Below are 72,089 nucleotides of genomic sequence, written 5' to 3' on the forward strand. Positions count from 1 at the left end.
TGACTGGTGGTGGGGGTGGTGGTGCAGGGGTAGAGAGTTGTAGACTGAAAGTAATGAGGAAATGATCTGAAACGTGGAGAGGTCTCACCAAGATGTTGTCTGTGGTGCAGTTGCGTGTGTAAACCAGGTCCAGTTGGTTGCCTGATTTGTGAGTACCTGCGGTGATGAGTCGTTTGAGATCGAAAGAGGCTAGGAGAGAGGTGAAGTCTGTTGCATGTGGCTTTTCGAGATGAATGTTGAAGTCACCGAAGACTAGAAGTGGGGTGCCGTCCTCAGGGAAAGTGGACAGCAGCACATCCAGCTCATCTACAAAGTTACCCAGCTGACCTGGGGGGCGATAAATGACTACAAAATGGATCTTAATGGGAGTTGTAAGTGTAATAGCATGATATTCAAATGAGTTGTTGTTGCATAGAGAAGAGAGCGCGGAGTATTTGCAATTGTTAGAAACGAGAAGCCCTGTACCCCCACCTCTCCCAGACTGGCGAGGGGAGTGGGAGAAGGAGAAATTGCTAGAGAGAGCAGCAGGGGTTGCTGAGTCTTCTGGACGAATCCAGGTCTCAGTCAGGCCCAAGATACTAAGAGTAGAATGAGATGCAAAGGCTGGAATGAAGTCAGCTTTATTGACTGCTGACTGACAATTCCATAGACCCACGGAAAGAGAGAGAGGAGTAAGTGAGGATGTAAGGATGGGACGCAGATTGGCAGTATTGCGCTGCCTATTGCGCGTGATGAAAGGACGTTGCCGAGAGATAACAGGAATGTATTGAAAGCACATGTTGATTAAGGTGAACAATAAGATAAGTAGAGGGAAGAAAAAGGGAAGAGGAGTACGTAAGTGCCTTTCTGGTGTCCTTGCTCGGTGGAGTCGCGCAGGTAGAGTCGCTGGTCTTTACCCGAGTCGGTCTTAACACGAGGAGGCTGAACGCTTCCGCTGACGCTTCCGCGACAGCATGCAAATTACACAGATATACAGATAATGCTCTCACCGCTTGAGTGAGTACAGCTGTTTCGTTCGGCCAATTAAGTCAATAACGCGTAAATGTGTCAAATCGAAAGTGCTTAGGAGCAAGGGCTTAAGTTACGTGCAAATTAGATTGCTATAAAAATTTAAATTTGTTTCACTCGCGGCTATTTCTCTAAAGTGCCAATGCGTCTAACTGAAATACAGAATTATGTGAAGTTAAAATGAGAAAATAAAAAGAGAATCGAAGATGGCCTTACCTTGACTAAAATACAACGCTGCAATATTTGATGGGATTTTGAACTCATCAGTGATCTTGACTTTGAGCTTCACTTTTCATTTCACGTTTGTCTCTCATTTGAAATCTCACTTGATTTAATGTTTCTTTTAGATCTGATGGACATGAACGAGAAAGGAAAAATGTGTGTAAATGTAAATCAAGTCTGAAGATTCACATGAGGATCCACAGCAGAGAGAAACTTTACACATGTGATCAATGCGGGAAGAGTTTCACTCGGGCCTTCGTTCTGAAATCACTTCTGCCTTCTCATTCAGAAGAAGAGCACCAGAAAAATTACACCGGAAAAAAGCTTTTATGTTCAGGAGCTGAAGAAGAGGCCGTAACACTTTCAACAGAGACATGAATCTGATATTAAAAGAGAACTCCGGTAAATTTTAACATTGAGCTCATTTTTTTGTACATTTGGAGTGCTGTCAATACAGAGAACAACGACAAAAATCGGTGTTGCCTACACCATGTTATCCTCTTTTTAAAATTTGCACCCTGTTGACTTCAATGGGGCAAGTTTTAAACCTGCTTTTAGCCTCTTAACATTCTTGATGTGTCATTACAAGTACACAGCCAATGTGAGTGATTCCTTCAGAGTGAACGCGGGTCAATCTGACTGCAGTAGATGTGAAAGATATGAATAAAAATGGTGTTAATTCAGCCAGCGCTCAGTAGGGTTGTGACGATGAGGAAATTTCTCCACCGGTTAATCGACATGTGACAACACCGGTAATACCGGTATCACCGTGGGGGTGGGGGTTTCCTATTTTCCTCTTTTTTTCTGCTTTTAAATAGCTTATAAATGCGTGCGTATTATACTTTCACTTTCAGTTTTGCGGGAATTGGCAATTCGCGCGTCAATTGTTTGAATGGACGAAAACGAAACTAAAAAAAAAAAAAAAAAAAACACTGATATTAAACATAACTTTTATTAACATAACGAAAAAAACCAACAACAATGCTACAGGCTGAAAAAACTGTGGAAGTTGGAACCAAACAAATAACACCATAGAACGTTTATTTCGTAGCCTATGTTAGAATGTTTTTAAAATGAATAAGAAAATAAAATAGAAAGATAAATAAATACATTGCAAAACGTTTAAATACGATTAAACGAATGAACAAGAAACGAATATAAAAGAAAAACTTCCAAAATGACATCAGGCTACAAAAATGACAAGTCAGCAGTCTTAAAAAAAATTAAAAATAAATAAACAAAAACACTATAAATTGTTATTTATTAACAGTGCAGTCTACATGTTTTTTGCCAGGAAACCCAACATGTTGACCATCTCTGGCTTAAGATGGGATCTTGTGGGGCTCACTATGTTCCCCATCGTGCTGAACACTCTCTCGGATGCGCAGCTTGTTGCGCACACGCAAAGATACTTTTTGGCTACCTTTGCCAACAGGGGGAACCTACTTTGGTTCTCTTTCCACCAGGCCAGAGGATCCTGCTCTGCGTGAATGGGGGATTCCTGAGCATAGGTGGAGATTTCCGACACCACCATTTCTGGAATAGTCAAATTAACTGTCACAGTGTCTGATTTTCTTTTTAATATACTGGCCAACGTTTTTTTTCTTTTGGGCTGTGGGTCGACCACGATGTCAGCTTCCTCATTTTGTTCTCCCTCTTCTCTCATGGAGTGCACTGACTGCGCTTTCCTACCGAGGATGACCGCTTCTTCCTCTATCATCTTCTTGATCTCTTCGACATTCGAGTCATAGTCACCTTTGTAGCGCGGGTCCAGGAATGTTGTCTTGCGCATAAGCTGCTGGCTTGCTTCTGGCAGAGCTTTATATTTCTCGTCTAAAATAGACACGATGCCGGCTTTAAGGTTGGCTGTCAGTTGGCTGTCATCATCCGATGGGGCCAACGTGTCCTCTTTAATGAGACGCAGCACAGGGAGAAGAGATGACGCGGTTACGTAATTCTCTCCAGACAGAATGTCGGTAAACTCACTTACTGGCTTTAACGCTTTGTTCAGCGATTGCAACACATCCTCATCTTGCCATGTGATGCTCACATTGACTTTACGATCTTCAGCAAGAACTCGATTGATGGCCGTCCTCTGCTCTAGCATCCTATCAATCATTTTTTGCTTAGAGCCCCAGCGAGTTGCACAGTCCTCAAGGAGAAAATAAATCCATTATTATTATTATTGTTATTATTATTATTATTATTACCACCAATGATAATAATAAAAAAAAACATAAGATGTGGTATGAAACCCGGAATTTCCGAAAAAGTGCACGAAAAAATCTCAAACTTTCTCTTAAGCTGTTCTGCAAAGGATAACGCGGTTTTCTGCCGAATATCCTTTAAAGTAAACTACTTTAAAGCAGTTTAATTATAATCTTTATTTTATTTTATTTTATTTACAATATGTTTTATAATATTTTATTTACTATACTAAAGACTTTTTATAAGAACTAAGAGTAAACTTACCGTGACGAGCGAGTGCTCTGGGAGGCCAAGGTGGACTTGGGCTTTCTGCAGCTCCCTTCTCCTTTTCCAGCTGTGAGAGAACATGCCGTTTATTGTGCGACAAACAGAAAGGGCACGGTCCGTACGGGCTTTCTCCGTCTTCTCAATAGTGTTGGACACAGCTAGGTTCAGGTTGTGCCCAAAGCAGCTTAACCAGGGCCAGCCTAAATTACGAACAGCCGCTTTAATGTTGCTTCCACTGTCAGTCGTGACACAAGACACATTATCCTCTTTTAATCCCCAGTCATGCAGAGCCTCATCCAAAGCATCGGCCAAGTTAGCAGCAGTGTGGTCCTGTGGCAAAAAACTTGTTTGGAGGCATTTTGACACCAGTGTCCATTCCGTGTCAATGAAATGGAAAGTTAGCGACATGTAAGGTGTCATTTTTGTACTCGACCACATATCGGTTGTAAGCGAAAAATACTCGACTGTGGTGGAAATGGCCTGTTGCAGCTCACCACGGATACGGTTGTAGGCACATGGAACAGCTGTTTTTGAGAAATATGTACGTCCAGGCAATTCATACTGGCTGTCGAGTGTGGTTACGAGGTCTTTGAAAGACTGTTTTTCAACTGTGTTGAAAGACACCATTTCTTTGCAGAGATACTTGGTCACTGCATCAGTGCATTTGTTCCACCTCACACTGTCCCTCTTATATTTTGTGCATCGCTTAAATGCATCACTAATTGATGGCTGCACCTGTTCGTCTGGCTTCTGCGGTCGATTTTTTACTGCATTGCCCAATTTGGCAGCCTCATTTTTGTGGTGCGCTTGAAGATGCGTGTATAAATTAGTTGTGTTTCCTCCAGATGCTGCCACCTTTGTCAGGCAAAGTTTGCAGATAGCCTCATTAACATTTTCAGGTTCCCTTTTTGCATTTGGTTTGAACCCAAAATATTGCCAAACAGGCGCTTTTGCGTTGCGTTTCGACACTAAATCGTCCGCCATTCTTTTTCTGTAAATTCGACTCCTCTCGTTCTCCTCACGTGATAAATGAAAGATGACGCATTAGCTATGTTCAGTTTTTAATTATAGTGCATGCTCTCGTCTTAAGTAAATTATTTAGAATTATATTTTCCATTTAATTCAAATAAATATTTAATAAAAAAAATAAAAAAAATAAAAATAAAAAAAATATGGGGACGGTGTCACGGTGGAAAAGCGATGTCACCGGTATTGCGTCTTAAAACCGGTAACACCATCAACACCGTCTATCGTGGCAAGCCTAGCGCTCAGACCTGTATTTATTTCCTGTTTTCGGTCAAAGTCAATAGTAATCGATTGTCGAGTTCACACACGTGATCATAGGTAACTAAACCTATGCGCAAATTTTGGTGTAGGCAACACCGATTTTTGTCGTTGTTCTCTGTACTGACAGCACTCCAAATTTACAAAAAAAATGAGCTCAATGTTAAAATTGACCGGAGTTCTCCTTTAATTTTAACTCGTTCATTGTTTGAGATCTGTCTCATTAGTTTAAATTTTTATACATTTTTGTACTTCAAGTAATGATTGATTAAACTCATAATTTTATCAACAGCTTGTTGTTATTGTCCGGCACGGATGAATAATGTCTTGAGCTGTATGTGTGGGCTGTCAGTCAATGCACCAGTTGCATGTTGAACAATTAAACATTTCTTTTAAAAATGAAATTTAAATGATCAATGAAACTGAGTCCTTTTAAAGTAATTTATGTATTAATTATTACCTAAAGTTGCATATCCCTGATCATTTTAGAACAAACCAAAATTTTACTTCAAATATTGTTAACACCATAGACATTGTAAAGAAGGACTTGCAATTTATGTAACGGGGATCAGCCAATCAGCGCTTTCGTTTTGGGGTCACCGAGAGGACATCTGTTTGCGCTGTCTGATAGGTTTCGTTTTGAGTTAGTAGTGAGAGTGACCACGGGCAGCCTGTTGAGTCTACCTGGAACACAGTCTACAACCAAAGCAGTGATAGAGTTTATAAAAGAAACACAACTAGCAAGAAGACTTTAGCCCAAAAAAAAAATAAAAAAAAAATTATATATATATATATATATATATATATATATATATATATTTTAAATATACATTTATTTATGACTTCCCAATGTGATCACACCTCAATCCAGTTGATGGCGGTAATGCACAAATATTGCACGCTGCCAATAAAATTCACTGAAGAAGAAGAAGAAGAAGAAGAAGACCACAGGCAGCACATCGTAGATATTTCTGAAGTGCATAGTTGTCGTCTTTGTCGTTATCTGTGCATGTGTGCGTTCAGAGACATGTGAGTAACCTGGTGTAAATGTTTACATATGTGTATTTCGGTGTCTTAGGTTTTTTATGAGTGTTGTCTGGGATTCTGGGATACTCAGTTGCAATCCCAGCTAACACAGTACATTGTGACGACGTCGTCAGTTAGTCGGCATTTGGTCAGCGTGACATTAGGCTTGTTTGAGATGCGCCTTGCCTCGCCTGAAATGTACGCGAGAGTAGGCGGCTGCAGTGAGAGGAGGAGTGAAAAAAGCGCAGGCAAGCCGGACAGTTCTCTCTTCTCGTAGTGGATCTGACACCTGTGAGATCAAAGATGGATATCGCGGGATTCAAGCTTGTGCACAGTGTTGCTAATAAACTGGATGTAATTCAAGTTCTGTTGCTTTTATATGAAAATAAATAAAATGAACAAGACCCCCAAAGTACTTGTTATTTAATTCCATTCCAAATACATGTTTATCAATAATTTTTTCTTTAATACAGACATATGTGTTTCTATTTTTTTTTTATAAAAATGTAAGTGCGAAAACCCAAAGAGATCGCACTGTCAGATAGTTTGGGAATATTCACATATACACATAAAACCTGATATTTGAGTTTTAAAATCAAACATTTTAAAAGAGAACAATACATCTCAGTTGTTTAAACCAATGAGCATTAAAGCAGCACTCAGTAGCTTCGGGACTTCTTCGCTGTATTCTCGCTTTTTGCTCGCAGGTTTCTCTCTAGAGCTCCCCCCACAGCTTCGGAATAGATATTTGACAACACTGTTGTAAAAACTCGTTGTTGATTCTCAGACACCAGAGGCTATTAGATCAACGACATCAAAGCAGACGGGACATTCTTTAAAACGTCTTCTTCATTCGGGTTCGGACAGCGTGAGGGAGCGCAATAATGACAGCATTTTAGCAGATTTCTTTTGGCCGTAAAGCAATTGTTTACATCGCGAGACCTGATATCACGCGAGACTTCCTGACGCAGCGGCCGGCGGCCCGCCGGCTCAAAGTTGCAAGTGCGTATTTTCCGCTCACGGGAACCAGGGGGGTGCGAAACGACCACCATTCAACCCGAAATAAGTAATATAACCATTCCAATGACTCCGAAGCTGTTCAGTTAAGGTAAAAAAAAAGTTACTTAGTTCACCTTTAAGCTGTGTCGTCAGCAAGTTGTTTCCCATCGTGTTTTTGATCAGCGCAGTCGGTGGAGAGCAACTGCGCTCGACTGCAGAATCCGACACGTGCGCCTTGCGCTCGCGAGAGATTTTTGACATACGTCAGCATGACATCAGAGCAAGGCGGACCGCACTCGGACACATTTCTAACCGGCATGCATCTCGCGCTGATCACCGGTGATCGGTTCTGCGCAGATTTTGTTCATCTCAAACAAGCCTATTACTTTAGTGGACCACGTCTCTACAACGTTCTCCATGCGATAAACTAGCGACGTCTTTTGAGGACGTGCCCACAATGTTTCTGGAACGTTAGCCAAGATTAAAAAAAAAATTAACTTTACCACGACGTCCTCACAACCTTGTCATAAATATAAACGTTTGTATATAATTATTATTATTATTATTATTATTATTTGTATTATTAAAGGAGGTTGGGTGTTCGTAAAAACAACAATAAAAAAAATCTTCAAACTTGAAGAACTTAAAAATGAGTTTTGTAAATTCATGAGATTTGTATTTATATAATGTGTTAAGGGAATGTGAAGGTGACGTCACGCCATGTTGCATTATGCGTCCGCCGCCATATTTAGAGGATCGCGCCCTATCCCGCTCTACCCGCTGTATTTGAATTCATGTGTAGGAGGCTGTTTTGGGATTTTCTGTCGAGTTTTTAATAACAGCGTTATTGTTGGCCAGTGTTGCTCGATCAAGAACTGCCATAGCAGGTCACACGATCGTTCAGGGAGGAAAATATAAGTTTTTCCAGCAACAAGGGAAGCAGGTGGGGGAGTTGACGAGAAGACGCCAGATCGCGTGGGTTGCCGCAATAATGAGGACATTTTTTAAATTTTAATAAACAAATACAAAATATTGTCTTCTAAAATTCCCATAAATATGGTTCTGCCATGTGAGGGTGAGACTGTGGTTTTCTTGGACAAAGTTGTCATAACGTTAGTCTGCTGTGCTCTTACAAACATGTGTCCAAGTTAGAGGTCGACCAATATGTTTTTTTTCAGGCCGATGCCGATGCCGATCTTTTGAAATCCGGGTCGGCCGATGGCCGATTAATGCTGCCGATTTATTTTGGCCGATTTTTGGCCGATTATGTGCTTGTTTTTAACCTCTATTTGAAAGATAAAATATAACACAAATAATTACTTAAGATAGACAAGATTTCTCAACAAAAACATTTATTGAACACTTGACCAATCTGCACTTGTTGTGACCTTGAGATATGTTTGGTAATTGTACCTGAATGAATTGAGAATTTATTTGCTACATTTCAGATTAATATATTTGTTTTCCTTAATTTTAATTAACAGTAACTTAAACACTTTGCAGTTTGAATGATGTCTTTTATAAACAAAATGACGGAGTATGTTTTTATATTTCCACTGTTCGATCGCATCCGCGCCTCTCTCTCACACACAAACAAATATAAGTAAACACTTTGCGACTTTAAACACACGCGACTTTTCGATCGCGCCCGCACCCGTGCCCCTCTCTCCCTCTCCCGAGTCTCCCTCTCTCTCTCCCACACACACACACCATATTCCAGCAATGCAATCTTTACATCGCAGCCTATTTTTTACAGTCAATGATCGCAGCCTGCTTCAGAGCTAAAGCGGGGCTACAGATTAGGTATCCCCAAAGAACCCGCGTATCTAACAGTAGTTCCGCATTACATGAATTAATTTGCACGCGAGTTATATTTATTTTTATACCATGTATTCTCCGTGTAAATTTATACACCGAACCGTGACGCCCGTAGCGTTTCGGTTCAATACGAATACATGTACCGTTCCACCCCTAGTCTATGTGACGGGGCGCATAGCTACCGTCACGGTAGCGACGCGCTACCTATTCCAGTTCACAAAGACTGAGTGCAAATGTTGCCTGTATTTGTTTGTCAAGTGTGTTAATGTATTTTGTTAATCCTTACACTGTTTGAAATCAGCGGTAACCTAACCATTATCAAAACCCCCACAGTAATCCCGTAGTTTTCGTGTGCACACTTATAATATCTAATACTACGGTGATTTATTTGCTATAGCTACTACTATCAATACATATCTTACTGTTTAAAACCATGCCATTTATTTCACAATCATGATCAGTTTCAATAACCACGCAACATATGTTTTGTTAATTATGTATCTGTTTATTTAGTTTAAAAGGAACATATCGTTGACATACCATCTGTGTGTCTTACTGGCGTCTCCGGTTTGTTGGTGTAAAGGAATTTTGCCGCAATGGTGGGGTTTAAATGACGCTATGACTTCCGGGTCAATTGGAAGTGACCCGGAGTTTGAGTTATACATTTTTTGGCTGTTAATATGACTTGTGGCTTTGCCAAATGTTAGCTGGAACCATATAAATAATATTTTGTAATTTTCTAGTTGTATAGTTGTAGCATTTCGGCTGTTTTTAAGCATTTATGGCTATTCACCTGAGCCACCCCTGTATTGTAATATTATGTTGGTATGTGCCAATTTCAGGGGTGCCTTCAGTTCTATAAAGACTAGTAGCTTCATTCTCTTGAAAAGAGCGTGAGATGAGAGGACATAAGTCTGTGTGATGCTCTATGTATAGTGGCTTGTGCAAAGGTCAATTTCTAAGCAGCTGCAAAATTTTGATTGTGTTTTTTTTCTTTTTTTTTCTGACTCTCATGTCAATTTATTTTATTGACTAAACAGTATTTTTTTTTCCTTTTTGTTTTTTCTTGTAAATTTTTATTGCCTTTCTTTGGCCTTAATTGGGGTAAATAAAAAGATCCCATCTGTTTCCAACTCATCTAACTTCTCCTGAGTGTTTACATCAGCTCACGACGACTCAGCCACATTTACCCTCAACATTTGGTGGCAGCGGTTTCCGGGTAATCAGTGTCCGAGCAGCACTCAGTGAGGCAAGATGGACAATCAAGGCAGAGGTACGGCACCTCCTAGAGATGGTTCAGCTATGGGTACCAGGCCCAAATCCACAGAGTCATCCAAGCATCCTACTCCTGTGGTCGAAGACAGGACAGATCGCTTGGAGAGGATTGTGAGAACGATGGTGGAGTCTCAGCGGCATCAGCAGGACCAGATAGAGGCAGAGGCGCTCCGGCAAGAGCGGAGATGGAAAGGTATGGAGCACCAATTCAAGCAACTACAACAACTGGTGAGAGGCGATCCAGCATCAACGCAGGCGACGAGGCAGCCGCTCGCCGGACTGCAACAGATGGACCCGCCCAGCTCCCGCCCTTCGACAGCCTTTGATCCACTCAACATGCCTTTTCTGGATTTACCAACTCCTCAGCCACATCCAGATCAGCACCCAGCACCAAGGATGCAGAGCTCCCTCAACTCCACCGCCCTCGGCCTTGCCACACCTCTAAACCTCCAGCGGGGGTGGAAACCCCCTAGGATGTCCTCGTATGAAGAGGATGAAGATATTGAACATTATTTAACCACCTTCGAAAGGCTCGCAGCAGCAAGTCAGTGGCCCCATGACACTTGGGCATTGTACCGTGTGCCCTTGTTAAATGGTAAGGCCAGATCTGCCTATGTAGCCATGTGTGTTGAAGACAGCCAGGATTACATGAAAGTGAAGCAAGCCATTCTCAACAAGTTCAACATCAGCGCCGAGACTTACCGCCAGCGTTTCCGCTCCAAGTCCATCAAGGAGGGTGAGACGGCGAAAGAACGTCAAGCCCGGCTAAAGGACCTGATGGAGAAGTGGCTAGTTCCAGAAACGCGGACCAGGGACCAGGTGTGTGACCAAATCGTGCTGGAGCAGTTCCTGGGCATGCTGTACCCTGAGCTTCAGGTGTGGGTGAGAGAACGCACCCCGGGTTCATCGGCGCAAGCAGCAGATCTGGTGGAGACTTTCATGGCTGCCAGACAATCCAGAAGAGGCTATCACCTGGGTCCACAACAGCAGGACTGGAGAAGACCCTACCAAGCAGCCCAGAGAGAGCCAGAGAAGACAGCCTCTGGTAGGTCTGCGGGTGGTAACAGTCGTGTGTTTAGGCCCTCCAACAGCCCCAATAGCCCCAATGTTAGCCCCACTCCAGCTGGAACACCTAGAGTGCCCATATGTCACGGTTGTGGTCAGCAAGGTCACATTAGGCCCAATTGCACTTTGAAGAAAGTGTCTGATTCCAGACTATGTTACCTACCTGGCCCTACTAAGCACTTACCTTGTGTGTCTTCTGATGTTACTGTCCCTGTGAAGATAAGTGGAAAGATAGTTCAGGCTTTAGTTGACTCAGGAAGTAGTCAGTCTTTCGTTCTTCAATCTTGTTTGAGGCCTGATTTCCAGCCTGTGGGCAAAGTGAGGGTCCGCTGCATTCATGGCGATGAGTCTGAGCACCAGACCAGTGAGGTTCTCATAGATATTAATGGCCAAAAATACTTGTTGACCGTAGGGATTTTGGATAAATGCCCTTACCCAGTGATTTTAGGCCAGGATGTGCCAGTCCTTACAGAACTATTGCAAAGTGTTAACACAGTCAGTGCTTATGTTACAACTAGAGCACAGGCCAGGGATAAATTAGACTCCAATGTTTGGTCAGAGTTACCATTTGAGGGTTGTCCTGGTGACAAACCCAAAAAGTCCAAGGCAGAGAGGCGTAGAGCAAAGGTGGCAGGTACAGCTGTGCAGGAAAGTCTATCCTTCCCACAACTAGAAGACACTGAAATCTTTGAAGACTTCAAGAAGCTTCAACAGGAAGACCCCACACTTAGCTCTTGCTTTTCTTCTGTTAAGACCGATGTTGAGGCTAGAGAAGCCATGAGGGAGGGTGACGTGTTTTGTAATCAATAATGAGAAACTGTATCGAGTGAGTGCAGACACAGAGCAGTTAGTTGTTCCTAAGACTCTTAGAGACAAAGTGTTACACCTAGGTCACAGAATTCCGTGGTCAGGACATCTAGGCAGGGAGAAGACTGAGAAGAGAATCCTGCAAAGATTTTATTGGCCAGGTTTCAACAAGGACATAGCAGAGTACACTAGGTCTTGTCCAGAGTGCCAGTTGTCTGCTCGCTCCAAAAGGGGTTTAAAAGCTCCCCTCATCAGTCTCCCAATTATTGACACAACTTTTAGTCGCATTGCTATGGATGTAGTTGGTCCCTTAGAGAGGAGTAGGGCAGGGCACCGCTATATCTTAGTAATTTGTGATTATGCAACACGTTACCCAGAAGCATTCCCCCTCAGAAATACTAAGGCAAGGCAAGTGGCCAATAGTTAAGTTCAACTTTTTTCCCGTGTGGGTGTCCCCAAAGAAATCTTAACCGATCAGGGAAGTAACTTCACCAGCAAGGCATTGAGACAGGTGTACTCCCTGTTAGGGATCCGGGGCATTAAAACTACACCCTACCACCCGCAGACCGACGGTATGGTTGAGAGATTCAATCAGACCTTGAAGTCGATGCTGCGGAAGTTCGTGTCCGAGTCAGGAGCTGACTGGGACCAGTGGCTTCCTTACCTATTGTTTGCCTACAGAGAAGTACCGCAGGCATCTACCGGGTTCTCTCCCTTCGAACTCTTGTTCGGACGGGAAGTGAGAGGCCCGCTTGACATCCTCCGAGAGAGTTGGGAGGGGGACGCTCCTCACCAGCCAACCAACATTGTGAGTTATGTCCTGAAGATGCGGGAGAAGTTGGACCAGCTGAGCTCCAGGGCCCACCAACACCTGGCCCAGGCTCAAACGAGGCAGAAAACGTGGTATGACCGGACAGCACGCAGCCGTACCTTTATGTCCGGACAGAAAGTGCTGCTACTGTTGCCATCAGCAGAAAGCAGTTTGCTGGCGAAGTGGCAAGGCCCTTTCAAGGTACTTCGCAAGGTTGGCGAGGTTACCTATGAAATTTCAATGCCAGACAGACGTCGCTCCAAACAGATCTTCCACGTGAACCTCCTAAAACAATGGATTGACCGACCATCATCTATCCAAGACCAGCTGTGGGCGCGGACTGTGGAAGAGGAAGAAGAGCCGTTGGAGCAGTACTTTCCTACTGCGGGCGGCGAGTCAACCTACCCCTCTGTTACCCATTTGACAACCGAACAGCAGGATGACCTGCTGAAAATCATCCCAAAAGGCCTGTTCCGAGACCAGCCGGGGAGAACCGACGTCATCACCCACGACATCCGGCTGACTTCTCCAGGCCCCATCCGGCAGACCACCACCAGGGTTCCAGCACGACTGATCCCCGCGCTGAAGCAGGAGGTGTTGGCGATGCTGGAAATGGGGGTGATCGAGACATCACACAGTGAGTGGTGCAGTCCCGTGGTCCTGGTGCCAAAAAAGGACGGGGGGCTTCGCTTCTGTGTTGACTTTTCGAAACTGAATACCATCTCAGCTTTTGACCCATATCCCATGCCCCGTGTGGACGAGCTGGTGGAGCGCCTGGGAAAGGCTGAGTTCCTCAGCACCTTAGACTTGTGTAAGGGGTACTGGCAAGTGCCACTCAACCCCCAAGCACGGGAACTGACCGCCTTCAAAGCTCCATCTGGCTTGTTCCAGTTTAGGGTCATGCCCTTTGGCCTTCATGGTGCAGCAGCAACATTCCAGCGTCTCATGGATGAGGTGCTGAGGGGCGCTGAGGACCACGCCGCGGCTTATATCGATGATGTCATCATTCACAGTTCGTCATGGGAAGAACATCTTCAACACCTCAGTGATGTCTTCCGAAGGATTCGACAGGCCGGGCTGGTAGTGAATGCCAGCAAATGCCAGCTTGCCCGGTCCGAAGTGTGCTACCTGGGATATGTCCTGGGTTGCGGCACCATACGTCCTCAGGTCAGCAAGGTGGACGCTATCCGCAGCTCCCAGCCGCCTTCAACCAAGAAGGGAGTGAGATCTTTTCTGGGGTTGGTCGGATGGTACCGGCGGTTTATCCCCAACTTTTCAAGCCGAGCAGCTCCCCTGTCAGACCTCACTCGCAAGACCAGCCCCAATAAGGTGGTCTGGACTGCTGAGTGTGAGGCAGCTTTCTACGACCTCAAGGAGAGCATGTGCCACGAACCGGTGTTGCAGAGTCCGGACTTTTCCTCACCCTTTACGGTGCAAACCGACGCTTCGGGCATCGGCCTGGGAGCAGTGTTGTTGCAGGGTGAGGGTGAGGATAAAAGACCCATACAGTTTGTGAGCCGCAAACTGTTCCCTCGTGAGACTCAGTACTCCACCATTGAAAAGGAGTGTCTCGCCATCAAGTGGGCTCTGGACACTTTAAAATATTACCTTGTTGGCAAAGAGTTTGTCTTGGAGACAGACCACAGGCCCTTGCAATGGCTACATCGCATGCGTGACTTTAATTCCAGAATCACCCGATGGCACCTATCCTTGCAGCCATACAGGTTTACTGTGAGGTATAGGGCGGGAAAGGACAACGTCATTGCTGACTTTCTTTCACGTCATGAGCTGGACCTGGACGTTCTCTCTTAAGGGGGAGGGGGGGGGGGTGACGGGGGGGGGGGGGGTGTGGTGTGACGGGGCGCATAGCTACCGTCACGGTAGCGACGCGCTACCTATTCCAGTTCACAAAGACTGAGTGCAAATGTTGCCTGTATTTGTTTGTCAAGTGTGTTAATGTATTTTGTTAATCCTTATACTGTTTGAAATCAGCGGTAACCTAACCATTATCAAAACCCCCACAGTAATCCCGTAGTTTTCGTGTGCACACTTATAATATCTAATACTACGGTGATTTATTTGCTATAGCTACTACTATCAATACATATCTTACTGTTTAAAACCATGCCATTTATTTCACAATCATGATCAGTTTCAATAACCACGCAACATATGTTTTGTTAATTATGTATCTGTTTATTTAGTTTAAAAGGAACATATCGTTGACATACCATCTGTGTGTCTTACTGGCGTCTCCGGTTTGTTGGTGTAAAGGAATTTTGCCGCAATGGTGGGGTTTAAATGACGCTATGACTTCCGGGTCAATTGGAAGTGACCCGGAGTTTGAGTTATTAATTTTTTGGCTGTTAATATGACTTGTGGCTTTGCCAAATGTTAGCTGGAACCATATAAATAATATTTTGTAATTTTCTAGTTGTATAGTTGTAGCATTTCGGCTGTTTTTAAGCATTTATGGCTATTCACCTGAGCCACCCCTGTATTGTAATATTATGTTGGTATGTGCCAATTTCAGGGGTGCCTTCAGTTCTATAAAGACTAGTAGCTTCATTCTCTTGAAAAGAGCGTGAGATGAGAGGACATAAGTCTGTGTGATGCTCTATGTATAGTGGCTTGTGGAAAGGTCAATTTCTAAGCAGCTGCAAAATTTTGATTGTGTTTTTTTTTCTTTTTTTTCTGACTCTCATGTCAATTTATTTTATTTACTAAACAGTATTTTTTTTTCCTTTTTGTTTTTTCTTGTAAATTTGTATTGCCTTTCTTTGGCCTTAATTGGGGTAAATAAAAAGATCCCATCTGTTTCCAACTCATCTAACTTCTCCTGAGTGTTTACATCAGCTCACGACGACTCAGCCACATTTACCCTCAACAGTCTACAGTGAAATACAGTCACACATTACACTGTTTGGCCAGCATTTTAACCGTGTTTAATCCAGCTACTAGTATGCTAAAGTTAACAGCTGACTAGCGTCACGTTTCTAACGTCCGTTTTCAGAGCATCCAAGAGAAGCACAGGCATAACAGTAGCACCGAAATGAAGCACAGAAATCCGCATTGATATTCGGTCCGGTAAATAATGATCGTTAAGGCACCAGTGCCGTATTAGCACCGGGTCTGTCTCTAGCTACCCAACCCAATCTGTACATCTTTTGACATGCCTTTTTAAAATGTTTGTGAATCAAGGTTTTATATAACTGCTTAATAAATACATTAAGTGGCTTGTATCTGTTTCTGTACTGATTGCACTATTTTTTAGTCTATGTGATTGCATCCAAAAAGACTCTTTTAAGTAACGTTACACATAAACTGGGATGGGCAAAGATACATCAATCTATTTTGAAGGGATGTATCTTAAACTCCTGCAAAGTGTACGCACTCAATTCAAAAACAAGGTTAACGATGTCCAGATTTGTGAGCGGAGGTAACGTTAGTGCGTCTGGATCTGTAATGTTAATCCAGTCTTGGGCTGCTAAATAATATGGATCAAAGTTGTTTATCGCGGGCAGTTTGTCCAAATAACGTTTTTGGCAGTGGCATTTAGTTTCTCCCGATAGGGTCCCTTCTCAATTTCTTCCGTCGTTCTTCAATTTTACCTCGTTTTAGCCAAACACACCCACTATTACATGTCATAGCAATGGGCGGCGAAAAGGTAAACAGAGATCGTGCCTGCAAACATGGCGCCCACGTCCCATAATGCAACACTGCGTGAAGTACCTTCACATTCCCTATTCTACATGTTTATTTATGTAAATGCTGCGTGACTGACGTGTTTTATGAGCGTGCGGGTTGAACATTCGAGTAGCTTTCAAACCCTGGAGCGGCGCAGAGTTGCCATGGAAACGGCGCCGCAACAAAACTGATATCAGCAAAGCTCCCTCTCTTGCTGTTGTTTTCACTGCTTTCAGGTGAGTTTAGTCTCTAAAATCACACACATAATATACACAACTGTTCCTGACACTTTTCTTACGTGTTATTACATCTGTTGAATATTTAGGCTACTTTGTAGAAATGGTTTAGTGTCTTCGAAAAAGTCTGTTAGCATCTCAACCGTTTTCAGAAGAGAGGCTAACCTAAGCTCTTGTTTACAAAAGTTTGGGCTTATAATCACATCTTTGTGTAAGATAAGAGGTTATGATAGCTTTGTAAAGGTTTTGCTGGCAGTTGAATGTGTGATTGGAAGTTGACAAATTTATTTAAAGGAGTCATGACCTGTAATTTTCACACTTCCACGAGAAAAAAATTTATGTTATGATTGCCTAACAATTATACACTGGCCGGGAAGCCGATATTTAAAAGTGAAGCGTTTGTTTACCCCTGGGTTCGTCAACCAGCCCACGTGCACGCGCACTCAAATACGTGATGTTAATTTCTGCGCCGACTTGACGTCAAGTCGGCGCAGGATATACCATATATGGACACCGCAGACCTATGCTGCAGGAAGCCTGCCCCTCTCCCCCTTATATTCAGTAGAGCGCCGCCATTACTGAATTCCGATTCGAAGTACGCACTGCACACGTGAGTTGCTCTGTTGTTGACTGCCAGAATCAACATGGAAATGTTTTTTCTCTCCCAAGAATGGACCAAGCTATCAGGGACCAGTGGATTAAATTCATTTTTAATGACGCGGTTCCTACAACCCTTCCCACTGGCTTAGGTGTCTGTGCTAAACATTTTACAAAAATTGCGTTGCAATGATAAGATCTTTATTCACGCGATCAACAGACTGTCTGTCATCTGCTCAGTCAGTGCTCATCATGCTGCAACCTTTCATGTGATGGAATAGATTTAAATATAATGCTTTAAACTATACTTTTCACGATTTGTTAATCTCGATAGCTGTAATAGTAAAAACGTAGTAAAAGTTTTCGAGAGAGTTCATGTAATACTAGCTATTTCATATGCAAGCATGTCAGCCAATCACAGCAGTGGGCGTTTGCACTGCAGTCTCACAGCAGACACGCCCCTTAAAACAGAGCGCTCAAATCTGAGGCTGAAATCAGGCTTGGAAAAATGGCTTTTATTTATAAATTATGAAAATTTTTGATGTAAAAATCATACTAACATTATAAGGGCACCCCAGGCAACATTATAAAATAATAAAACAATCCAGTTCATGACTCCTTTAATCGATGACGTCACTTACACTGAGCTAAAATTGTCTGAAACTAGTTTAGATGCGTTTTGATCTTTCACTGTAAAGAAATATTGATACATGTTCTGTTATTTTAGCAGCGACAAAATAACCCCTCTACAACCGAGGGGAAGCTCTACGATTTCACCATTTGCTTTTTAAGGAAGTTGCTGACAGAGAAGTGGGAAACACAGGTGAACTGAGGAAGCTTAAGTTATTAAATAACTTTATCCATTTCCCCCCACCATATTTTTACCTATATTACTGACTCATTTATTTGATTACAAATACAGTAAAACAATAATATTGTCAAATAATATTAACATTTAAAATAACATATGTGAATATATTGTAAAATGCAATTTATTCCTGTGATGCAAAGCTGAATTGTCAGCATCATTACTCCAGTCTTCAGTGTCACATGATCCATAAGAACTCATTCTAATATGATGATTTGATGCTCAATGCATTTTTCTGATTATTATCTAATATGTTGAAAACAGTTATCAGGGTACCCGCGGGGTCTTAAAAACATTGAAAAAGTCTTACATTTTATAATCTCAAATTAAGGCCTTAAAAGCCTTGAATTTGGTATACAAAGTCTTGGATTTCGTTACAAAGGTCTTATATATATTTTTTTGCCTTTCCTAGGATTAAGTTCATACCGTAACAAAACGAACTGTTAATGTAGGCTAATTAAAAAATCATGCAGCGTTGAGTGCACCTCGCGCTCCACGTCATAGCAGAAAGCGTGAAAGCGGGCGCACCCGTTAACTATTGTTACTAGGCAATGAGGTACAGAAAAAGATAGTAGCCTACCGGTAGCCTAGTTTGTCATCTGAAATGGGAAAGTGTCTGTTTAATCCGCTGTGGCCTCAAAAATGCCAGAATTCAATCATTTAAACCCAAAATCAGAGCTTTTCTGTTAAAAGAACATGTTTTTTTTTGTACAGATATTATTTATGCTCTAACAGCAACATTACACACTAACTAAAGTTTGAAACATGGGATCACGAAGAACGGGACCTTTAATATAATATTTTTATTAATATTAAAAGTTTTTTAACATTGCATATTTATTGAACATTGTTTTATTTCAAGCATTATTTATTTTTTAAAGGTATTATAAAGGTAAAAAATGAAATGGAAAAATGTATTAAATGGGGAAAATATTGTCCCTTAATGGAAAAGGTGTGACTGCAGTCTAACGGGCTGTTTACACCTGGCCACGTCATGCGTTTTCTCAGATCGGATTGCTATCTGATTTATCAAAACGATTCCATTTACACCTGGTCACATAAATGTGTTTTTGCAAAACGGATTTAAATCCGATCTTCAATTCCCGCGCTATATGCAGATTTAATGGAGTTCACGTCACCGAAAGCAACAGATATGAGCTGCATTTTATTGATCATCCGCTAAAATTTCTAAATCAAAGACTGCAAAGAGAGAGCAGCAACAGCCCTGGAAGATCATTTCATTTCTTTACTTTTAAAGATGATGATTGTGTGTTAAGCGTCTGCGACTTTCCCTTTGATTTGCAATAGTTTGCACGTTTGCTTAATGAATAGATGCTCAGCTGCTCACCTGCTGTGATGCGTGTAGCAGTAGCGTCGTCATATCTGGCTATAACATGACATATATAGCCTATAACACGCTCCCACACGTTTATTTTTTATTATTTTTGGGAGGAGTAAAATTTACATATGTGGTTTCAACAACCAGATGCGTTTACACTTGTCCAGTTTGGTCTGGAATGCGGCGCAGATCTCCTCCTGAAGTGGTTTGAGCGATCGGATTCAAATCCGTCTCGAATGTGTTTCGGGGGGCATTTACACCTGGTCTTTTCACGATCGGATAGCTATCCGATCACAGAAAACGCATGAAGTGACCAGGTGTAAACAGCCCCTAAGTGGAAGAGAGGGGGTTTGGCACTCTAAAAAATTGGAGAACCACGGAACTTAGGAAAAGGGATATATTATGTAAAACTGCACAAGTGTTACTGCTAAAGAGTGCAATGTCAATAATTTCTCATAAGCTTAATTGAATTGGCCTAGAGAGAATAATTATTATGACATTTTCTGTCTAAAGACTACATATAAATTAGCTACCAAAAGTAAAGTAACTGCAGTTTGACTAAAAGTAATGACTAAAAGTTGACAAAAAATGCTAAGACTTTTCGTCAACTAAAACTATGAAGGACAGAATGACTCAAATGTGACTATGACCAATAAGCATTTTCGTCTGAAGATGAAGACTAAGACTAAATTAAAAATGGCTGCCAAAATTAACACTGGCCTACACACACGTGCGCGCTACAACGCTGTGGTGTATGTATTAAATATGACTGATAATTTAAATAAAATGTTTTATTTAATTCAAGTAGCCTACTTGTACATAATTATTTTCTATTGTTTAAAATTTATAAAGATTTGCCATTTTTCCCTCATACTTCTGTCGGAATGGGTACGAAGTTGGCATTGAATTTCATTTGAGATGGTATTAAAAAGCCTTGAATTTAAGTTGGAGGATCCTGGGGGTACCCTGGTTATGCTGCTTCATGTTTTTGTGTACACAATTCAAATGTTAGGGGTCAGTAAGATTTTGGAAAACAATAATAGCAAGAATGGATTAAATTGATCAAAAGTGACAGTAAAGACTTTTATAATGTTATAAGATTTAACTTTCAAACTTTTCTTTGAACTTTATATTGATCAAAGAACCCTGAAAAGGGCATCAGGGTTTACACAAAAATCTTAAGAAGCTCAACTGTTTTCAACACTGATAATAATCATAAATGTTTCTTGATCATCAAATCATCATATTAGAGTGATTTCTGAAGGATCATGTGACACTGAAGACTGGAGTAATGATGCTGAAAATTCAGCTTTGATAACAGGAATAATTTACTTTTTAAAATACATTAAAATAGAAAACAGCTATTTTACATTTTAATGATAGTCACAATATTACTGTTTTTACTGTATTTTCAAAAAACTGCATTATATTAGCAACATTAATAAAGTACTCCTCTGTTTTAGCTACCTGAAGAAGGACGATGAGGTGACAGTGCAGCTCGGGATAAGGAAGAGGAGGAGGAGGAGGAGGAATACGTAAGTTAGACAATTTTCTTATTCCTTTCTAACAAAAAACTATAAACCTGACTACAATAGTATGGTACATTTTTATTTATTTTCCAGCAATATATAGAGAGAGACCCTCCTCCTCTCCTTACCTCAGAAGACCCTTCTCTCCACTGGTGGGGTAAGAAAGAGACTCTTCCTCTTCTCCCACAGCTCTCCATCATCTCCTTCTGCCTCCTCAACTCTGTCTGAAAGAGTGGTTTCCACAGCTGGGACGCATGTCATTATGCTCATTTTCTTGAACAAAAAACTCTTTATGTATATTTAGGTGGGCGAAATAATACAGGAGAAATGCTAGAAATCTATATTGTTCCTTTTACACAGGGATTAAAGTTCTCCGTCGCTACGACGGATTTCCGTTAATTGCAGCAAGTCTATGACGGATTTCCGTCAATTGCAGGGTTCCAGTCGGTCCTTAATGTCTTAAATTCACTTTTCATAATTTTAAGGCCGTAAATAGGCTTCCATTTCTCAAATAGTGTAATAAATGTCTTAATTTTAGTTTGAATATGTCTTAAAGGTGAACTAAGTAACTTTTTTTACCTTAACCCTCTGGGGACCAAAAACGCGCCCACGCGTTTTGCTCGTTTTTTTTTTTAGCAATGAAAAATAAACACAAAATGCTCTGTTAATTTTGATCTTTCATTTTCGTGTAATACATCAATCGATCCTGTTCAGTTTCTATTTTTTTTCTGTATACTCACAATACAAATAAAGTGTTTTGCTTTTTGACAAATAAAGAAAAACTAACATGATGCTATTTCTGCCTTCTCTCTGTCAGTAAACTCCCATTTGAAACGCGTTCGAAAATTATCTATAACTCCGCGAAAATTCAGTCAAACAGGCAAACAGACCCACGGGCATAAAGCTTGAGATCGCAGCTTTTAAAAGAAGTAATTTATATAAAAAACAAATATTATCAGCTTCTGTAATCTGTATAAAAAGAGAGCGACTCCAGTCGAGCTCATTACGAGCCATTCAAAAGTAATTTGACCACGCCCCGGAGAGCGCGTGCTATTCAAACGCAAATTCTGAGAACCATTTCAGTCTGTGAAACGCCCCCACATCAGCTGTAAACAAAGAGGCATAATATAGCCTACCTTATGGAGAAAATTTTCCGTGCTGATATGAGGAGCAGATCCCGCTGAGGAGTGAGGTAGGCTAAGTTATCCTTTCTCAAGTGTTAATGTGGAATAACGTTATGGAATAACGTTGTAGGCTTATGTAAACAAAAAGATGAATCGCGTTTCTATAATATGAATCGCGTTTTCTGTGAGATGAATGAAGGGTACATATTTGTAAAGAGTGTTTAGCCTAAATATGAATCGCGCGTCTGTGTGTGAAAGAATAAACTGCTTTTACAGTTACAGTTACTGCGTTACAGTCAGGCGAAGTATGAAAGACAACATTTTGTTGACTAGATTTGGGTACAGTTTTTACTGTAGAATATACTGTCACATCAAATAAGCTTTTCTGCTCATAAATATAAAATACTATTTTGTCAAAAATAAAGTCATAGACTAAGATGTTCCAATGTTGGCTATATTCAAACTAATGAATACATATGATAAAATGTAGGCCTATAATCTTTTTTTTTTTTTTTTTTTACAAAGAAAGAGTACTTTTTTGCAGAAATATTGCTGAAATTGTAATTATTGTTGTAATTGTAACCTTTTTAATAAAATAGCAAAACATATTTACAAGATAGATGTAAGCAAAATCTTAAATGGTCAATATAAGTCTTCTTCAAAATATATATTTTGTCCTTGTATTGTGGCTCAGTCAGTGTCACACCTGAATGAATGGCTAATTATGCAGAGTCATTATGCAGAGTGGGTGGGACTAAGGTGTAAACTACTCCTCCCCCTCGCATATTGGCTTTCCAAGCAAAACCTGTTTTACACCATTTAAATCAATGTATTTTTTTTTGTGAACGAGAAAGCAAGACTATTTTCACATAATTTTGAAGCTAGAACTGAAAGGGACAACATCCATTAGTCAAAAGTCTTGTGGGCACATATTTTGTATGAGTTTTGTGGTCTTATTTCAGCAACTTTCATTTTTATTTTTTTAAATAACCACGCATAAACATTATTCTCTTAAAAATACAAACATCTACATACATGTTGCTCGCATTTTATGGTAGGCCTGTTTGTGCTATATAGAGTGAATTTACACCTTTGCCATTAACATGTTTATAAATAACTGAAAAAAGCACAAATGTCAGAGCATGTCTGAACATCTCAAGGGCCCCAAAAACAGCTTGGTCCCCAGAGGGTTAACTGAACAGCTTCGGAGTCATTGGAATGGTTATATTACTTATTTCGGGTTGAATGGTGGTCGTTTCGCACCCCCCTGGTGCCCGTGAGTGGAAAATACGCACTTGCAACTTTGAGCCGGCGGGCCGCCGGCCGCTGCGTCAGGAAGTCTCGCGTGATATCAGGTCTCGCGATGTAAACAATTGCTTTACGGCCAAAAGAAATCTGCTAAAATGCTGTCATTATTGCGCTCCCTCACGCTGTCCGAACCCGAATGAAGAAGACGTTTTAAAGAACGTCCCATCTGCTTTGATGTCGTTGATCTACTAGCCTCTGGTGTCTGAGAATCAACAACGAGTTTTTACGACAGTGTTGTCAAATATCTATTCCGAAGCTGTGGGGGGAGCTCTAGAGAGAAACCTGCGAGCAAAAAGCGAGAATACAGCGAAGAAGTCCCGAAGTTACTGAGTGCTGCTTTAAATTAAGGAAAGACGAAGTGTATTCACCCTGCTGAGGGGGATGTGATCAAAGCCTGGAGTGGAGCAAAAGCACGTTCCTCTCTCCACTCTAAGCACTCTGTAATCACTTCGCTCATGATCCACTCCAGGTTTTCAATTACCGCTCACGGAAAGTGCATGTCAGGCTACAGCTGATCGCTGAGGTAGAGATTAGAGAACTATATTTCAGTTACCGTGGACACACTTATAATGCAGGTAGGGCTGGGCGATATATCGATATATTTTTGAAATGCGATATAGAATTAGACCATCGCATATATCTATATAGTTCAAATTTACGCTGTGATCCTTGCTCCCCGCGCCCCCGCTCCTCCTATTCCACTCTGCGTGCGTGTTTAGAGCATGTTATGTTATGAGAGGCGAATAATGACTACTTCAGAAAACCCAGCACAATAGGAACTACCAGGCAGTGACATAAGTGTACGCTGAAATAAAGTTTTTCACCTCAGAAAAACGGACTTTCTTGTCCTGTCAGCCGTTATCCTGTTCTCGTAGCGCACACTCTTCTATTGCACGCGCAAATGCGGCGGCTCGCGCTGTATCGCCTCACTGATCAAGTGCAAAAGAAACTATGAGCATGCAACGCCGTTACGTTGTAAATTACACGAAATAAAAGTAATGCAGGTATAATTTTCATTCTATTCACCAGGAGCAGTTTCCATGTTTCATTAACAGTTATTGTTAATATTGTGTATTCACCATGGTAACTGTCGTTTCCATATTAACCCCAAAATGCCACTATTCTTCTTTGTTATTTTTTATATTTTTAAATGACTGTAGTGGCTCATACCAACATTGTATTAACAAAAACTAGTTTGGGACTGCTATTTAATAGCTTTAGCATAGGCCTAATGTTTATTTATTAGTACTAGTCTTTGCTATTAGTCATATTCTTACAATTTATGTTAAAGGGGTGGTTCAGGATATTCGACATCGGACCTCATTTTCAAGTGAGCCTGGTTGTTATTCATCAGTGGAGACAGTTTTCCAAAAAATTCATCCACTACTTACTTTTGGATAGTTCGCCGGTGCTAGGCTAGCGCAAGTCAACGGTGCACGTTAGCCTGCCATTAAAAACAGTTTTACCCACTCCACAGTACACCAAAAGCAAATAAATTATAACGCCAGACTATGTAAATGTCTGTTGAGAGAATAATGTTAGAAATCAAAGTGCTCTTGCATCTCAGGCAAAAGTCTCATCATCATCGGCAGGTAAATACACTTGCGTGATTGTTATGTGGACCGGCTCTCTTGGTTTCCTAGGTAACCAATTATAACTCTGCCGCTGCTGTAGACTGCTTATAAATACAGGGAACAAATTATAACTAATGCAGTGTGATGAAAGGGTAGTTTGATTTCTAACATTATTCTCTCAACAGACATTTACATAGTCTGGCGTTATAATTTATTTGCTTTTGGTGTACTGTGGAGTGGATAAAACTGTTTTTAATGGAAGGCTAACGTGCACCGTTGACTCCCGCTAGCCTAGCACCGGCGAACTATCCAAAAGTAAGGACTGGATAAAACAACAACTTGCATCACAATAGGTGTAATTGTGATTGTCAAAACATTTGGTAACTAAACAGAATTTGACACAGTTTTCACAATTTCAATTCTTGAGATTTGATTTCAATCTTGATTCAATATTGGCTCTTCGGATAAATATTAGGTAGGCTACAGTAGAGAGCCTACATGTACATTTTTCTCAAGAAAAAATATATCTCACATAATGCTGCAAACATACAGAGAGCCCTATCAGCTGGTATTATTAAAGGTTAAAAATTAACAAATTTATATAATTTGGTTTTCATTATAATAAGAATTATGACACAAGTAAAAATATAATACAAATGTACATATAGTGCACATATTTAACAAAATACTCCTCTCTATAGCTATTTTTTTCTAGTCAACTAACGTGCTGCTCATTAAATGGCATAATTGTTCACCTGCAGCTTTATTGACCTCTTTCCGTGGTTGAAAAACACTGATTGATCGATATTATGTATGAGGCATAAATACCTTTCGGTAAGTTGTACTGTATCTTTAAATAAAAAGTAACAGATGATCGGTTTACTTGAATTGAGGCGCTACAGCGATCAGTCACGTCACATTTACAAGCACCAAAACAGTATTTATTGTCTGAATTTCGTAATAAAATGGACAGAACCTGAGAGCTGAAAAAAAATTCATATCAAAAGTAACCTGCTCTGTCTAGTCTGTCGGTGTCAGTGTCCTCTTTGCTCCGCGATTTTTCTCTGCGTGAGAAAATGGATGTGTGGCGCGAGAGCGTGTGAAAAGTGTAGATTGCGTGAGTCTCACACAGAATGCGTAGAGTTGACAGCCCTGCTTTTAGAAGGGGGATAAATCGGATAAATCGTCGGCAGTGTTCCTCCTTCCGCCATGCTTCTTCTCCATGTGAGGATTCATTACATTAGACTAGAGTGCGCACTGCGCCGCATGCACACAGTGCTTCTACATGTGGGGATTGTTTACATCAGTGTGCGCACGTGTTTCGCGCAGCATATACGCAGTGTTTGTTTAAGCGGTTGATGGAAAATAAGCTATAATGCGCGTTCTATAAATATAAATTCTGATCTATTATTTTTCACGGTATTTTGAAGTGCCCGCGATAACAATATCGTGCTTATTCATTACCGCGATTTATCGCATTACCGAATACCGGCACATATCTAATTGGTTTCCATTACATATCTGTATTGATCCCTAAATGTATTAACAGAAAACAATACACAATTCCCTATTAGAATTTATAAGGTTTTACAGCAGAGAATGAAATGTTTGAGTTTATCAGTTCTATGTGGATTTCAATGTTATGGATCAAGCACATCTTCATTCCCAGGACTAAAGGTGAGAAGTATATTAAAAATAAATGTGGACGTGGTATTTTGGTCGTTAGGAAGTACCTGCCACGTTCCAGCGACGTACCACTATAACGTCGCACCGACGAATACAGGAATCACAAAGTTACGTTGCTGGAACGTTATGTGGCACGTCGCAACGACTAATATGGTCCTTTGATGTTACGTCCTCGCAACGTGCCAGTTTGGTCATAGAGACGTACTCATCGCGACGTATCACTATAACGTCGCCACAACGATTATGGGAATCACAAAGTTACGTCACTGGAACGTTATGTGGTACGTCGCTACGACGAATATGGTCCGGTCCGGTTACATCTTCACAATGTAACTGTGTTAGCTGGGAATGCAGTATGTTAGCATAAAGTTCGCTAGCATTATGCTAATACCTAGTATTACTAGTGTTACTAGTGTTACACTACTAGTGTGTTTATGTGTGTACTCACCTGACATTGTACAGTTATTATCGGAGTGTTTACAATGGTTGTGTAATAGAGAACAGTGGTCACCTATTCTCAACTACCCAGTTACAGTCCTAGCTATCAAGTCACCATTACAGACATAAGTGATTGTTTCACCAGTGTTTGATTAAAATGATTTAAAAATCTAAATGTTATTAAACTGAAATTTTAATAGATATAGAATATTAAACTAATTTTAAATACATAGCAATGCTTTATTAAAGGAAAAGAGACTGCTAAATGCTTTACATTGAGCCTATAATGAGCCACGTGAAACATTAAATCAATACTAATAAATATGAATAGCGTTTTACTCTGGGAACAATAGTGCTTTGTGGTGATCTTTATCTGATCATTTTCAGTTTCTGCGCATATAAAATGTTATTATTTTAATGACTACTTTTAGAAAACCACTTTTATGATCCCAGACTAAGGTTACAATTTAAATTTCTGGATTGTTTTGAAAGAGTAATATAGATTGATGTGTTTATTTCAAAGTGAATTTATTTTTTTCAGATTACATGATTTGTATTTTACAGTTCTTTAAAGTAGGTAATGCAGAATAGGTCTTCATATTTTACTCTCTTAGTGTTCATGTTGTAACTCTGTGTCGGTGTTGCGAGAGGAAACACTCTTGAAAGTATCGAACTCACACTTTGAGGGTTGTTCCCATATTTACACTTTTAAAGTGTTGAAATTAAGTATATTGGTGTTGATTTCCGGATTTCAAATTTACTTTTTAGTGATTAATGTAGTTATTATAAGATCAAACTATATATTTAGATTAATTTGGACATTATGCTGCTGTAATCTGTAGTGGTTGAGGAAGATGAGTGTCATTGTTTTGTGTTATTGATGTTTTATCCATGTCATAGTGTGAGAAATAACAGTATTGTCTTTCACTAGAGCAGTTTTACAGGCTTTTATCATCTATCCTGACTCAAATAATGTGTTTCTAACAGCAAACACTCAGAATAAAGTGAGATGATCTGCTGATGATCCTGAATGGCTTGTTGAATGAGTGTTGATAGTCTGAGGATCATCAATATTAACAGATCTGCTGAAAACACTCTTTATTACATGACAATAGTTCCTGTTTTCACCTCATTTATTATGCTGATGTCTTCAGATCTCCTGTAAATTGACACTTAAAGCTCATTTCATTGGTGTCAGCAGACTGAGGGGATTTGTTGGTTACTATATACATTTATTTATGTGTTGATGATTTTAACTGTTTTTCTTACCATTATTCATATTTGGAAGAATTTAGATTATTTATATTCTTTTATTTCTATATACCTGTATTTTAATGAAGAATCAGAATAATGTTAGGATTAGCAATACAAATAATGAATGAGTTGTTATTTCTCACAGGGTTATTCACTTGAGCTTGTGTTTCTGGTGTCCCACTTTCACATGCGTATGAATGGAAGTCAGTGCAAGGAAAAGTCTAGTGTGAACGGCCATTAATAATAAAACAAACTCAGTAACTGACATATTTTAGACTTTTGGGCAGATCAGTGAAGCTCCTCCCACACCAATTGCATCATCAATGAAGCTCCTCCCACATCAGTCACATGGTCAGTGAAGCTCCTCCCACTGTAATTCTCCAATAAATGCTGTAAATTCCCATCAGCTACAAGTGAAGACGAGCATCAGAGCATCAGGAAGAGCTGAAATCTGCAAAGACTGAGTTTATTAAAGAGGACAGTGAGAACATGAGTGATCCAGAACCCTGCAGAATGAAACACACTGAAGATCCTGCAGAACAAAGAGGTTGGTGTTTATTTTTCCTTCATTCATGATGCTGAAGAACATTCATGTTAGAAACATTCAAGCACTTCATCACTTTTAGATAAACAGTTCAACTATGAAATGGTACAGAATGTTCTGGGTTTTTCATCAACAAATGGTCAGTAAAGGGAGGTTTGAGAAATGTTTATATTGATTGTCAACATCAGATCAAGCTAATACTATTTTAACTGTTTTATTTTACATTTATTTTATATCTGGTTCCCAATTTTGCAACAACATTACCAGAATTTTAGAAGATTCTTCTTACAGTAACGTTGATAACAGCGTTGATGAATCAGCACTGAGTGTGTCAGATAAATTTACCTCATTCATGGAAAATTTCAAGGACAAATAATCAATTTATAAAAAGGCTTCAAATTATCATAATATTTTATAGCAATTGTCAACTTTCTACTATTAGCTATGGGCTCACTTAAATGTCCTTTCACTTTATATTTCTCTCATTGAATTATTTTGATGTACTGAAAATTTAATTTAATACATTTTTCTTTCATGTCAGTCCTGAGTGAAGTGAAGGAGGAGAGTGAAGAACTGAGTGAAGTGGAGGAGGAACATCATGTCAAACCTGGAGAAAAACCTTTGAGTCGCTCAAAGACTAAAAAGACATTTTTAAAGAAAAGAAGAGCCAAGAAATCTACAACCTGCACTCAGTGTGGAAACAGTTTCCCAAGCAAACATAGTCTTGAGCTTCACATGAGGATCCACACCGGAGAGAAGCCGTTCACATGTGATCAGTGTGGAAAGAGTTTTGCTTTTAAAAGTGCCCTGAAGCGACACATGATGATCCACACTGGAGAGAAGCCGTTCTCATGTGATCAATGCGGCAAAACATTTATCTGGGCATCAGAGCTGAAGACACACCTGACAGTTCATACGAAGGAGAAGCCGCATTCATGTTCTGTGTGTGGAAAGAGTTTTTCACTGCGGCAAACTTTACATAGACATCATAAAGTTCATAATGGTGTGAGAGAGTACATGTGCTTTGAGTGTGAGAAGACTTTTACTACAGCAAACTGTTTAAAACGGCACCAGAGGATCCACACTGGAGAAAAACCTTACGAGTGTTCACATTGTGACAAGAGATTCAGTCGACCAGAACATCTGAAAACACATGAGATGATCCACACTGGAGAGAAACCGCACACGTGTGATCAGTGTGGAGAGAGTTTTGCTTTTAAAAGTCACCTGAAGCGACACATGAGGATCCACACCGGAGAGAAGCCGTTTAAGTGTGATAAATGTGGGAAAGATTTCAGTCGATCTTCATCCCTTAAAGAACACATGAGGATCCACACCGGAGAGAAGCCGTTCACATGTGATCAATGCGGGAAAACATTTATCTGTGCATCAGAGCTGAAGAGACACCTGAGAGTTCATACGAAGGAGAAGCCTTATTCATGTTCTGTGTGTGGAAAGAGTTTTTCACTGCGGCAAACTTTACATAGACATGAGAAAGTTCATAATGGTGTGAGAGAGCACATGTGCTTTGAGTGTGAGAAGACTTTTATTACAGCTGCACATTTAAAACAACACCAGATAATTCACACTGGAGAAAAACCTTACGAGTGTTCACACTGTGACAAGAGATTCAGTCGATCAACATCTCTGAAAAAACATGAGATGATCCACAGCAGAGAGAAGCCGCACACGTGTGATCAGTGTGGAAAGAGTTTCTCTTTTAAAACTCACCTGAAGCTACACATGAAGATCCATACAGTGGAGAAACCACATCACCTCAGTCTGAAATCACAGTAAGTAGTTTATTTTCATGTGCTGAGCAACAAAGTCTCTACTGTGTAAGTTAGACACACATCACTCTATAGCCAAATCTCTCCTCTCCACCTATAGCCGGTGTGTGGTGAGCACAGGACATTTTGTTGATTGATTGATATCTATTAACTCGTGTTCGACAGGAATCTGTAATTTGTCAGTTCAGATCAATGCAAAAAACAAATGAGCTCTCTGACAGTAGGTGGCGCTCATGTAAAAGCAGAAATAAAGCACTATACAGGGCTCTAGACTGCAAGTAAATGGTCACATTTTGTGACTTTTTTTCCTGCCGATGAGAGAGAGCTGCCTTTCTGCTGAATACGAGAAACATCACATGGCAAACGAAAGCAGAATGAAATCACACTACTCGTTTGAGCTGCACAGAGCTGTTTATCAGCTCAGAGCAATACTAGACAGTGGTTTACTCGTCGTGGGACGATCTCGATCATGCAACAACGTTACTACGAAGAGCTGGGAGATCCATTGAGAAAGTATTTTAAAGGGATAGTTCACCCAAAAAGGAAAATTAGCCCATGATTTACTCACCCTCAACTCATCCTAGGTGAGTATGACATTCTTCTTTCAGATGAATACAATCGGAGTTATGTTAAAAAAAAAAATGTCCTGGCTCTTCCAATGTTTATAATGCAGTGAATTGCTGTTTCTGTTTTGAAGTCCATAAAAGTGAATTTTTCCATCATAAAAGTGCTCCACACTTCGGGGGGTTAATAATACTCCTAGGATGACTTAAGGGTGAGTAAATCATGTACTAATTTTCATTTTTGAGTGAAATATCCCTTTAATTCAGTATTAATAACATCGCAGCGAGATCTAGTGAGAAAGCATTTGAATTCAACGCAGTATTAACAACACAACACAGAATTCTCTGTTATTAACCATATACTGTAGATCAGATCAAACAGCACTGACTTGGAAGCCAGGAGAAGCATTGTGCCATGAATGAACACGGTTCAAGAAGTTTTAAGTTATATGGCTTTTAAGTCCATAAATCACAAATATTCCCTATGGATTTAATGAAGAAATGCTAACTGTAACCATGGTATTGTGGCAGAAATAGACAAATGTTTTAACATGATTCACTTTAGGGTTTGTACATCCTTTGAGAGTAAAATTCAAGCACTAATCAAGGACATCATGTCCGTCACACTTTTTCCAGCTCTTAATTTTTTTTTTTTCATATTATCCAGTTTTAATGTTATTTTTAATGTGATGACCAAAACCATGATTTGTTCATGCTTCAAAGATTGTCCCCATTTGTAACACTAAACGTTTCAAAGTGTAGGAAGACGTATCCTTGGCAAACCAACATATTTATTTAAAAATTTGAAAAGGCAAGGCAGGCAAGGCAAGTTTATTTATATAGCACATTTCATACACAATGGCAATTCAAAGTGCTTTACATAGAATAAATTAAAATAATAAACAATTAAAACAGTTTAGAAAAATAAAATACAGTACAGTACAAACAGTCGGACGAACAGTGGCACAGTGCTCATTCAGTGAATGCATAGCTAAACAGAAGTGTTTTGAGTCTGGATTTGAATGTGACCACTGGAGCACATCTGATCTCTGGAAGCTGGTTCCAGCATAATAGCTAAAAGCAGACTCGCCGTGCTTAGAGTGAACCCTTGGTATTTATAGCTGATAGGATCCTAATGATCTGAGTGATCTGTTGGGTTTATATTCAGTGAGCATATCTGCAATGTATTGAGGTCCTAGGCCATTGAATGATTTATATACCAGTTATAATACTTTAAAATCAATCCTAAATCTAACTGGGAGCCAGTGTAAAGACCTGAGGACTGGTGTGATATGTTCATATTTTCTGGTTCTGCTCAGAATCCTGGTGGCAGCGTTCTGTATGAGCTGCAACTGTCTTATGGTGCGTTCACACCGGACGCGAATAGCGCGTCAGGCACGAGTGATTTCAATGTTAAGTCAATGCAAAGACGCGTTAATACGGTGGCCGAGAAAGCTGAACGCGCTGCAACTGAAGAAAACACATGCAAATAGAAAAACACCTGCAAATTAAGAAAACATCTTCATCAGTTTCACAACACATGTGCTCTAAATACTCACAACACAACCAAATACAGAAACGCGCTGCAAAAGTTCACAACACAAACAAATCAGAAACGCGCTGCAAATAGGACAGAACACAACGGAAATGTTTCCGGGGAAGCCAATAAGTGACAGACCCGACTGGGACGTGCTTACGGAGCGGTCTACTTTAATTTAATTTATTATTTTATTTTTGTTGCAAAACGTACAGAGATTACACGTTTATGACATACAACTTTGTATACAATATACAAAATGCATTTGTAATATGTTCAATGTCATAAGAATACTAATCAGAAAAGAACAAGCTGAAGACTAAAATAAATTATAGAGAAAAAGAACATGAGGGAAAGATATTAATATATACATCAGTTACATTGTACACATTCATGTTATGTTAAAATAAGTTTCATAAGAAATGTTAGAATGAAGGGTCCAAATCATAGACAGTAGGCTATATAAGAGGTCCAAATATGAGACGGCGCTGCGTTGTCATGGGAACATCCCAGGTGAAAATAATGAGGAAATTACATTGGCTTTCGTTGCTCCCTTCATCAAGTCCGTTCCAAACGGCTACATAATGGCACACAAGTGCCCACGTCAAGGGCTCTGCCGTCTGCCCTTTTAAGGGAGTAACGTTAGGGCATAGGTAATGCTCACGAGCAATAAAAAACCGTTTATATACTGTCTATGTTAGTGTTGTCACGGTACCAAAATTTCAGTATTCGGTACCGATACCAGTGAAAATCCACGGTTCTCGGTACCAATTTCGGTACCAAAGCTTAATTTAGATTAAATGTACATAATTATATTAAAGTGTATATCACAAAGATGGAAACTGTAGTATTAAAAACACTTTACAATAAGATTCCATTTGTTAGATAACATTAGATAAAATGACCTAACAAAAAAAAACAATAGTTATATACTGTCGCAATTATTCTCCTTTAGGGGTTAATTTAAAAATACATTTTTAAAATCAAAAGTTAACATTATTTCTGTTAACATTATTTAATGCACAATGAATGAAGTGAACAAACATGACCAATCAAGTGTTTTGTATTAAATAACATTCACAAACATTAATTAATGTTGTAAAAATATATTGTTCACTCAATGTGTTATGTTAGATAACGCATTAAGTGATGTTAATGAATGGTATCTTATTGTAGCATTACCAAACTATACAGGAGATAAAATGTTTTATTTGACTTGACTATACTTTTATTTAATCCAAAACTGTATTCATATTTAACTTTAAAAGGGCTTTTTAAACCTGCTAAGAGTTATCCAGCCAAGAATAAGACTAGAACTGCTTTTCTGACGGACTGATATTAATGACGGCTTTTTATTTCTCATCTCCATAAATATATCTAGTAGTAAAGCTAATGCAAGGGCTAGAAATCAATTAATAGGCCTATGTCACACTTCCTCGTCGTCATGGAGAGCGCAGTTCGCACAAGCGTTTGTACTCCCGTGGCGTCTGTCGTTGCTATGCATCCATGAACGCACATGGAAAAGCGAGCGCGCCGCTTCTATTATGAGCGCGCTTGCCGCGCGCCATTTGAAATAACGTATCTGCACGCGCAAAAACATCAGCACCACATCAGCAGCAGCACCGCCGATCGCCATCAGCGCCTTTATGAAGAGGACGCAACTGCACGCGCTTCGGGCATGCACGCGCATCAAGTACCGGGTTTGAGAAAACCTGGTACCGTGACGTTTAAAAAAAAATTAGTACCGACTTGGTACCGAAGTACCGGGTCTTTTGACAACACTAGTCTATGTAAAAAACGTCCCAGCCGGGTCCGTCACTTATTGGGTTCCCCGGAAACATTTCCGTTGTGTTCTGTCCTATTTTCAGCGCGTTTCTGTATTTGGTTGTGTTGTGAACTTTTGCAGCGCGTTTCTGTATTTGGTTGTGTTGTGAGTATTTGGAGCACACATGTGTTGTGAAACTGATGAAGATGTTTTCTTAATTTGCAGGTGTTTTTCTATTTGCATGTGTTTTCTTCAGTTGAGCTCTCTCGGCCACCGTACGTTAAGCCTTGGTTATACTTTCGCCTGTCTCCGCAGCGTGAGTCTCCGCAGACTGCGCGCGCACCTCCGCAAACGCACTCGCCGTTGTACTATTCTGTGAAACGATAGGGGGCGACTCGAGTAATTGTCCTCTAAACCATCAGGTATCAGCGGTGAGAAGAAGAAAGCTACACACGTGAAAATGTTTATTTTAGTACACAGCCTTATTTTAGTACAACTCCTGAAACCCCCCGGAGGGTCTGGTGGACCCGAGTACAGCGACGATGTCCCCTACGCAGCTGTTTCTGCTCTCCAGAGCATATACGAGCTGTGACTCTCTCGATTAATGCTAATGCTAATGCTCAATAAACATCTAAAAAAGATGGCCGCCAACGGGTTTCGAAACTTTCGCCTCCGGATCTTGCCTCTGACGCGCGCGACGCGCATAAATTTCGCTTCAATATTTTGTTTTTACGCGCGTCGATTTCGCTCTTGACGCGCGAATGAACACAAAGTGGTCACGCGTATAACTAGATGCGGCAGGCGCGAATTTAGACGCATATTCGCGTTTGGTGTGAACGCAGCATTATGGTGCGTTCACACCGGACGCGAATAGCGAATCAGGCGCGAGTGATTTCAATGTTAAGTCAATGCAAAGACTTCCTGCGGCGCGAATGAGGCGTAGAGCGCGGCAGACGTGAATACGCCTCATTCGCGCGTCAAGTTCGCGCGAATTGAGCGTCTGACGCGTTAAGCGCGAATGTTTTATGTAGTGCTTTTTGTGCATTCTCGCGTTTGACGCGAATTCGCGTCTGCTGCCCGAGTTGAAAAATCTGAACTTCTGCGTCAATTCGCGCCGCGTTAACCAATCAGGAGCCTGCTTGCTGCTGTCACGTGGTGAAGTGACAGTTTATAATGTTATTTTATGTTTGGCCTCAAATTATTTTGTAATATGACTAAAATGCACAACAAAGCAAATCTTTCACATAAAAACTCAATTTCAATATATGAGAGATACTCATTTTGTATTGAATGCTATTTATTCCATATCTATTCTAGATTATATGAAACATTATTATTCTAATGTAAAGACAACGAACAAACACAATTTAGTGTATAAAAAAAAAAAAAAAAAACTTACAGGACAGGTTTCACTTTTGGAGGCTGGCTCCATTTATTGTCAAAACAAAAATAAATGACAGATTAGGTGGGTGCGGGCGAGGGTGAACCTCGCGCCGGGCTGTAGAGCGCGGGCTCGTCAGGCAGCGACCACTCGAGGCCGAGGCCTTATACGGCCTACGCTGTCCTCGTCAGCGTCCTCACCGTTAGGTCCACCAAACCTAGCTCCTGGAGCAAATAGTGAAACTCCTGAAACCCTCCGGGTACAGAGTACAGCGACGATGTCCCCTACGCAGCTGTTTCTGCTCTCCAGAGCATATACGAGCGGTGACTCTCTCGATTAATGCTAATGCTAATGCTCGATAAACATCTAAAAAAGATGGCCGCCAACGGGTTTCGAAACTTTCGCCTCCGGATCTCGCCTCTGACGCGCGTAAATTTCGCTTCAAACTTTTGTTTTTACGCGCGTCGATTTCGCTCTTGACGCGCGAATGAACACAAAGTGGTCACGCGTATAACTAGACGCGGCAGGCGTGAATTTAGATGCATATTCGCGTTTGGTGTGAACGCAGCATTATGGTCTTTTTGGGAAGGCCAGTGAGGAGTCCATTACAATAATCCACCCTGGAAAATTGGAAAATTTAATTAAATTAGCACTATAAACAGTGGAGGGGGGCAGAGGAGCGCTTGATTTATAAGCCGTTTCCACTCCATAATAGTTTTTTTCTAGGGCTGCCACTAACGACTATTTTTGTATCGATTAGTCTATTGACTAATTTAGTAAAAATTTGTATACAAACATAACATGTTCATAGCCTGTTCTGGATGTCAATATATCCAGATGTTCTGGGCTTCTGTTCAGTAGAGCTGGATGAAAATATTAAACAGAGGACTTCAGTAGTGAAACGCCAAATGAAATCAAATTTCTATGAAATCCTTTTTTAAATCAAAAGTAAAGTAGGGCTGCAGCTATCGATTATTTTAGTAATTGAGTATTTTACCAATTATTCCACCTATAAATCGAGTAATCGAACAAAAATGTGGTAGCAAAGATAGATCCAAGTGAAACAACAGCCTTTAAAGGTTGTATCAGCGATTTCAGGCCCAAACATAAATGATCACATTCATCTAATCTTTCCTAACGATCCGCTAGCTGCCCGCCCCATAAGTATGCCGTCTCTGTAGGCAGCCTAGGCTCTGAGATCTGCACACAAAAACAATTGGTTTCATCAACCACTCAAAACCAAAATAAATAGTGTTCCAACCAATCACCGACAGGGGTGGGTGTTGTGAGGTTTTCGCCTGCAGTTGTCATAGGCAGCCGTGCACGAGCGCAAAACCTCACAACACCCACCCCTGTCTGTGATTGGTTGGATTGTCGGACTATTTGTTTTGGTTTTGAGTGGTGGTGAAAGCATTTGTTTTTGTGTGCAGATCTCAGAGCCTAGGCTGCCTACAGAGACGGCATACTTATGGGGCGGGCAGCTAGCGGATCGTTAGGAAAGATAAGATGAATGTGATCATTTATGTTTGGGCCTGAAATCGCTGATACCACCTTTAAAATACAAATATATAATAACAAGCAATAATTGGTTCAAATAAAGTATCAAAGTAATCATTTGGGTTTGAACAACACTGTTAAGTTACATGATCAAGGTCACTATTTTTTTAAACATGTGATTAGCTTTAGAACTTGAAATATTGATTATTCCTCTTGTATTGTCTGTAAGAAATTAAACTTGTTTGTTTTTAGCAGAACTGCCAGAAAGCATCTGGAAGGAGAGGACGGAGAGAACGCCAGTGATCCAGAACCTGCAGAATGAAACATCATGATACTGAAGAACAAAGAGGTTGGTGTTTATTCTTGATTCCTCATTCATTCTTCATGATGAAGAACATGCTCTGCTCACCAGATTTACATTGTTTCATGACCAAACTAGTGATTTATAACACAAATCATCTTCATGACATTAAAATAGATCATAATCGTGCACAGCAGTTGTCGACCAGATTTGATGAGATTAAAATGACTGTTGAACTCATCAGTGATCTTGACTTTGAGCTTCACTTTTCATTTCACATTTGTCTCTCATTTGAAATCTCACTTGATTTAATGTTTCTTTTAGATCTGATGGACATGAACGAGAAAGGAAAAATGTGTGTAAATGTAAATCAAGTCTGAAGATTCACATGAGGATCCACAGCGGAGAGAAACTTTACACATGTGATCAATGCGGGAAGAGTTTCACTCGGGCCTTCGTTCTGAAATCACTTCTGCCTTCTCATTCAGAAGAAGAGCACCAGAAAAATTACACTGGAAAAAAGCTTTCATGTTCAGGAGCTGAAGAAGAGGCCGTAACACTTTCAACAGAGACATGAATCTGATATTAATTTTAACTCATTCATTGTTTTTCAGCGATCAGTCTCATTAGTTTTAATTTTTATTATTTTTTGTACTTCAAGTTATGATTGATTAAACTCATTATAATTTTATCAACAGCTTGTTGTTATTGTCCAATTTTATTTTCTGCTGATTCTTCTTGTTTCAGGAATAATTCCATAAGTTTCAGTTCTGAAAGCCAAGTATTACGTTTGCTTCTGGGGCTTCCCAGCAAACACAGATCGTTCCCCTAACGTTTGGTTCCTGTCTTTTTATTGTTTTGGGAACTAAATAATATTATTCTAGGAATGTTCTTTTTATTTTTTTGCAACAATAATATAATGTTCCCAAAACATTGCAGGATAGTTATTTTTAACAACATAGACATTTTTAATATTAACATAGAAATAGTTACCAAATATAGAACGTTTCCCAATGGTTATTGTTTATATAAATATGTAAACTAACTTTCCAATTAAAACGCTGCAGATGTTTTTTGTATAATGACCTGTACAGAGCTCTGAAACTAGTTTATGCAGCATTTAATAAAATTTAGCAATTAGATTAATCCAAGCGTGAATGTGAAAAGCACAGAAATCATAAATTCTTGGGTTTGTTTATATCTTCATTTACTGCTCCTCTGGGGCTCGTTCTTCGTACATTGCTTATTACATCCGAGATCAAATGACACATCCAAGATGATATCATCGTGCTAATCATGATCTGGCTAAATCGGTTCTTCGAACACACTTGCCGGATATGATTAGTATAGCTGGATTGAGTTATCTGAGATAATTGCGCGTTCATGCGCTGGTTGAAAAGGGGATATGTATCGATAGTAGAAACATTGATCAGCAACGCTGCTATTGGCTGTTCAGCGTGGCCAAAGATCGCGCACAGTTTTTCTCCTCAGCAGAGCAAGATAGTTGAAGTTTATTCGGAATTTTAATGTTTAATCAAAACGCCAGGGAACACCTCAAAGTCTGCAAAAGCCAGGAGAGAGGGCTGGCAAAAAGTAGCAGACAATTTAAATCCATTAGAAGTGGCCATAGATGTTTTTATCACTTATTAGCCTATATATTTGTATTTTAATAATTTTTTTTGGCAATGTTGTGTAATATGGCACATGCAACAATGTCACAGGCCCTGTCCGGTGTGCAACCCTCAGACTTATCAGACACTGAAATCTTCCCTTTAGTTAGCCAAAGTTCATTTCATTTCATTGTGTGCCCTTGTCCTGGCTAGAGCTAGCCTGGAAATCCAGACCTAAATCTAAAAGATGAATGGTCTGGTGTCGATCAATGAAAATCGGCCAGCTCGAGGGGCGGCACCAAGCATGCATTTGAAAATCTCACAGCACGCAATTGGATAACACTACGACCAATCACAACAATAAACCCCATACGCTTAGCTACCAGGGGAGCTAACTGGTAGATTAGACTCTTCCGGTCGGCAAAACAGCAAAAACACCCTACTTGCAAAGGAACGATTCGAGCGCCGTCTTCTGTTCCTCTTTTGGGAAAAAGCCAAGTCTAACTCGTTCATTGTAGCGGCCAAAGCCGTTTCAAACCACTGCTATTTATCCATAGGCATCTTGCAATGTTTACTGATGACTTCGACGTCACAGCGCTGTCGTCATCTGTTTAGCTCGCCTCTGCATTCCGCATAAGCCGCATTCATGTTCTGTGTGTGGAAAGAGTTTTTCACTGCGGCAACATTTACAAAGACATCAGAAAAGACATATTGGTGTGAGAGAGCACATGTGCTTTGAGTGTGAGAAGACTTTTACTAGAGCTGAACAGTTTAAAAGATCACCAGAGGATCCACACTGGAGAAAAACCTTACAAGTGTTCACACTGTGACAAGAGATTCAGTCGCTCAGCACATCTGAAATCACATGAGAGGATCCACACTGGAGAGAAGCCGCACACGTGTGATCAATGTGGAAAGAGTTTTGCTTTTAAAAGTGACCTGAAGCGACACATGAGGATCCACACCGGAGAGAAGCCGTTTAAGTGTGATAAATGTGGGAAAGATTTCAGTCAATCTTCACACCTTAATGTTCACATGAAGATCCACACCGGAGTGAAGCCGTTCTCATGTGATCAATGCGGCAAAACATTTATCTGTGCATCAGAGTTGAAGAAACACCTGAGAGTTCATACGAAGGAGAAATGACCAATATTCACTGTGGATTTAATGTAGTAATGTTAACTGTAACCATGGTATTGTGGCAGAAATAGACAAATGCAGCGCTAATACCTGTATTTATTTCCTGTTTTAGGTCGAAGTCCACAGTAGTCGATTGTCGAGTTCACGCGCGTGATCATAGGCAACTAACTAACTGCGTGAACTCGACAATCGACTACTGTGGACTTCGACCTAAAACAGGAAATAACACGGGTGAATCTGACTGCAGTTTATGTGAAAGATATGAATAAAAGTGATGTTAATTCAGCCAGCGCTCATACCTGTATTTACTGTGGACTTCGACCGAAAACAGGATGTAAATACAGGTATGTGCGCTGGCTGAATTAACATCACTTTTATTTATACCTTTCACATCTACTGCAGTCAGATTCACCGTGTTCACTCTGAAGGAATCATCTAACATGGCTGTGCATTTGTAATGACACATCAAGGATGTTAAGGCGAGACACGGCAGGCAAAAACATCGTTTTTTTTTTCACAGGTCAATTTTGAGATTTTGGGTTATTTGTCTTCAATAACATGTATTCTTTCAGACTTGTGCTGAAAAAAAGTCCAAAATACACATTTAGGTCTTTATTTTACTACACTTTGTCTGTTTGAGTGTGGAGATTTTGCCTAAATTCATCAAAAGTTGGCGTTCTAAATCATCCCGCTGCTCCGCGATCGCTGTGTCTGGTGCACCGTCATCATACACCGTTGGAAAGCTCTCTCTCTTCTTTTCAATGCTGTCGGATCCAAATATGGTAATATCCTGTCTATCAGCAACAAATTATGAAAGTAAAACAGGGCTGCGTTCAGCCCCGGCAAAACGTTGCACAACGTTTTTTAAACAGAAACGGTGATGCGTTGAACACACTGTTCTGATGACGCAAGAGTTGCAACTATGGCAGCTGAGAAGGCTCATTCTTTGTGTTCTTTGTGAAGAATTTTCTAAGCCTGATGAAGTCGGTATAAATATGTGTTTAATACTACAAAATATGCTCGATGTTACAGTTACTGCACTTGCCGCCCAGAACAAAAGAGAACATCCCAATCGAGTGAAGGGATTGCTGAAACTGAAATGGAAGCACACATCTTACCTAATTCAGACTAAAATACATCTATTTAGCCTCACATACTGACTTTATTTGTAGGTCATACTGTTTTAATACCCTGTATTTTCTTTCTCATTTTTAGGAAAAGCACTTAATTACCATTGTTTATTTCTATACCAAATGTCATACACTTGCAATGAAGCTAAAAATATAAACAACTACATCATTATGTTGATATCCTATATTTTTACAATAAAACTTACGACAAACATGTCTTCTAATATCCTCAGTTGTCGCGTATACCGAGCTGCATCGAACACATTTGTAAATGACTTTCCTTGAACCCATTGTGCGAGTTCACTTTAATACCGCGTGTTTTATATACATGTTGCTGCTGATTGGACTGCAGTTCTGACACACCCACCAAACAAGAGAAAACGTATCTCAAACCCCGTTGCACACCGGTGCACGCCGTTTCCAGGAAACATGACGTTCAACCCGGAAACCGTAGCAAAACGTTGCGCACCGTTTTGAACTTGAACATGCCCCACGTGATTTAACTCGAAATGCGCAATCTCATTGGCTGATGCCAATTTCTGACAACGTGATTCGTTCAGAATCGTCACGTGACACGCTCTGACATTTCCGTGGTAGTTCAAAATGTCGAAAGATATGCGTGTAAAATTCTCTCAGAGAAGCCGAAAACAGTTGTTGTCATTAGCTAGAAGACACAAGGGATTACCAACGAAGACAAAAGATGATGAAATGGGTCTAAACAATTTTTTTCATGAGAGCCGCACTGATAGGACAAAGTCAGTAGAAGAGCCGATCGTCCTTTCAGTTTCGGTTCTCAATCGACCAAGTGTTTACATGTTCTCTCAATAAACCACCTCTTTCAATCTGATCGAAATGATTTGTAATAGAGCTGACACTTTGAGTTTGTAATGGGTTATGTTATGAAATATCTGTAGTGACTGGCTGCATGATATCGCCGTATTTTTACAGCCATGCGAGGCGCAAATTAAAGCTTGGCGGGCCGCATGAGGCTCGTGAGCCGCGCAATGAGTAACCCCGAGTCATAGTGTGTCAATGCGTAACGAACAAGCTGTAACATTTTAAACACATCTAAATGTAAGTCAAAAAGACACATTACATTTCAAAGCACTTAAAAACCACGAGCCAAATCCTGAAAACAGTCCCCTCAGTCAGCTGATGGTGAAGCTAACCAGAACTCAACAGAACAAAACTAATTATGAATCATTCAAAATATCAATATTTAGAACATTGGAGAAAGCAAACAAAGTAGACTAAATTGTCACTCTTTGCTTTTATAAAGTATGAAAAAATCATCCCACTGTAATCATCAGTAAATGCTATCGCATACCTGTATCCATCTTTATCTGCTGGTTCTATAGGGCTGCATAGGTCTGTATGTACTATCTCTAGTACGGTTGTAGCTTTAGCGTCTGCCTGTCAAGTCAAGTCAAGTGTATTTGTATAGCGCTTTTCACAATACAGATTGTATCAAAGCAGCTTCACAGTATTAAATTAAAATAATACAAAAAAATTTCAGTAGAAACCTGTCTATTTCTACTTTGTAATTTTGCCCTGTGTGTATATTTCACAATTTCACAGATTGGACTTGTCATGTTTCCCTTTTATCGTCATCCCTTTAACTACCTTTTCTAATTTTGCAACATCATCAAAATTACAATGACCAAGTATCCCATCATCTTGTTAGTTTCAGCCTATTTATTCCATGTTCATTCATTCAATCACTGCGAAGTTTTGTTTTAGTGTCACACTGCAATTCTGAGCATTCTCCTGGTTTTCGTGTCTAATGGTTTTGGATTTCTTGCCCTGTTCCCTGGATTACTCTCTTGCCTCTGACCCCTGCCTGTTCTGTCCTGTTCTGACTGCCTACCTGTGTTTTGACGCATTGCCTGTTTATTGGATTACGTTTTTGGAATACCCATTAATAAAAGCTGCATTTGGATCTCACCTTCGAGTCTCGGAGCAGTTTCGTGACAAAATGTCTTACATTTACATTTTATTTTCACCTATCAATGATAATTCATTAGGTTCAAAATCAATTGATTTTTTTTTTTGATTTTTTTTAGATCCTCCATATCAATCTCTTTGTCTATCACAAAGGTTGCTTCCATTTTCTAGTCAGGATCTATATATTAGGGTATGTCAAAATTTTTCCACAGTGTCTTGATTTATTGTAGTCAAATTCTTATTAAAAAATTTGACTACAACCAAGAACACCACCGTGACTACTGCTATGTTTATCAATATTACCACTAGTGATGTGACATTTGAACCGAGGCGTCGGAGCGTGTGTCGAGCAAAAATGGGCGTGCCAGATGAAGCCGCGATTCGAGGCTTGTGTTGTTAACGTGAAAATCACGTGACTAATGACAAATGAGGCCTCGGTTTGTGTGGATATACGTCATCGGTTCGGTCTGAGTGTCGCTTCCGGATAAAAGGTGGTTCGAAACTCGCGCCTTGTGGGTGGAGGAGTAGTAGAAGCAGTTGTAGTAGTGTCAGAGAGTCAGATAACTATCATTGTCATTGTCGTTATTGTGTCATATATGTGACCCGTCACGGAAACCAGGGACACAAGTCGGCAGCACAACTTTCGAGCAAAATGAGAAAGAAGCGTTTTTTTTCAAAATTGGTGATTTTCGTTTTTTTGCAGAATCTGTTAGTTGAGATCACGAAGAAGCCTCTCCATGTTTGAGATAGCAGTATTGGTATATTTAAAAGCGTACATTTTGATGTTGAAATCGGCTTGTTTTTCAGAGATTCTAGCACGCAGTAGGGGCGTGTCATTGTCGGTGTGTATTTCCATACTGAAGCCGGCGTGGCTACTTATTATGCAGCGCTCTGGCCGGCTCTATCTGATTTCAAAATTCAATGAAGATGGACGCCAATAACATTACGATGTCCAGCAATCGATTTAAATAATAGGTTACATGGGGTTTAATTTGAGATGTAGCCTAATACATGTTGTCAGTGTCAATACATAGATCCGCCTATGTGATTAACGTGTATATGAATGGTACAGTTGGTAGAGCGTTCGCCAGCTGTGTCAGAGGTTGAGAGTTCGAATCCGCACTTGTATAGGTTTTTTTTTTTCTCGTAGTTTTTTTCTCTCATCAAAACGATTATGTTCATCAGTGGTTGTATATCAAGCAGGGATACGCAAACGTTTGAATTATTTTGTTATTTCAACAGAACGAATAGAGAGTATCCGCAAGCAACGCAACGGATTGAATCGCGCGTCGAGTGAAGACAATGCAGTGTGCGCGCGAGCCACACAGCCCCATTCACTGTATCTGCGCCACTGATCGCAGCGGCAACGAGCACTTTGATCACTTGATTTAAAAAAACACATTTCAGCGCTAGTATCTTATTTAAAAAATGAACGAAATGAATGCTCTGCCAGTTAACTGGAGATGTTTTATTTAGAGAATTTGTAGAATTGGTACATTCAGGGGGGAGGGGGAGACGGGGGAGCTTTACAGGGGGTATAACTTATCTTAATGAGATGCAAATGAGCCCTATTGTCACTCCCAGCAGGAGAGAGAGGTGAGAACTTGCCAATCTTTAGAAGCAGATTTCTACCATTTCAGTTTTTTTGAGTGCCTACCTTCAAATGGCCACAACTTCTCCAAATATTATCAGATTTCCATGTGTTACACATCATTGGAAAGCTTGAATACTACACTTTCAGAATATGTGAATAACTCAAAATGCCCCAGAACCGACTTGTGTCCCTACTTTCCGTGACTGGTCACATATGTTTTAGGGCTGTATATTATTACATTATCAGGTTAGAATAGTTATAGTATATTGTTAGTATTAATTATAGTAGCTATATTATAGTCTTGTTATATTAATTAGATAAGATTATTTGAATTGCTTTGGATTTTTGGATCTGGATTGGACTGCTTTTTGATTTGTTTGCTTTTTGTGACTCTTCCTTTTTCCTGGTAATGGACCAGCAAGAAAGAGGAAATCCTGCCCTGTCTGGGCTCAACAGAAGCATCTGTGTCCTCATTTATACCAGCTTACACTGGCATTTTTATGTTCCCCTGCATCCTCTGTTCCTTGTGAAAGGATATTTTCCAAGGCTGGAGAGATTTTGTCCGAGAAGAGGAATCGTCTAAACCCCAACACACTTGAAATAATTCTGTTTCTCAATAAAAATCTATTGTAATCCTTCTTTCCAGACTATTCTGTTGCAGTTTACTTTATTACACTCCCTTCAACATCAACACAGTGTCACTGTTGTTGTTCATACTGTCACTATCCAAACAATTTATGAATAATTAATTAACTGTGTGTGACTCTGCACAAGTAAAATCAGACAGAGAAAGATACATATTTTATATTATACACAGGTAATGGACAAATGTAAGGTTACAGACATTAACAGTGAGTACAAAATACAAACAAAAAAATTATAAAAATAAAATGGCGGCTACTGGTTCAGAATGAATTCATATGTCTTCTATTTCTTTGCACAGTAGCTAGGTGTCACTAGTGAGCAATGCTGAATGAAGCTTCGAATAATGAACCTTTGGGTGAAGCAATGGGCTGCGAGGTCTCAGTGGTTCAGGAAGCCTCATTTTGCCATCACTAATTACCACAACAATTGACTTAAACAAGCCTTTCTCTTGTCATTGTGTTATTCTGGAACACTCTGTTAGCCCAACATCTCGATCCAGACTCTATCTCCTGAAAGATATAACATAAAGTTGAGCTCTCTGTAAGACATCTCTTAGTCATTAATCATTCGGCTCCTTCTTAAACACTCTTCAGTATTTGCTTCTGAAGTTCCAAGTTCTTAAGATGCCAAGTTCTTGTTTTATGTGTTAGAAGATTTTTCTTTTTAAATTGGGCTTTATTCCCTTCTAAAACTCCACTAACACATATTCCCCTTCCATTAAGGGTTTTCTTCATTTGTATACTTACAGTGTTAGATATCCAAGCCATTGCCAACAAATTTACATTATTTGTTTACAGCCTCGTTTACTTGCTCTGCCATGTCCAGTCTCGTTTCATATTTAGCTTTGTATCATATATGGCAGATGTTATTGAACACTTTTACTCACGTTCAACTTTTCTTACTTTATTTTCTTTAACTTTGCTCCATCCAGAGACACGCTATCAGTAGTTTTATTACCCCATAAATCTGCATTCTTGCTGTCACACACACACACACACACACACACACACACACACACACACACACACACACACACACACACACACACACACACACACACACACACACACACACACACACACACACACACACACACACACACACACACACACACACAACCATATACATACACACTCACACACACAACAATAAAACAAAATTAAAAGTTAAGAACAGGTACAGACAGTTTGGAATGTTTGGTTGAGATATATTACTTAAACTCATTGACTGAAATAAATACAGTAAGTTTCAATGATTTTTGAATCTCATTCCAAGCAGTTGGTGCACTATAAATAAAAGCAGTTTTTCCAAACTCTGTCTTCATTAAGGGAACATTTAAAAGAATATATCTACTTGAACGCAGATTATACCCTTGACTATTGACAGTTAATAGACTAATCATATACAGAGGAAGCTGACCAACTATGGCCTTGTACACAAGTATAAGCCAGTGCTTGTACCTTCTTAAGTGAAATGAAGGCCAACCAACCATTTCATACAGTGCACAATGATGAGTATAATAATTTGTACGAGTTATAAATCTTAGAGCAGAGTGATAAACAGAGTCTAATGATTGTAAAAGAGCCTTAGTGGTATTTCTGTAAAAAACATCTCCATAATCCAAGACAGGTAAGAAGGTAGCTTCCACCAACTTTCTCTTGGCTGACTGTGAAAAGCAGGCACTATTCCGAAAATAAAACCCCAGCTGTAAGGTAACTTAGATAGCAATTGTTTAACATGTAACTTGAATGATAAGTCCTCCTCCAACACAAAGCCTAGATATCTGTAGGAGGAGACCAGTTCTATAGATTTACCCTGCAGAGTGTAAAGAGGTGGTGGAGAAGATTCACGCTTATGTTTCCTAGAAAAGACCATGCATTTTGTTTTCTTATCATTCAGAACTAGTTTTAAAGAAAGGAGGTTGCGCTGAACCATTACAAATGCTTCCTGCAACTTTGAAATGCAACTATCAATGGAGGATGCAAAACAATAAATTATGGTGTCGTCTGCATATAAATGAATACTTGCATCTGATAGGTTATCACCAAGATTGTTAATATATAGTGTAAATAACAGGGGACCCAAAATGGACCCCTGTGGCACACCAGATTCAATACTGAGCCTATCAGAAAGAGACCCCTTAAACACATGATCTTCCATTATCTAGGGCGCAGGTAATATCATTTAGAACTTTCATAGTGGCAGTTACCGTCAGTGCCGCTGCTAGCCATTTTGGTGCCCTAAGCATAATTACTTTATGATGCCCCCCACATCATATTAATTAGAGAAAGTAAAATCTTCACAGCTTTGCTGACTTTGTAAACATATGTAGAATAGCCAACACACACTACACATTTGAAAGTGGTATTTTCTAAAATAGAGCAATTAAATGATCTTGTCCCCCCTTTTTTGTTACATATACATGGCTAAAATGTGCCTAATAATATTTCTATAGGCTAATGAAATAATATCGGCATTATAATTTTTTTTCATTAGGCTATTTTTGGTGCCCCCTCAGCACTTGGTGCCCTACGCGCAGCGCGTGATGCGCGTGGTGGGAGCGGCGGCGCTGGTTACCGTACTATGATTCTTTCTGAAACCGGACTGAAACCTAGACAAAATGCTGTTACTAACCAAAAATTCCTTTAGCTGTTCACTGACAATAGATTCTAACATTTTGGCTATAACTGATTGCTTAGAAATTGGTCTATAATTATTTAAGTTGGTTGGATCACCACCTTTCAACAAGGGTACAACCAGAGCAGATTTCCACACATCAGGGACAACATTCTGTTCTAATGATAAATTGAAAATATAAGCTAGTGGGCCAGAAATGATCTCAGCAGCTACTTTCAAAAAATATGGCTCAACTTCATCAGGCCTTGAGACTTCTTAATGTCCAGGGCCCGTATTCATAAAGAATCTTAATGCAAAAAGTAGCTCCTAGTGACACAATTCTAAGAAAATTCTTAGAAATGTGGGCGTTTACTCTTAAAATTAAAGAAAAAATCCTAGTAAAGAAAAAAGTAATTCAGAAAGCATCTTAACCCTTAAAAGAGGTCTTAAGGTCAAAATTGTTAGGAGCACGGACGAGGACTTTTAAGAGGCTTAAGAGTTTCTTTAGCAGAGGAGAAAATGGCAGAAAGACGAAGAGGGAGAAGAAATGTGTTGCAGACAATGAATAACAGTGAGTTAATAAGACGCTATAGATTAGATCGTGCAGGGATCATGTTTGTGACTGATCTTATTAGAGACACGCTAACATCTTATTAGAGACACGCCAGAAATGAAAGTAATCACTACATTACGATATTTGGCAGCTGGGAAAATTCCATGTTTGATACATTAAAACCAACATTCAAACCACCACTTAAATAGACATGCCAGCAATCAGTGGAAAATAATTGGAAAGAGTGGAACATTTTTTATCATTCTAAGCCAAGCAAATACCTTATAGGAAATTAACAGCATGCATGATACATTATTACCATACCATGGTAAATAAAAATAAAAAGGATTTATATACACATATATAATGTGTGTGTGTGTGTGTGTGTGTGTGTGTGTGTGTGTGTGTGTGTGTGTGTGTGTGTGTGTGTGTGTGTGTGTGTGTGTGTGTGTGTGTGTGTGTGTGTGTGTGTGTGTGTGTGTGTGAGAACGGTCAAATAGGAAAAATTACGCATGTAATTTCAAAATGAAGGCTTAGAATAGACCCTATACTTAAAATCACTTTTTTTTTTCCCTTCTTGGACAACCAACCAATCACAGTCTTCAAAAGATTGTGTTATACATAGCAACGGGGTCAACCCCGCCTCCTTACTAAGATGAAAGTTTTTGTCTTTTCCTTACTCAGAGTTGCTCTCAGATCTGTCCCGAATTGATCTTAAGCTAAGACTCCTACGTAAAAGTTTTTAAGCTAAATTAAGAGTTTTCTGAGAGGATTCTTAGAATCTGTATGAATACGGGCCCAGGTTTTTTAAGGCCTTTAAAACTTCACTTCTTAAGATTGGAGAAAAGCTAAAAGTACGGCTACCTTCTCTCAGAAGAGGAGATGGATTTGGTATATCACTCACTGAAATTTCATTAAAAATAGAACCTGAAGAAATTAGAGTTGTGACGTTCGCGAACGAACCGATTCTTTTGAACAGCTCATAAACATGAACGATGGGAGCCGAGTCGCGGCTGGAGGGGAGCCGTTCTTTCTGTCGTTCTTTTTTTTCCTATGCGTGTTTCACACAGATGCACACAAATTAGCTCCTCCGCGAGACAGAACAGTTATAGGGGACGCACATGGCATCCTTTAGCGTCAATATGAGATGCAGATAGTCTATCTGCGTCTCATATTGACGCTAAAGGGTGCCATGTGCGTTCGATGTAGACGAAATGTCAAAAGCATCAGTAAATGACGGACTTGGGATGAGAATGCGTTGGCCGAACAGCATGATGATAGTTGTGCACGCATCCTTCACGTGAGTACTCCAGTGGAAAAAACCCTGCGTGCCTCTGTCATTGGGTAGGAGCAGAGCCATGACTTGTGCACGCTGCAGTCACATGCTTACTCCAGTTTAAAAAAAAAACAACAACAAAAAATAAAAACACGTGCGAGTGCCTCTCTGTCTCAGTGCCAACGTCAGTAATAGCGGGTCGTTAGGTATTGTGTGAATAACATAAGTCAACGTAGCTTTACACATACACACACTTTGTACTAAAGGTAAATCCAAAATAGTGATGTCACTGTCTAAGCAGAGGGATGTTGTGCAACCCTATGGAATATAGTCCACACATGACAAATGAGGTAATAATCAATATTTCAGAATAATTCAAATTCAGATATTGGTGTGTGATATCTGAGTTTTAATTATTTGACTACAAATCTCACCTCATAATTCCTCCCAGTGATTATTTCCAGGATAAACTGAGATGCCCCCAAGCTGGCTTCTTAAAACTGACTAAATATTTAAAAAGAGCCAAAAGAGCCGTTCTTTTGAACGGCTCTTTGAAAGGAACGGATCGCCAAGATCCGGATCCCCTCAAAGAGCCATAAATCCCATCACTAGAAGAAATGAAATGCTTATTAAAGCTATTTACCATATCCGTCCTATTAGTAATAAGACTATCTTTTACTAAAATGTGATCAGGAAAATCATTAGATAACGTGGAGGGAGAAAGTGATTTGATGGTTTTCCCAAATTTAATAGGATTATTTAGATTTTGTGAGGTTTCATTTAGATAGTATTCAGACTTTGATCTACGTATAAGAGCTGTACATTTGTTTCTCAATTTTCTAAATGCTACCCAATCTCTTTCTATATCCGATTTCCTTGCTGTGGCCCAAGCCAAGTTTCTTTCATGAAGAAGTTCAGATAATTAATTTGAGAACCATGGATTATCACGGCCTTTTACTCTGAATATCCTAACAGGTGCATGCCTATTCACGATCTTCAAAAATAAAGTGTGAAAATACTGCCATGCAGTGGTCACATCAGGTATTAAAAACAATCTATCCCAGTCAGATGCAAACAACTCATGCAGAAACCCTTGAGTATCAAACAATTTAAAGCTCCTTTTTGTAATAATTCTAGGTTTTACTTTGGGAATTTTACAGTTCCTTATAGCAACTACAGTACAATGATCACTGACATCATCAGGAAAAAACCCTGTATAGGTGTATTTATGGGGTTTATTTGTTAGTATAATATCTATTAGAGTGGACTTGCTTGGGTTCTTATGATTAGGTCGTGTAGGTGAATCAATAAGTTGAGTAAGATTCACAGATTCACAATATGCTTTAAACTGATCTGAGTTTGATGTCAACCAATTCCAATTCAAATCACCCAATAATACAAGATCTTTAGAAAGCAGGTCACTTAAAACAGCTGACAGTGAGGTGAGAGCATCACTGATTGCTGGAGGTGGTCTATAGCAACCAACTATACATAAATGACAATCCTTTCCATATTCCAGATCAATAGCCAAGAACTCAAACTGTTTAGGGAGATAAACTGATTTAAGAACAGTTGCATGAAATTTTGATTTAATATACATTGCAACCCCACCCCCCTTACTTTTACGATCAGCTCGAAACACATTATACCCTTCTAATGTAATGTCGTGGCTTGAGATTGATTTTTTTAAGCCACGTCTCAGAGATAACCAAAATGTCTGCTTTGGTCGTCTTGGCCCATATTTGTATTTGGTCTAATTTTGGCAACAGGCTACGAACATTTAAGTGTACCATGCCAAGGCCTGATCTATTTGAAAAATCCAAAGGAGTTGAAACAATTCCAACTGGACCAGGATTTGGATTAATACCGGCCAATAAGAGCAACAACATTATCAGATATCGCTGCCTTGGATTTTTTGGTGGAGGACTACATTGTTCATTACGAGAGTCCAATAGAGAGTTCGACATGAAAAGAGGGTTCTTGGGAATGAGAATAAAGATGAGTGAGTTCTTTGTCCCTGTATCCATTAACGCGGGATTACTAGCAGCCCGAAATATGAAGATAGTGTCCGTACATTTTGATGAGAGATGCATGTGGAGACGCGACAAATGAATCGCTTTGTCTTCCATCCTCCTTGGTATGTCCCATAGTCCGAGCATGGAAATTACCGCACAGAAAAACAGCACCTTCATGATACCAGCGTTGAAGTGAAAATCGCACAGACAAGCTCCGAGACAAGCTCGCACAGACAGCTCCACGACCTCGACGGAAGAGCAGACAGCAGAGCGATAGTGTGGCAGAACAACAGCTGGAGAGTTCAGACAAGGCGAGAAAACATCACCGACCTTACCTGCAAGTATCCCCACCGCCGCGATGATCTGTGAGCTCCAGTTAGTTTAGTATCCAGGGGGTTCTTCAAGGAACAACCGTGACTTGCCGATCGCCGTTGTTAACGCAAACGCTTTCCAAAGCGAAAACGTGGTAATGGATGGCGACCCGGGGTAGTGCAACAGGTAAGCACACTTCACCCAACGCAAAAAAGGTTGTAGGTAATTAAAAGTCCGTTAAAACAGGTCTGACTTTAATCCAGACTCAATGCAAGATAGAGCCCGATTTTAAAAAGCCTTCTTGAAATAAAACACGCAACATTTAAACGTACGGGAGAAGACTGCAGATCAGACAAGACAAACACAGTGCTGCCATCTTGGATTTGGGGGCCATCTTGGACAAAATGCTATCCATTTAATAAACCTTTGTTATTTTTGTACTTCGCTTGGCTTGTCTCCTTCCTCACCCGGACCTTACATCCCCAGACCGGAAGGTCGTAGATGGTTCAAGCTTTGGCCTTTTGGAAATTACAGTGCTATGCATAAGTTTAGACACCCATGCTAAAGTTGACTAAAAAGAGGAATAAAAATCATCTTTTGGAAATTGAACTTAATGCCTTGATTAAAAAAATAAAAATAGGAAAAATCCAACCTTTAAGGACACCAATTTTCTTTGTGAATGAATAATGTATCGTAAATAAATAAATGTTCTTCCTTAAAATACAGGGTGCATATATTTTAGAAGTGCCATTTATGTTGCATAGAAGTGTCATTTAGTATTAAAACAAACTCAGTAACTGATATATTTTAGACTTTTGGGCAGATCAGCTCCTCCTACACCAATTGCATCATCAGTGAAGCTGCTTCCACATCAGTCACATGGTCAGTGAAGCTCCTCCTACTGGAGTTCAGCAATAAATGCTGTAAATTCCCATCAGCTACAAGTGAAGACGAGCATCAGAGCATCAGGAAGAGCTGAAATCTGCAAAGACTGAGTTTATTAAAGAGGACAGTGAGAACATGAGTGATCCAGAACCCTGCAGAATGAAACACACTGAAGATCCTGAAGAACAAAGAGGTTGGTGTTTATTCTTCATTCATTCATGATGCTGAAGAACATTCATGTTAGAAACATTCAAGCACTTCATCACAGTTAGATAAACAGTTCAACTATGAAATGGTACAGAATGTTCTGTTTTTTTGTTTGTTTTGTTTTTCATACAAATTTTCATCCCCTTGGAATTATAAGGTTCTACCCAGATAGCAAAAAATATCGGCACGGCTTCTTTTTGCCGCCGGCCCCAAGCTGTCGGCTATAGGTGCGGCCCGCTGGCGGCGATGAAACGTTTGCCGCCGAATACGTCACTCCCAAATTCTGCGAGATGCCGCCGGCGAACAGCCGCCGGGCCGCCGACTTCATTCTCTCTGGCGGTTGCCGCCGTCTAAATGAACCGCGGCCGGCTGGCGGCAAGCCGCTTTGAAATCGACCAGCCATGAGTGAAACTGACAGCATCTTAACTACTTTTCACATTTAAAGCGATTATAATTATTATGTGAATTATATACATTTTTGTTGTTGCTCCAAAGCCATTAGGGGTTATAACAGATTTGACTCTGATTCAATGATAAGGTTTAGGAAATTACATTTAAATTACTTTGAAACTCTGAAGCGATAATATGTAAAATATATAGAATTATTTTATTCACTTAAGGTGACAATTCTTTACATTTCTTTGATTTATGCACAATTTGAGATGCACCAATAGACCAAAAATAATTCCTTTTGTAAAACTTACTTGGCAATAAATATCTTTCTGATTCTGATTAGTTTTTAAAATAAATATTTCATTCATGGTATGAACAATTTAGCAGAATAAATGGATGAAGTTAGATTTTTCACCAATGCTTGAAATCAGTGAACAGTGAAAGACATCTGCAACTTGGCCAAAATCTTGGGTTTGCTTTATATTTTTTTTATTAATTTGCAACCATGGTAATGTCTATGAGAAACATGAAAATCCCTGTTTTGACCTGAAGGATAAAGTGAAATATTTATAAATATTTTGTCTCTCTGTCACTCCAGGAAATTGTGGTTATGTCTTTCATTGTTTTACAAGCTCAATTTTTATTTTATTTTACCTTTTACATGTATAAGGGATTACTTTGCAGTCTGCAATTGCGAGTTTTGCGACCTGTACAAATGTTTAAGAAAGTGTTAAAGCACAAACAGAGAAGTACCTCCACCGGTCGAGAGGGGCAGCACCTAAAAAACTGAAGCAGATTTACTCGTCTCGTCACACGGTTTCAGTATTTGGAGAGAGGGAAGATACGATCTTTTAAGTAAGTACATTTTTCCTTTTTGTGTAACGCAATATTACTATGTTCATTTTTGACATTGTTTTTAGTTCTTCTTCTTAAAATCTGTTCTTGCCTAACTAGTCAAGCTAAAGTAAGTTAGCCTTGTTTGCAAAGTTTCCGCCATGCTTCTGACATAGCTAGGCTAACGTTACTTAGTTTCTTCCTGGCGTTGAGTTTTTTTCTTCTTCTAAGTATGTTTAACTGTTATGTATGTTTATACAAGTGTGAGTACATGTGGTTTAAGATAGTATTGGTCAGTCGAATTAACTAACGTTACAGTTCCTGAACTACGGTAGGAATGGTAACGTTAGCAAAATCTTCACGACAAGAAAGACTGATCAGTATAACTTGTGTTGTTTTCTAACTAAACATAATTATGCTGCTAGTCTAGATTACAGTGTTCGCTACCACATGCTGTTTCACCTTTTTTACACACTGAGTTCAAGCATGTTCTAACGTTACATGTTAAATGTATCTAGCTACAGTAGGTAGCCAAACTTTACATCTAGAAAGACTTAGTTTAACTTTTGGTGTTTTCTTACAAAAATAACGATGTAGGTTGTTTATATGATTTTGTTTGTCTGAATATGGTTTTCTGTTGATCCACTTGTGAAAATTACTGCTTTTTCGAAGGTGTGAGCATTTTAATGTTGTTGATTTTGCCTGAATTTTTTTTATCAAAAAGTATACTTTATGCTAATGTTTCTTCTATTTTAGATGCTTCACATTGTTCAGTTTATCAACAAGGAGGATCTGCCATTTGCAGTGGTTCCGCAAGAGTGGCTCAGCGAAGGGCATGTGCCATTGGCCCCCATTTAACCTCCGCAAAAAAGACAAAGGAACAATTTAGCCATCCGCTGCACACCTCCACACAGCACCTGGGAGAAACATCATTTTAAGTTCATGAAGGGAGCAGGTAAATGGGTCTGACTTGTACATTTGATTTTCCTTTATTTCATCTGTGTAATTTATTTGTCTGTTTATTGTGGATAACGGAATCTTTCATTCATTATTATTATTATTATCATCAAATTTCTGTTTCCTCTTTCTTAGAACCAGGTTTCTCCCCAGTAATCCAGAATCCGCCAAGAGTTTGAGTACAAGTAAGTGATGTTATTTGTGAAGTTTTTTTGTCTTGGAAACTATTGCTTCTATTTAAAGTTGGCATGAACCGGAAGTTACAAACGACTTTTCTCCAGTGTTGTGACGTATTTCCAAGTGAAAGGGAATATTGAATAGAGGAGCAGGGTTTTACTCTAGCGCTCCTCCTCTCCATCTCTGCTCATAGCAGACTAATGGTTTGAGGGGAGTTGCTACGCCCTCACGCCATTGCACATGACCGGAAGAGAAGTCGTTTCGAGGGGGGAGGGAAGGGTAACGTATTTGATTAAATATTATAAGGGTACATGAATAAAAAAAAAAAAATGAAGTGCAGAGATGAATCATTTACATAAACACTACAATATTACATATAAAAATACAAATTGTAAAATTTGATTTCATGCTGACTTTAAGATGATGAATCCTTTAATCATAATCTGTTTTTCACTAGGACACTTGATGGGATTCGCTGCAGCAGTTTCTGGATGAAAGGTGTTGAGGTGTGTTGTACATTCCATTAGCTTTGCAAAGTTCAATTATTGTTTCATTACTGAATATGCAATACTCTAGCCTGACTACGTCAGACTTTCATACTTCCGCTCAATTTCATTTCGCTTCTGTACTCAGTCTGAGACAGCATCATAGCTTTCCGTTTTCCTCCGGCCTGAAAACAGCCGGCCAATCAACGAACAGAGGGCGGGCTGAGAGCCGTGACGTAGACGCTGATTGTACCGTGGATCAAGAAAGAAAACGCTTTTCAATTATGCCAATTACGCTTTCAAAGCGAAGTAGCAGAGTTTGGTATTACCAGGCTAGCAATACTCTGCATTGAAATGAAAGCTGTTATGTTTGCTCCCCCAGCTCATCAAGTACTAAGCTTTACTCCCCGGCAGCAAATTTACCCTGGCAGCATATGGGTGAAAACTCTGGAGGTATGTAATACGTTGCGCTTTACTAAGTGTTACATTTAAGTCCAATTCATGAAATGTATGCAATAACTTCAAACATATTTTTACATGTCAATGATTATCAATAGGAGGGAGAAAGTCATTGCTCTATTGTTGGCCCTTGTACTCCAATGGCATCTCGTGTCAAGCATGAAGTTTTCAGCTGTGAAGGTATATTCTAACCCTATGTCTTAATGTCCAGTGTTTTAACAGTATTGCAAATAGTGCCTTTAGTTGTTTGTTTTATTTTATTTTTTAAATGTAGAACCAAGCCCTGAGGGAAAGCAATGCACGAGCAGGTGAGAACTTGCACTGTTTCTTAAATTGTACTTTTTTGTGTGTGATGTAAGTCCAAAATTACCATATGCCTTTCATTTTGTAGCTTCGGATGACAGCGGCTTACTTCAAGAGCAGGTGAAGCAAGTTCAACAAACAATGTTGAAGACGTTTGCTTGCACTGGGCAATCAGGTACAACTTGCAAACAGCACCTGTGGTTGTTGGTTTAATTCCCACTGGGGCTACCTGTACATGTAGTAGACCTAGATATAAATGTCATAGTTTAGTAGTTGAGGGACCAGGACTGACTATTTTATTCTGGGAAACCCTGTAGGTGCAGATCAGACCCTTATGCTGTGACGTCTTGCAGAGTTTGGTGATGTTGTGTCTGTTGGAGTTATCCCTGTCAGGGGATCTGTTACTCCCCCTACACACCCAGGAAGATTTGCCGTGTCTTGACAACAGTTTGAAGCAGGATTAAAAAGCTCCAGGAACAATTTGTAAGTTTGCTGATTATAACGCCATAGAGTAATCTAAAAAGTAAAATTTAAGATTGTGTACTGCATATATTACAGTCTGAATCCTTAGCCTTTCACATTTTTTATTTATTTATGAGAAGCTTCAGAGAAATGTAATTTGTAACACTTTTTTGGATTTTCAGCTTGGTGTGGGGGATAAAGCATGTTTTAGAGACATGTTCCTTTAGACCATTGTTCAAAGTAAGTTGGATATTTTTTAAATTATATTTATGTAGATGTGTATGGCTTCATGCAATTCAAATGAAATGACAGATCTGTATTTTCTAAATTAGCCATCCGGAAGAACCTGGCAACCCAGGATGCCACTGATGAAGCGGTCTAGGTTAACGTTTCGCGTTACCTGAAAGGAGCATCTGACCGTGAAGGCAGAAAAAGGCACCGCACAGCTGAGAGGGACCCACAGCCGTCCACTTAGGCTGACTACTGACACCACAGAATCACTGACATCTGGAATCCTTTCTTTATCTTGCAGTCAGTAACATCAAGACCCCTAAAGAAGTCAGAAGTGTCACACTATACTCACTAACTGTGGAAATTACTTTCTTTTTTTTCTTTTTTCAAATAATGCTTGTAAGTCCTTGTGCCACATGGTCAGCATTGCATCTATAATGGTCTATTCTACTCCAGAGCTTTACTATAAATTACTACCACTTAACCTATTGTTAGAAATGGCTTGTAAATGTGATGTCATAATTTGATTTATTTGGTATCCTGCACATTATTTCGTATCAAGTATTCTCTTTACTTGTCATAATGTTTACAGGTAATTTTTTTCACCCTAGAGCTGTCCTCTTTATATGAACAATTATTGTAAGAGTTGTAATTTGCTTGTAAGGCTGTTTTTTGTTTGTTTGTTTTTTTTTACCAAAATTTAATAAGAAACCTGCATGTTAGTATATTGATTTATTTATTTTTCTGTTATGTTTCAGTGATCTGACACATCTTGTTTAAATGACAGTTAATGTACTTTGAAATGTGGAATAAAAATGCCAAATGGATATTTGTCTGGTTTGAGCAATCATTATTCTTGATAAACTGCATGCTATAAATATTAAATATTATATATATATATATATAGTCAGAATAAGCGGCGGCAGATCGCTCGAAAATATCTCTTGCCTCCAGCGGGCCGCGGAAGGGCCGCCTTAAATAAAACGGCGGCGGGACGGCGGTTGGCCCGCGGGCCGGCCGCGGAACGAAGGCGGTAGGAAGGCGGCTGCCGCTTTTAAAAAGCGGCTGCCGGTGGGCCGCCGACTCATTGCTATCTGGGTATCTGACATTTTTGAACAAATTTAGTTATTCACATATTCTTATTCTGTGATCACTTCTTTACATTATGTGATGTTGTTTTTTAAGTTGTGTACATTTTGGAACTTTTTATTTAGAAAATAAAAAGGTTCTTTCTACACAGTCGAATGGAATGCAAAAACTTTAAAGCTCAATATCTCAAAACCAGTCAGAATGCAGATAGAGCCTTATAATTCCAAGGTGGCGAAATGGTCAGTAAAGGGAGGTTTGAGAATTGTATATTGATTGTCAACATCAGATCAAGCTAAATACTATTTTAACTATTTTATTTGACATTTATTTTAGATCTGGTTTCCAATTTGCAGCAACGTTACCTGATTTTGTTTTGTCATTTTCAACAGTTTATAAAAAAATTATAAAAAAATTAAAAAAAATTTTTTTTAGTAATGATTAGTAAACAGTAAAGTTACTGATAAAGTTGTATTGTATTGAAGTTATTCATAGTTATAAAGATTCTTCTTACAGTAAAGTTGATAACAGGGTTGATGAATCAGCATTGTACACTCTAAAAAATAAAACATTGGGTCAACAAAAAACAATATGTTAACGTTTTCCACTAGAATTTTTACGTTAAGACTGCTGGCAGAATTACATTAATTCAAAACGATGTTTTGAGTGCGGTGAATTACCTTTTAGGTAATAAAATAAAACGCATTTCTAAGTAACATGAACTTAATAATTTTCAACATGAATGCAAGTAATTAAGTTGATCCAACATAATGTTTTAAGTTAGGTGAAGTTTTTTGGCCACAATAAAACACATTTCTAAGTAACATGAACTTAATAATTAAGTTGAGCCCTTTTGATTTGATTTGAAGCTGATTACTCTTTTAAACATAGGCTACAATGTAACATTCATCTTTTAATATATTTCCCTTTCAACACATTTAAATGAACTGTATTACAATTACTGTCCTTTCTAATACAACGTAAAGCATACATTTTCTTAGAAATTAACCTGTGTGTACTTATCACTTCAAATCAAACATTCAACTGAAATGTATGGTCACTACACTGTCATTGGACAGGCACGCACACGCTGTTAACGATATCATTGGCTTTTTTGTTCTCCTCCAACACTTTTTTGTTCTCCTCCGATCTACGAAGTGAAGTTTGAACACAGAAAACATTTAATCACTGGATAGGTTTTGTTCGTTTATTTAAAGTGTGGTATATGCAGCTGAATGTGCGTAACGCTTTTCAGAGAAGATAAGGCAACGTTAGTTTAGTACAATTCACACCCAGCGCAGCGGTAACTCAGGGAAAAAAATCTTTACGTGAAACTTCGGTCTTCCGACCTATTACCATCGTGTCAATTCTCTATTGATTTTGTAATATCAATTTTGATTAACGTTAATTTGCGCGGCCGGAGGTCTCTCTCTCTCTCTCTCTCTGCTTGTTCTCTCAGTAACATACGCGGGCAATAAAACAATAAAAACTAAAATTGGAAAACTAAAACGGAATTCATAGGGCCCTACATAACTCCGACTGGTTTTGAGCAAAGTATTTGAACAAATAGTGTAGCTACTCAATCAGTGACAGGCTACAGCTACTAGCTAACTTACCTCAGTACACAGACTAGGCCTAACGTATACTATCAACACAGCTCAAATTTCAGAGTAAGGACTTCCATATTTCGGTATTCGGTTACAGTAGGCTATCATCAACAGAATCCTGAGCGAATGCGAATATGTGTAAGCATAAAATGACTTACCATTCACCACATTACGCTTCAGCGAGTTTCAGCTGTGGCCACTCGTCTAGCCTTAAACATGCGCAAGGAAACTGTGGGCCGTTTACACGTCATCAAATTGTTTTTTACATTAACAGAACTTAAAATTAAAAATGTTTTTGATTAACTGAAAATGTTAAACTCTGACAAGTCATGATAGCATATTTAATCAATAGGCATAATTTGTGTGTCATCCCAGCTCAATAAAATAACAATTAGGCCGACAAGTAAAAAGTCTAACAATATCTCAGAACTTGATTTTTTTTATTTCACAACAATATATATATTTAAAGGTGCATTAAGCAAGATTCTGAGTTTTTGCAGAACTATGCCACCTCTGGCGGCAAGTGAAACTGCAGCAGGGGAAACATCACTGTGGGGGATGATCCTGGTAAAGAGTCCCCAAGTCTGCTCTGTCACCTCGCCTTAAGTACCAGGGCCCGTATCCCTAAAGAATGTTTGTGCAAAAAGTGGCTCCTAGCGGCCAAATTCTAAGAAAATTCTCAGAGTCATGACGTTTTCTTAGAATTTCCCCTAAAAGTGACACGAAAATCCCAGTTAATATAAAAGCTATTCCTCAAGATTCCTAGCGCTTAAAAGGGCTCCTAAGGCGAGATCTGCTAAGAGCAGGGAAGAGGACTTTTAGTGGCTTAGGAGTTCCCCTAAGCAGCTGCACAAAATGGGCAACAGAGGAGGCAGGAGAGATGTCCTGCAAACACTGGATGACAGGGAATTATTGAGACGCTACAGATTGGATCGTGCAGGAATCATGTTTGTGGTGGATCTCCTTAGAGATGCAATTACTTCACCAACTCGACGCCACAACGCTATTACACCAGAGAAGAAAGTAATCACAACCCTGAGGTATTTGGCAACAAGGAAAATGCAACAATGCAATAGTGATGACTTGGGTCTGTCCCAATCCTCCGTCAGCAGAGTCATCACCCAAACACTGACAGCTTTGTCACAACCTAACCTATATATGAGCAAATAAGACATGAATCATTATTTGAACAGGGTGTAATGAGCTTAAGTTTTCACATATTTTAGATTCTAATGTTAGGCTATAACCCCTACAGCTTACTATTCATTTTCCAGATATTTTCTTGAATGTGAAATATTATTTACAATTACAGTCTGCATAAGATTAGAGTGTATAATTATGTTTATTGATTTGAGGGTACATCCTTTGCTCATTATCACCAAAAGTTCATTTTCATCAAACTTGTAGGATCAACCAATCACGGCTTTTGAAATGATGACTCATACCTAGCAACGGGGTCAACCACACCTCCTCACTAAGATAGGATTTTCCATCCATTCCTTGCTCAGAGTTCACTGAAAATGTTCTGGAATCACTTCTAAGCTAAAACTCCGGGCAAGGAATTTTTAGGTTAAGTTAGGAGCTCTCTGAGAGGATTCTCAGAATCTTTAGGGATACGGGCCCAGATCAGGGGCCATATTCACAAAGCATTTTATCTTACCACTAGGAGTACTCCTAAATCGCAGTAAAAGATTTTAGCTAGGAGTTTTCTCTTAAAAGTTATTCACAATGCCTTTCAGACCTACTCTTAGTAAAGAAAAATGACAACTCCTAAACCAAGAGTGAGTCTTCGTTGCTATGGATGACGTCATTACTCATGCACGAGCTTGACTGAAGTGACCACCTTGATAACGCGGGAATGATTCCAAACACTTCCCCTATGATGATGAGTGACAGGTCTGAGAATGCGTGCGCTACACAAGTAGTGCGAAGGATGGAAGATGATGAATAACTGAATAAATAGCCTAAATGAATAAAGAGTAAGGCAAAACAAATAGCCTAGTAGCCTAATGAAACATATGGATTGATGCAATATCTTTGCAACATTATTGAATTAATCTGTCACTATATGCCTCTGCCTACGTTTGCAAAGAGAAGAACATTTTAATTTGATTTACAATAAAACGTTACAATTAGTTTACATGCAATGAGTAGCCTAGTTTTGGTTGTTGTTGGTGGCGTTATTGCATCCCTAGTTATGCCTACAATGCAAAATTGTTCCCTCGCGATTGGAAGCTCCTGTAGCCGTCGCATACGCATTTCAAAACATCGCAACATGAAATGCCACAAAAAGCGGTTTGTGAATAGGTCTTAGTGAGTTAGGAGTCCTCTCGACTTCTTCTAAGCTGTCCCAGGCTTAGGTGCTACTTTTAGAGCTAAAATGCTTTGTGAATTACTCTTAGTCAAAAAAATTAGGAGCTAGGCAACTTTTTCCACTCAGAAAATGCTAGTAAATTTACAAAGATTTGCCAAGTAAAAACCTAAACATATTCATCAGTAGCTTTAATTAGAAATCTTTAAGTTAAATTTACTTGGAATATGGAATTAAGTAAACTTTACTTAACCTAGTTAAGTGAAAGTAACACAGAAAATAAGTCATTTTAACTTGGCTAGTAAAAGGTTGATTAATATCGATTTAGTTGAAATTTCCTTTGCATTACATTTCACTCAAACAATAATATTGAATTATACCAGTCATTCATAGTATGTGCTTTACTTAGATTATTTAAGTAATTTATACTACAGCATGTCAGATGCTAAGCATCATGTGAATGCAAAGACCTCAATACTTGGTAGACAATACACAATGACGGTAACATTTGATGGATCGTTTTTGTGTTTGAATGTGTCATTTTGAGCAGAAAATTTACTCGAAATGTCACAAAATGGCAAGTTACTAATCCTGACAACAAAAGCAATGATAAAACAGTGTAAATACAGCTGGAAACCAGTGAAAAATTAACCTCATTAATTATTCAAGGTCCAGTGCATGATGGGAACCCCAGTATCAGAAAAGCTGAGTAATTTTTACTTAATTTTATTGAGTTGATATTTACGCTTTCATTTCTACTCGCTTGAATTAAGTACTGATTTGGAATTTACTTCGTTTTTTTCTTGCCTGAACTAACTTTTTCATGTAAATTACATTGTTTGTTATTTTTCAGTAGTATTTACTTCACCAAAAAATCATTTTTTACAGTGCAGGGTGAGCTTTGTTTTAGCAGGAAAATCAGTTCTTACACTAATATTTTATTAAAATCATTCAAACATTAATGTACCGTGAACTGACATGAACAAACAATGAACAGCTGTATTTGTATTAACTAATGTTACAGTAACTAATGAACCTTATTTTAAAGTGTTACCAATATGGCAGTATTATATATTTTAATGTTAATATCATGTTAGATAATTGTTTCATTTATCAAATATATGTAATAGTTCTTGCTAAAGAAACATGGGATTCGTGCCTAAGATAAATTTACCTCATTCATGGAAAGTTTCAAGGACATATAATCAATTTATAAAAAGGCATCAGATTATCATAATATTTTATAACAGTTCTACTTTCTACTATAACATCAGGACTCACTTTCATGTCCTTTCACTTTATATTTCTCTCTTTGAATTATTTTGATGTACTGAACATTAAATACATTTTTTTTCTTTGATTTCAGACCTGATGGAAGAGAGCGAGGAGAGTGAAGAACTGAGTGAAGTGGAGGAGGAACATCATGTCAAACCTGGAGAAAAACCTTTGAGTCGCTCAAAAACTAAAAAGACAACTTTAAAGAAAAGAAGAGCCAAGAAATCTTTCACCTGCACTCAGTGTGGAAAGAGTTTCACAAGCAAGCGTAATCTTGATGCTCACATGAGGATCCACACCGGAGAGAAGCCGTTCACATGTGATCGGTGTGGAAAGAGATTCTCATGTAAACGAAATCTTGCGCGTCACATGAAGATCCACACTGGAGTGAAGCCGTTCTCATGTGATTGGTGTGGAAAAGCATTTCTCTGTGCATCAGCCCTGAAGATACACCTGACAGTTCATACGAAGGAGAAGCCGCATTCATGTTCTGTGTGTGGAAAGAGTTTTTCACTGCGGCAACATTTACAAAGACATCAGAAAAGACACACTGGTGTGAGAGAGTACATGTGCTTTGAGTGTGAGAAGACTTTTATTACAGTGAACAGTTTAAAACAGCACCAGATAATTCACACTGGAGAGAAACCTTACAAGTGTTCACACTGTGACAAGAGATTCAGTCGATCATCAAATCTGAAAACACATGAGAGGATCCACACTGGAGAGAAGCCACTTGCATGTGATCAGTGTGGAAAGAGTTTCTCTTTTAAAAGTAACCTGAAGATACACATGAAGATCCACACTGGAGAGAAGCCGCATGTATGCCATCAGTGTGGAAACAATTTCATATACAAACATGATCTTGATGTTCACATGAGAGTTCACACCGGAGAGAAGCCGTATGCATGTGATCAGTGTGGGAAAAGTTTCAGTCGATCTTCAAACCTTAATGCTCACATGAGGATCCACACCGGAGAGAAGCCGTTCTCATGTGATCAGTGTGGCAAAACATTTATCTGTGCATCAGAGCTGAAGAGACACCTGACAGTTCATACGAAGGAGAAGCCGCATTCATGTTCTGTGTGTGGAAAGAGTTTTTCACAGCTGCAAACTTTACATACACATCAGAAAAGACATACTGGTGTGAGAGAGTACATGTGCTTTGAGTGTGAGAAGACTTTTATTACAGCGAACTGTTTAAAACTGCACCAGAGAATTCACACTGGAGAAAAACCTTACAAGTGTTCACACTGCGACAAGAGATTCAGTCGGTCATCATCTCTGAAAACACATGAGAGGATCCACACTGGAGAAAAACATTACAAGTGTTCACACTGTGAAAAGAGATTCATTTGTTCATCAGATCATAAAAAACATGAGAGGATCCACACTGGAGAAAAACATTACAAGTGTTCACGCTGTGAAAAGAGATTCAGTGTGTTATCATCTTTGAAAAAACATGAGATGATCCACAGCAGAGAGAAGCCGCACACATGTGATCAGTGTGGAAAGAGTTTCTCTTTTAAAACTCACCTGAAGCGACACATGAAGATCCATGCAGTGGAGAAACCACATAAACCCAGTCTGAGATCACGGTGAGTAGTTTATTTTCATGTGCTGAGCAGCAATATATAGTAATATACACCTAGGATGACTTGAGGGTGAGTAAATCATGAGCACTGACTTGGAAGCCAGGAGAAACAAGGCACAACTTGAACTAACAAGTTCATGAAGTTTTAAATGATAAGGCTTTTAAGTCCACAAATCACCAATATTCCCTGTGGATTTAATGTAGTAATGCTAACTGTAACCATGGTATTGTGGCAGAAATAGACAAATGTAGCACTTATACCTGTAATTATTTTCTGTTTTCGGTCGAAGTCCATAGTAGTCAATTGTCGAGTTCACGCCCGTGATCATAGGTAACTAACTGCATGAACTCGACAATCGACTACTGTGGACTTCACATCTACTGCAGTCAGATTCACCCGTGTTCACTCTGAAGGAATCACTCACATTGGCTGTGCACTTGTAATGACACATCAAGGATGTTAACCCTCTGGGGACCAAAAACGCGCCCGCGCGTTTTGCTCGTTTTTTTTTTTAGCAATGAAAAATAAACACAAAATGCTCTGTTAATTTTGATCTTTCATTTTCGTGTAATACATCAATCGATCCTGTTCAGTTTCTATTTTTTTTCTGTATACTCACAATACAAATAAAGTGTTTTGCTTTTTGACAAATAAAGAAAAACTAACATGATGCTATTTCTGCCTTCTCTCTGTCAGTAAACTCCCATTTGAAACGCGTTCGAAAATTATCTATAACTCCGCGAAAATTCAGTCAAACAGGCAAACAGACCCACGGGCATAAAGCTTGAGATCGCAGCTTTTAAATGAAGTAATTTATATAAAAAACAAATATTATCAGCTTCTGTAATCTGTATAAAAAGAGAGCGACTCCAGTCGAGCTCATTAGGAGCCATTCAAAAGTAATTTGACCACGCCCCGGAGAGCGCGTGCTATTCAAACGCAAATTCTGAGAACCATTTCAGTCTGTGAAACGCCCCCACATCAGCTGTAAACAAAGAGGCATAATATAGCCTACCTTATGGAGAAAATTTTCCGTGCTGATATGAGGAGCAGATCCCGCTGAGGAGTGAGGTAGGCTAAGTTATCCTTTCTCAAGTGTTAATGTGGAATAACGTTATGGAATAACGTTGTAGGCTTATGTAAACAAAAAGATGAATCGCGTTTCTATAATATGAATCGCGTTTCTGTGAGATGATTGAAGGGTACATATTTGTAAAGAGTGTTTAGCCTAAATATGAATCGCGCGTCTGTGTGTGAAAGAATAAACTGCTTTTACAGTTACAGTTACTGCGTTAAGTCAGGCGAAGTATGAAAGACAACATTTTGTTGACTAGATTTGGGTACAGTTTTTACTGTAGAATATACTGTCACATCAAATAAGCTTTTCTGCTCATATATATAAAATACTATTTTGTCAAAAATAAAGTCATAGACTAAGATGTTCCAATGTTGGCTATATTCAAACTAATGAATACATATGATAAAATGTAGGCCTATAATCTTTTTTTTTTTTTTTTTTTTACAAAGAAAGAGTACTCTTTTGCAGAAATATTGCTGAAATTGTAATTATTGTTGTAATTGTAACCTTTTTAATAAAATAGCAAAACATATTTACAAGATAGATGTAAGCAAAATCTTAAATGGTCAATATAAGTCTTCTTCAAAATATATATTTTGTCTTTGCATTGTGGCTCAGTCAGTGTCACACCTGAATGAATGGCTAATTATGCAGAGTCATTATGCAGAGTGGGTGGGACTGGGTAATCTAAGGTGTAAACTACTCCTCCCCCTCGCATATTGGCTTTCCAAGCAAAACCTGTTTTACACCATTTAAATCAATGTATTTTTTTTGTGAACGATAAAGCAAGACTATTTTCACATAATTTTGAAGCTAGAACTGAAAGGGACAACATCCATTAGTCAAAAGTCTTGTGGGCACATATTTTGTATGAGTTTTGTGGTCTTATTTCAGCAACTTTCATTTTTATTTTTTTAAATAACCACGCATAAACATTATTCTCTTAAAAATACAAACATCTACATACATGTTGCTCGCATATTATGGTAGGCCTGTTTGTGCTATATAGAGTGAATTTACACCTTTGCCATTAACATGTTTATAAATAACTGAAAAAAGCACAAATGTCAGAGCATGTCAGAACATCTCAAGGGCCCCAAAAACAGCTTGGTCCCCAGAGGGTTAAGAGGCTAAAAGCAGGTTTAAAACTTGCCCCATTGAAGTCAACAGGGTGCAAATTTTAAACAGAGGATAACACGGTGTAGGCAACACCGATTTTTGTCGTTGTTCTCTGTACTGACAGCACTCCAAATTTACCAAAAATAAATTGTGTATGTGTGTGTTTTGTCCCACATGGAAATAACCTATATAAACATATGTTTTAATATAGGTTTTAATATAGGTTTTTAATATATGTGGCATATATAAAATTGGCCATTTTCCTATATTATATGCACCTATATGTTCACCTATATATGTACCTATATTTTCACCTATATGTTTACCTATATATTAGTAAAATTATTAAAATCCATAGCTACTAGGCCTACACTGTAAAAAAAAAAAAAAAAAAAGATCCCGTATACAATCGGTAAATCTCTGGCAGCAAAGTTTCCAGACGGATTCCGTTAAATTACAGCAAATAACCATTTCACAAAATTACAGGCAAAAACCGTGAAAATACAGAATTGGCTTTACAGTCAAAATGAATTAAATTACAGTACATTACTGTTGATAATGGCTTATTAAACCATGGAAAAACGGATAAATTATGTCAAATTACATAAAAAAAACATTTAACTTTCAAGTTAAACTGTAAATTTAGGGTTTTATAAAGTTATTTTATAATAATGCTGTCTATCTACAGTAATTATCTTTTAATAATTCAATACAGGCCTACTGTAGCCTATGTAGGGTAGGCTACTGTATGTACAAATACTATTATTTAACCTTAAAAAAAACTCACATAAACCCCCACATGCTTAATAATCTGTAAGGACAACATATTGAATAGATGCAGATTTCTGCAGTTATACCTTCTTTTCTTTGTTTTCTAATTTCACAGAAAAAATCTGTAAAATATTACTTTGTAAAAATACAGACAAGTTCCTTTTAAAAAACGTAAAATATATGTAAAACCAAAATACAAGCAATTACCTGTACATTTAATAGTGGATCTATAAATTACAGCAAATATCTGTAAAATAACAGGCATTCACTTTATAATGACAAAACGGTAAAATTCTGTAAAAAATACAGACCATTACCTGTAAAATTACACTTTTTTTTTTACAGTGTAGACAACATAAATAAAACCCCAAAATGTAGAAATGTACATTATTTATTTACTTAAGAACAATCAAATAGTACAAGAACAAAAATAAGACAAAAAACACACACACACAGCTCCGTGAGCTTCGAATTGATAGATGTGCCTATCTGAGCTAGGCATCATGTATGACAGTTGCCAAAGTGAGATATGAGCTACAGAATGACCAACCTGCCATGAGCTATATAGGAGACATATCTTGTATGTAAATATAGGGCTTATACAGTATGTGGATATAAAGAAGCAATACAGGAGACATATATGGCCTGTATATGCACATATATGCACCTCAAATTTGCCTATATGTGGCATATATATGCATATATGCAGCATATATATGATCATATATGTGCATATATGCTGTATATATGCAGCACATATGTGCATATAAACTGCATATAGGTTTCATATATGTATCCTCATATATCCTCATATAGGTTTTTTCCATGTGGGGTAATGTATGATTTCATTTCTGTCAAGCTGTTGGTGAAAATAAGAGCTTGTTCTTCAGTGATTTGCCTGGTTAAATAAAGGTTAATAATCATCATAGTAAACATCACATGCATCTATACGACGTGTTAAACTGTATGTTTATGAGTTTATTTGAAGCGCTGAATATGAAGCATTTTCATGTTTAGGAAAACTTGGCTTGTTTCAGCACTAGGTGATTTATGTTAGTTTTGTTTGTTGTGGCTTCGACAAAACCTGATAATCTTAAGTTACATGATCAAGGTCACTATATTTTTCAACATGTGAAAGTACAAGTAGCCTTAGTACTTAGTTCAGAGTCTGAAATATTGATTATTCCTCACTCATCATGTCTGTTAGAAATGAAACTTGTTTGTTTTTAGCAGAACTGCCAGAAAGCATCTGGAAGGAGAGGACAGAGAGAACGCCAGTGATCCAGAACCTGCAGAATGAAACATCATGATACTGAAGAACAAAGAGGTTGGTGTTTATTCTTGATTCCTCATTCATTCTTCATGATGAAGAACATGCTGATGTTCACCAGATTTACATTGTTTCATGACCAAACTAGTGATTTATAACACAAATCATCTTCATGACATTAAAATAGATCATAATCGTGCACAGCCGTTGTTGACCAGATTTGATGAGATTAAAATGACTGTTGAACTCATCAGTGATCTTGACTTTGAGCTTCACTTTTCATTTCACATTTATCTCTCATTTGAAATCTTACTTGATTTAATGTTTCTTTTAGACCTGATGGATGCGAACGAGAAAGGAAAAACAGAAGCCTAAAAAACTCTTCACATGTAAATCAAGTCTGAAGAATCTCATGAGAGTCCACAGCAGAGAGAAACTTTACACATGTGATCAATGCGGGAAGAGTTTCACTCGGGCCTTCGTTCTGAAATCACTTCTGCCTTCTCATTCAGAAGAAGAGCACCAGAAAAATTACACCGGAAAAAGCCGTTCATGTTTAGGAGCTGAAGAAGAGGCTGTAACACTTTCAACAGAGACATGAATCTGATATTAATTTTAACTCATTCATTGTTTTTCAGAGATCAGTCTCATTAGTTTTAATTTTTATACATTTTTTAGTTTTTTTTGTACATCAAGTAATGATTGATTAAACTCATAATTATATCAACAGCTTGTTGTTATTGTCCAATTTTATTTTCTGCTGATTCTTCTTGCTTCAGGAATAATTCCATAATTTTCAGTTCTGAAAGCCAAGTATTACGTTTGCTTCTGGGGCTTCCCAGCAAACACAGAACGTTCCCCTAACATTAGTTTTTGGTTCCTGTCTTTTTATTGTTTTGGGAACTAAATAATAATGTTCTAGGAATGCTCTTTATATTTTTTTTGTAACAATAATATAATGTTCCCAGAAGGTTGCAGGATAGTTATTTTTAACAACACAGACATTTTTAATATTAACATAGAAATAGTTACCAAATATAGAACGTTCCCCAATGGTTATTGTTTATATAAATATGTAAACTAACTTTCAAATTAAAACGCTGTTTTTGTATAATAACCTGTACAGAGCTCTGAAACTAGTTTATGCAGCATGTAATAAAATGTAGCAATTAGATTGAATGTGAAAAGCACAGAAATCATAAATTCTTGGGTTTGTTTATATCTTCATTTACTGCTCCTCTGCTCTGCACACGCTTCTCTAACACGTGTTGTTGTACACAGTGCAGTGTTTCCGGGATCTACGTCAGAACGCTGCCTCGTTATTGGCCAGTTCTGCGTCAGGATCACACACATTGGCCGACGCTGGTCATGTGATCAGCACAACGAATGCTGAGTCTGCGTTCTGACGTAGAACAACTTAAACAGCGTTGGAGAATGACAGGCAAGAGAAGAAACTGATGAATAAAGTTGTTTATTTTGTTTTGTTTTTGCGCACAAAATGTAGCCTAGTTGCTTTATAAACCGCAGTCTGTATGTTTTGCTTCTTTGTCGCCATTTCTGTTTGAAATCTGCAATTGCAGTTATTTGCGGAATCATCTTTACGAGTGTTGTGCATCAGCACTGCTCCTCAGCACGGATGAATAATGTCTGTGGATTGATGTGGACAGAGTGATGGTCATCCAGAAAAAGAACCCATTGAGAATGGCATGTCAACTCTGTAGGAATTGTAATAATGGCAGTACAAAATGCCTCTCATTCTCGTCATGATCCCAGTCCTGATGTTTCCGCTTGATGTCCGATGTTGGCACTCTGCCACTCACTTCATGCCAGTCACAGATAACAGTGGCCTGAGCTCCTGACCTCAGTCCAGTTCTCACTGTCACTCCAGGTTTCAGTCGAGTTGACTTACCTGAGTGTTCAGTTGCAGCTGACCTTGTGGGAGTT

The 72,089-nt window shown here is 39.0% G+C and overlaps 2 protein-coding genes and 1 long non-coding RNA gene across 4 annotated transcripts; 2 read left to right on the top strand and 1 right to left on the bottom strand.

Annotated features, from left to right (window-relative positions):
* Nucleotides 1-2,506: 2,506 nt before the first annotated feature.
* On the bottom strand, nt 2,507-4,689 carry LOC309499131 (E3 SUMO-protein ligase ZBED1-like; the record flags this gene model as incomplete). Its single annotated transcript, XM_082170193.1, has 2 exons — nt 2,507-3,382; nt 3,703-4,689. The coding sequence occupies 2 exons, from the start codon at nt 4,687-4,689 to the stop codon at nt 2,507-2,509; spliced, it is 1,863 nt and encodes a 620-aa protein (XP_082026319.1).
* Nucleotides 4,690-5,965: 1,276 nt separating this feature from the next.
* On the top strand, nt 5,966-38,867 carry LOC309500870 (uncharacterized protein). Its single transcript, XM_082172684.1, has 5 exons — nt 5,966-6,018; nt 28,723-28,977; nt 29,516-30,767; nt 37,760-37,856; nt 38,133-38,867. The coding sequence occupies exons 2-4, from the start codon at nt 28,920-28,922 to the stop codon at nt 37,827-37,829; spliced, it is 1,380 nt and encodes a 459-aa protein (XP_082028810.1). The 5' UTR covers nt 5,966-6,018; nt 28,723-28,919; the 3' UTR covers nt 37,830-37,856; nt 38,133-38,867.
* A 15,554-nt stretch (nt 38,868-54,421) lies between these two features.
* Nucleotides 54,422-58,863, top strand: LOC309502985. 2 transcript variants are annotated; one of them, XR_014207452.1, is made up of 11 exons: nt 54,422-54,983; nt 55,719-55,917; nt 56,055-56,104; nt 56,554-56,602; nt 56,964-57,034; nt 57,139-57,220; nt 57,315-57,348; nt 57,432-57,518; nt 57,661-57,826; nt 57,988-58,045; nt 58,138-58,863. It is a non-coding gene; the product is annotated as an uncharacterized lncRNA (long non-coding RNA). The 2 variants fall into 2 exon arrangements; XR_014207453.1 differs by lacking the exon at nt 54,422-54,983 and adding an exon at nt 55,004-55,192.
* Nucleotides 58,864-72,089: the final 13,226 nt, after the last annotated feature.

The sequence above is a fragment of the Leuciscus leuciscus genome (genome assembly GCF_965113295.1).
Source record: "Leuciscus leuciscus genome assembly, chromosome: 1".
NCBI lineage: Eukaryota > Metazoa > Chordata > Actinopteri > Cypriniformes > Leuciscidae > Leuciscus > Leuciscus leuciscus.

What these genes read in the sequence shown, in the direction of transcription:
- LOC309500870 (XM_082172684.1), top strand. Translation starts at nt 28,920, where the DNA reads ATGAGTGATCCAGAACCCTGCAGAATGAAACACACTGAAGATCCTGCA. An exon ending in AGATCCTGCAGAACAAAGAG is followed by an intron (nt 28,978 to 29,515) that starts GTTGGTGTTTAT and finishes CTTTCATGTCAG; the next exon opens with TCCTGAGTGAAGTGAAGGAG. An exon ending in CACCTCAGTCTGAAATCACA is followed by an intron (nt 30,768 to 37,759) that starts GTAAGTAGTTTA and finishes GTTTGTTTTTAG; the next exon opens with CAGAACTGCCAGAAAGCATC.